Source organism: Pelmatolapia mariae, linkage group LG22 (assembly GCF_036321145.2).
Source record: "Pelmatolapia mariae isolate MD_Pm_ZW linkage group LG22, Pm_UMD_F_2, whole genome shotgun sequence".
NCBI classification, from domain to species: domain Eukaryota; kingdom Metazoa; phylum Chordata; class Actinopteri; order Cichliformes; family Cichlidae; genus Pelmatolapia; species Pelmatolapia mariae.
The window spans coordinates 26,509,892-26,581,980 of record NC_086245.2 but is presented as its reverse complement, the minus strand read 5'-3'; the positions used below and the strand labels follow the sequence as shown (position 1 = coordinate 26,581,980).

The following is a 72,089-nucleotide window of genomic DNA, read 5'->3' as shown; positions in this document are numbered from 1 at the left end:
TAATCGGATTACTAATGCATTATTGCCCATCTCTGTAGTAATGTGAAAAAGAAAGTTTTCACAGGACCTATACTTGTGAAAAACAAAGACAATATGCTTTGAATTGTAGTTAACTGAAAAGTAAAGAACTGCAGTTTTGCCCGCCACTGAAGCACAAACATCTTGGACTGACTATCAAAGAGTAGAGCAAGCTATTGTGTCGTCCATAAAAACTGCATTTTTTAAAAAGGCACCAAAAGGCACCAATTCAATTTCAGTTCAGTCAGTCCAGTGCATTTCTATAGGACCAAATCACAGCAACAGCTGCCTTAAGGTGCTTTACAGAGTAGGGTGAAGACCCGGCAATGATACAGAGAAAAACAGCACAAGAACAGTGTCACGGTCTGCCACTCAGACCGTGGGGACGAGGGAAGTAGGACCCAAAACGCGGGACTCTTCGATGCCACAGTGCACTTTATTTACAGTGAACAGACAGGTAAGTCCAACAATAAACTCAAAGGTGCAATATTCCAATGGTGCTCGTCTCCTGCTCCCAGAGCGTCCCGTGCTGTAGCTCCCTAGGTGCGTGTGCTCCCCAACTCGCTTCTCCGCTCGGCTATCCTGGAGGAAGAAGGAGAGTCCACAATTAGCCACACGCTGGCCGACTCACAAACACACACGGCTCGCACGGACTATACCAGTTCAGAGTAATAATCCCACGTCGACTGTCGCCGCGAGTCCAGGTTAAATACCTCTCTCCAGCCGGGAGGGATGATTACCAACAGCTGGTCAGGTAATCAGCTGCAGGAGGGCCGGTAACAGTGAAGAGGGACTCCCAATGACGACAGTCGCCAGGACACGCCTCTCCCACGGCGTGCACTTCTGTAAACAGCCCAAGGACCGGGGAGAGAGAGAGGGAGAAGCAAACCCACACGCAAACACACACTACACATTCAACTGTGGACCGAACAGTAGACGACACAGCCCCTAAATAATAATAATAATAATAACAACAACAACAGTCCATAACTGCTCACGGACCCCGGAGTCCTCCAGAGCCGGGTCCGTGACAGTACCCCCCCTCTAAGGGTCGGCACCCGACGACCCAAAACAAAAAGCAAAAAAAAAAAAAAAAAAAAAAAAAACAGGAAAACCACCCCAGGGCGGGCGGCGGGGGGCCAGGACGGAGGGCCCCAAAACCCCTCCAAACCACACCACTAAACCACAAAAATGAAAAAACACAGTTCATCAGGCCAACCCCCTGCCCTAATGGCAGCAAACATAGTTCTGGCGGCTGACCCGGTGGACGGCAAAACAGGTGAAACCTGCTATGGATAGGCAGAGGCCGACGACCATTCAGGAGGCCTACCTTCAGTCCATCGGTGGAAACGCTGGATCTCCGGCGGACGGCCATGGGTCCAGCAGCAGCGACGAAACAGTTCTGGGGGCCTGCCACTGATCCAGTGGCGGCGGTGCTGCATCTCTGGTGGCCTGCCAGGCGTCCAATGGTTGCGGCGCTGCAGCTCCGGCGGGCGGCCACGGATCCTGTAGCAGCAGTGTTGCAGCTCTGGCGGGCGACAGAGTAGAACAGCCCATAATGCCCGGCGCGCTGGACGTGGACGGCGTGGAGGGCGCGCTGAACGTGGACGGCGTGGAGGGCGCGCAGGACGTGGACGGCGTGGAGGGCGCGCAGGACGTGGACGGCGTGGAGGGCGCGCAGGACGTGGACGGCGTGGAGGGCGCGCAGGACGTGGACGGCGTGGAGGGCGCGCAGGACGTGGACGGCGTGGAGGGCGCGCAGGACGTGGAGGGCGCGCAGGACGTGGAGGGCGCGCAGGACGTGGAGGGCGCGCAGGACGTGGAGGGCGTGGAGGGCGCGCTGGACGTGAACCCTGCACACTGACCCCCCGCGTAGACTGATCGGATTCCTCCCGCCCGCCGACCTCCGATGGCTGTGCGCGTTCCTCCGGCCTGCCGAGCCCCTCTCTCGATGGCGGGCACTCTTCTTGCTCGCCAAGCTCCTGCTCCGGCTCCTGCTGCAGCTCCGGCCCCTGCAGCTCCAGCTCAGGCGGTGCGCGCTTCTCCGGCCCGCCGGGCCCCTCTCTTGACGGTAGCCGCTCCTCCCGCTCGCCGAATTCCAGCTCCGGCTCACAGAGCTCCTCCTCAGGTGGTGCAGGCTCCCTCCACTCGCCGAGCTCCACAGTCGGCGAGGCGGGCTCCTCCGCCGGCTCGGCGAGCTCCTCCGCCGGCTGCGACGCGGGCTCCTCCCGCTCGCTGAGCTCCTCCTCCGGCTGCGACGCGGGCTCCTCCCGCTCGCTGAGCTCCTCCTCCGGCTGCGACGCGGGCTCCCCCCGCTAGCTGAGCTCCTCCTCCGGCTGCGACGCGGGCTCCCCCCGCTCGCTGAGCTCCTCCTCCGGCTGCGACGCGGGCTCCCCCCGCTCGCTGAGCTCCTCCTCCGGCTGCGACGCGGGCTCCCCCCGCTCGCTGAGCTCCTCCTCCGGCTGCGACGCGGGCTCCCCCCGCTCGCTGAGCTCCTCCTCCGGCTGCGACGCGGGCTCCCCCCGCTCGCTGAGCTCCTCCTCCGGCTGCGGAGCGGCTATAGATGGTTGATCCGGAGGTGAAGATGGTGATGCAGTAGCTGCAGGTGGCGAAGATGATGGTCGAGCGGGTGATGTGGATGCTGAAACAGATGACAACTGAGTGACTAGCTGGGCGGCAGACTGAGTAGAAGGTGATAGGGCTAACATGAAGGGCTGAGAGGAAGACAATGTTACCGCTGCCTCTGCAACGTCCAGGGGGCCAGAGCCGACTGAGGCTTCCAGTTCGGCCTCTGGGGAAGCCCTGGGGAGAATCCCAGCCTCCCGATTGCCTGTAGTGGCAGAACCATGTTCTAGCACCGGGTCCGTTAACAAATCAGCAGCCACAAAAACAGTTTCAGGATGCATATTAGCACAGTGCAGTAACTCAGAATTAACAGCTTCAGTCCATTTAGCCGCCACCCCAGCGCCTTCAGAGTTCACCGTTTTAGAGCTAACTGGCTCAGAAACGAAGGCTCCGTGTCCAGCACCAGAAAAACAATCAGCACTACTCCTTACATTACTAAATGACCCAGGAATAGCTTCCGGCCCACCTCCACTTTCTGGCAATGCAGACCTTCTAAGCTTATTCCCCATTGCGATCCCGGTTTTATTATTAACTGATTGGGCACTGTCCCTAGGTTTAAACGAAGCCCTCTCTGTTTTCATAACAGCAACATCTTTACCAACCACAGAGTCCGTTTCACTCACTGCGGCTCCTTGTGCGGCTAGTCCTGAGTCAGCTGGTTCTTCCGAAACAACCGGAGTGAGGTGAGCTTCGGTTTGATGAAGATGACGCCGACGCCGTCTCTTTCGTGATGGCGGGGCCGCGTCAAAGGAAACTGTCCCCTCCTGCTCGTGAGAGACTGGATTAAGTAAGGTGACAGAGTCTGGTTGACTCACTGTGGTTACCAGCGCTGCCGATCCTTTGTCTGCCGACACAGAGGACATTGAAGGAATGAGAGGAGATGGAGTAGGGCACCGTCTTCCCTGCAGTGGAGGGTCCAATAGGTGAGCAGCAAGCGGCGGTGGAAAAACTCTCCGCCTATGAAGAAAAAACCAAGCAGCAAGGGCTGCCAGGGAGGCAGCCGCATCCTCCTTGCCCGGACAGCCCAAACCAAACAGTTCGAAGCTGGAGCTTGCCCGCAGCTCAGTTACAATGTGAATGAGTTTGTCAATATCCAGAAAGCTCGTAGAGAAGGTAGTGGAGGAAAGATAATTATCAAAAAACACTACCTGTATGTGTCTCATGTGTGGATCCACAGCCTGGGTTACGCTCTGGCAGTAACCCCACAGCTGTGTGAGCGATCCCTCCTCCGTGGCAACTCTTGAGTCTGCTGGGTCCATGGTGGTTGGTGGGATTATTCTGTCACGGTCTGCCACTCAGACCGTGGGGACGAGGGAAGTAGGACCCAAAACGCGGGACTCTTCGATGCCACAGTGCACTTTATTTACAGTGAACAGACAGGTAAGTCCAACAATAAACTCAAAGGTGCAATATTCCAATGGTGCTCGTCTCCTGCTCCCAGAGCGTCCCGTGCTGTAGCTCCCTAGGTGCGTGTGCTCCCCAACTCGCTTCTCCGCTCGGCTATCCTGGAGGAAGAAGGAGAGTCCACAATTAGCCACACGCTGGCCGACTCACAAACACACACGGCTCGCACGGACTATACCAGTTCAGAGTAATAATCCCACGTCGACTGTCGCCGCGAGTCCAGGTTAAATACCTCTCTCCAGCCGGGAGGGTTGATTACCAACAGCTGGTCAGGTAATCAGCTGCAGGAGGGCCGGTAACAGTGAAGAGGGACTCCCAATGACGACAGTCGCCAGGACACGCCTCTCCCACGGCGTGCACTTCTGTAAACAGCCCAAGGACCGGGGAGAGAGAGAGGGAGAAGCAAACCCACACGCAAACACACACTACACATTCAACTGTGGACCGAACAGTAGACGACACAGCCCCTAAATAATAATAATAATAATAATAACAACAACAACAGTCCATAACTGCTCACGGACCCCGGAGTCCTCCAGAGCCGGGTCCGTGACAAACAGGTCCAGTTTGATGATTCCTATAAGCAGAGGTGAGGCATCACAGCCCAGTGTTATTGAGATATTTCACTCCCTGAAGTTATGAAGTGAAAACTGAGAAACTAAGGCAGTGTTAAAAAAAATAAATAAATAAAACAATAACAGGGTATAAGACTGTTTTTTGAAACTGGAAGGTTGAACATTTGGGTCTGTTGGGACTAAATGACCATTAGAGGAACTGCAATGAGATCAACAGAAAGTTCCCCTTCTTTGCTATGACTGTTTATTGTTTTCATTGTTAGTTTTTGGTATTACCCTTAATTTCCTGGATATTCCTGGATATTTTGTGTGTGTGTGTGTGTGTTGGGGGGGGGGGGGGCGGGGGGGCTATTGGCTCTTTTGGTTTACTTGTGTTTTTATTTTAAAGTTTAGTTCCTCGTGTGGTTTTCTATGCTTTTACTTCCCACCTTTGTTCTACGATAATAATTTATTCTGTTTCTGCCCTTTTTAGTGTCTAATTGAGTTTTTACAGAGTTATTGTTATTACTCTCCCTGGTGTGTATTTATAGTCTCTAATCTTCGTCCCATTTCTGAGTTCTCGACTCTGTTTGCTTGTGGCTCACTACTTTCGGTTACTCTGGTTGTCTTTTGAATTTGGTTTAGCTTGCTGCGTTTCCTGCCGCCTCACTGCAGCTCTTTCGATTAAAACGTGTGAAAATAAAAAGAAATAGCCACCAGCTTTCAGTCCTGTGGTGTCGGCTCAAGAGCTTTTCCCTGTATTGTCACAGTTTAAAATTTTACAAGGTGACCAGATGAACATATTCTGTTAACAGCTGGGAGGGAGGAGCGCCTATTTCGAGCACCCTCCTTAAGATGTAGGTGGTAACCCTGTATTGTTCACACCTGTATAATTTGGTCTTTGCTTCCCATTGCTGCAGAGGAATATTTCATAGTAGTGAATGAACAGGTTTACTTGCTTACACTTCTCTCCATCTGTGAGACATCGCACTGATATTTGTGACCAGCACATCAGCAATGTGTTTTTGATGCTCCTGTTGTGCAGCGAAACTTTGTTATTCTTATTGCACCGTGTCTGCAGTCAAATATATAGAGCTATATTTATCCAAGCAGATAGATCCAGCAGGTCCAAAGGAAGCAAAGCAATTGATCTGCAGGTTGCTTGGAGAATGAAAGCATTCAAAGTTTGTGTTTGCATTAAGTTTGTCAAAAATAATTTTTGGAATAATTAACCTCATTCATTCTTTCTGCATTCAAAGCAAATTATTCACAAAAAAGGCAATAAAAACGAGAACAATGTGAACCCTGGGTGAAAGAAAGAAAAACATCCTCCCGCTCACGTTTTAATTTTCCGTTCTTTTCCAGAGAGTTAATTGCCTTTGTTTTTATGAGCAGTTCTGAGCGTACAATAGTCCTGACATCTTGACAGTGCTGAGGTATGCAGAAAGAAAGGTTAAGATGTTGGAGTTTGGGGGGGTGGGTTGCGTTGGGGGATCTGGTAACCCTGCCGAATATGAAATGCTATCAAATTACCATGCTTCACATGCCTTGAATTAGCATACATCAGATCAAACAGCCTGGGACTCCTCAGCGATTATGCATCCAGGCACATGTTCAGTTTCAACCCTATTTTACTCCCAATTATCATATCATTATCATAGCATTGCTCCTTGGCTGCTGTGTAGTCGGTTTAGTCTACACTGCACTCAGAGGAGTGTTAGACATGGTTTTAACCTGTTTTTCACCTTTTTTTTTCTTCTTTGGGTCACTTTGACCCCGGAGCATTCACAACTGCTCTGCTCACACAACTGAGAGGACACAAGCGCACAAGAGGACACTGTGTGCAAAAACCTGCACACCAATCAAAGCCTGGGCTACACATGAAAACAAAAAGCGCTCCAAAATGAAAAGCATTTTGCGGTTAACAGCTTTAACAAACTGAAACCGGGGACTGAGTGGCCATAAAATTGCGTCTCAGAATGAACTTGGTTCTTTTTGGCAAATTAAACAGAAAGGAGGTTGCGAATTATTTCCGATTAAGCTGCTGGGAGGAAAATGCTCGCACCGTCCTTGACTGTCGAAAGCCTCTCAATCTGTCAGAATAAGGCCACAGCATCTGTACCCACTTTGATGCACAGCATTAATAGAAGTGAACAAAGAGAGTCTGAAAGCACACCCTTGGAGGAGAAGAAAAGAATGGTTTAATAAAAAGACCGACAGGGGGAGGAAATGGCGGGCTGGTGAGAGCCGTGTTCCTTAGAGACGCTGATTAACATTTGATTGGTTGTCATACGGTTAACTCCTTCTGTGCTGTCGGGGTCCTGGGAGGAATTAAAATCTCTAATTGTTTAGAAAATAAGACAAGAAAAGGAAATATACCGATGGGAGTTATAACAAAGGGAGTAGAAAGTGGGAAAAGGAGGAGTGAGAAAAAATACCAGTCAAGTATTATAACTCTTAGCAGGCTCTCTAGAGTCCTGCCAAGCTCTCAACCAGCCCTCATTGTCCCTGATTATACTACATGATGCAAGAGCTGCGCAGACCTGAGTAGATAGAGAAAGGGAGGCAGACTGAGCCAACGAAGAGAACATTGAAAGAGACAGGACAGGAACGGCAGGGACAGGGAACAAGGTGACATGGGACAACACAGCAGAGGACAAGACCAGTTATATAACCCATCCAGGAGCCAAGGGGATCCTTTACTGTTGTAGGCACAGACATGCAGATGGGCACCGATACAGATAAAACAGCAAGAGAAGCATTTTTCCTTAATGTAATGGTTTAGTTTGGCTTTCTCAACCTAGAGACATTCATCACTCCACTTTATGGTATCAGTGCAGCAGTATTAACTGAATTTCTGGCCTGTTAACAGAATATGTTCAGGTCCCACACAGTGATGCTGTTCAGAACCTGGAATTTTGACTCATCCAGAGCAAAATATCCGAGAAACACACTTCTTCTGGTGGCAAAAAGTAGTTATAGCTAATTAATATATCTAGTATGAGTGTGAATGGCTGGCCAGATCTAGGAGAGTAACTGAAATGTGCAAAATACAGGTTCCTCTAGTGTGGACAAGGGCAGAAACAAGGGCCTGTGGAGAATCATGGCCAAATACAGGTGTTCATTGGTTCATTGATGTTCCCTATCACACACAGTGTAATCTGGAAACCCACTGGTCAGTCTGCTAGTTAGTCTCTCTATATAAAGAAAAAAAAATTGCTTACATCCTTGCAACCACAGCCGGCTCAGCTGTGATTGAGCTGTAGAAATTAGACTAAAACACTTCAAATAAGCAAAGGAGCTTCAGGTATCCAAAGTTTTCCCACATTTCTAGAGGTTCTTCTTATTCCTGTGGACACACGTGTTTTACAGACTGGAAATAGGGGGAAGCAAGGCTGTGTACTAAAAAGTTTTGCACAGAACTCTGTCTCTCTTCCATATATATCTTTTGTCCTGGTTCCCTCCCCTGACCCCCTATCGGTTACGACGGATCTCGTAAACAACCACAGACCATTATGAAATGTTTCTCCTTATTTTACAGCAACTTCTGCCTATAGGCATTTTTATAAAAATGAGAAAATTAGATAAACCTGGGCCTGTGGTAGACTGGCGACCTGTATCCCACCTCTCACCCTGTGACAGCTGGGATAGACCAGCTTGCTCCTGCTCCCTGCCTGAGCCTACCATCTTTGTAAAAGAACAAAAGGTTACATCTGTGGTCATGCTGGCTTAATTTGCTACATCAGGATTGTCAAGTCCACTGCAGTGTGTGTGTGTGTGTGTGTGTGTGTGTGTGTGTGTGTGTGTGTGGTTTCAATAAGGAAAATGATCTGCAAAAAGCAGGAGACACAACTAATATCTGCCTACTGTAGCTGTGACTACTACAAATGGAACTACTGTGTGTTTACGCACAGTTTTTATCAGCAGGAGACCATCACAACCAACAACAGAGTTATCCATTTATTCTCCAGGACCTGCAAGCAGAACAGATTAACAAGCTATAAACAGATTAGAAGACTAAACAACACTACTTCTATGAATAACATACATATGCCTGTTTTTGAGCCAATTAAGGATTTAACCTTAAAATATCAATAGATGACATGACATTGTGAGAGGGATTTTTTTTGTTGGTTTTTTTTGCTGTGTCATCCTCAGCTGTTGCCAAATAAGGGGAGAATCACCAGCGACTCATCAGGCCGAATAAAATCCATTACATAAGAGGCGCCCAGGGCAGGACTGTTCCAGAGCACAGGCAGGTCACTTTAACCTTTCCCTGACTGGACACGAGCAGCTAGATTATGGAATTATTCATGGGGTTGGATTGTATGTTCTCTGTTTTGTAAAGGAAAACCTAATTAACCCCATCCTAGAGTTTTACTGCCTCCATTTAGGGGAATAAAGTCACAGAACATTGCTTGACTTGGAAAAAATAGGATCTTGCCTCCTAAAAACCCTCCATTAACGAATCCATCATGGGAAAAAGAAGATTAGCCTCATTCAAAGATCTGGAAATGTGTGTGTGTGTGTGTTTAAGCCACTTATTAGGAGCTATTCTTGTCTGTGCCGACTATAGTGCCCAGGTGATTACACAAGCTTAAGGAGGTGAACTGCTGTGAGTGACCATAACATTGAGTGTGTGTAAGTGCGTACGTGTCAGACTGACCTCACACTGTGACACTCAAACAGAGCAGAAGGCGAGATGACGTTCCTGTTATGAACTCCTTCTTTGTCATCTGTACATGCTCCGCACAGTCTGACTCCACTGCCTTCAATCCGTGGCCCCCTCTCTCTCTCATACATGCATCATCGCACATATGTGCTGCATGCATATGTTCATGCGGCGGAAGGGAAGAGTGTGTGTGTGTGTGTGTGTTTAAAGGTCCGTTCGGCTTATAGAGTGTGACTAGTGAATATGGATTAATTAACACATATAGCAGGCATGTGCACACAAGCTCGTCAGTCAGTATGCAAATTAGCCCACCAACACATTGGCAAAGGTGGTATGGCACCCATATTCACACACACACACACACGGTAATCATGGAGAATTCATAGTTAAATAAGAGCATGTGTGTCATGTATTGAGTGCACAGACCATATATATATATATATATATAAATAAATGAAGCCACTGTGTTGGCTACATTTCAGTTGCTGCCATGTTGCCGTTTTGGAGCCATAAGTGTTCGGATTTAGTGATCAGTCAATTGTAGCAAGCTTGGTTTGTGAGCTGCAAATGTACATCCTGTGTCAGCACCAAGCAGTCAACTTTAGGCTTTAACATAATCCAAAATGGGAGCTATAGCAAAATTTATTCTGGACAGATCTGCATGAAGGGGGATATTAAATGTAGACACGATATTTTCTTATCGTGTATTTTCCTAGACTGTGAACATGCAATCATACAAATATCTTGGGACCATAATCAATGAAAAATTGCAAATCAGTTTGTAAAAAGGGTCACCAGCACCTTTACTGCCTCAGGAAACTTGCTCATTTCCACATTGACCAAAAAAATTTAACTTTGTTTTATCGTTCTTTTATTGAGTCTGTTTTATCCTTTTGTTTGGTGGCATGGTTTGGTCAGACCTCTGTCACAGAGAAAAACTCACTGAATCAGATAGTGAGACGGTCCAGTCGTCTGATAGGTGAGCCACGGTCTTGTTTAGCCTCCCTGTACTCTAAACAGGTACAGAGGATGGCTTTATCAATCCTTAAAAATGGTTCCCATCCTCTACGGGGTGAATTTCAGCTTCTTTCCTCAGGACGGAGGTTTCTATTTCCAAGATGCAGGACAAAGCGTTATAAAAACAGCTTTGTCCCTGTTGCTCGCACTGAATTAAATAAGAACTATTTTTGTTTTTGTTTTTACATTAAATTACTATATATGTGCTACAGTGAGGTTTATATTTTTATTAGGTATGTGTGTTTTTGAAGGGATGCCAAATGCTATCATTTTTCTGTAAAGCAAATTTACCTGCCTATGGGTATAAATAAAGTTACCTTGAACCTTCATGGTTTTTTAGGCTCAATACAATTTTTTTTTAAGTTGGCTAAAAATCAGGTAAGCAAAAAAACGAAACAATATATCAAATAGATAATATGGACACTATCATCAAAATGCCCCAGTGGAGGATATACTTCCTGCGTTAGCTTAGGAAGTTCAACCTGCCTCAGGTGGTGTTGCTCCATTTCTACTCTGCAATAATCCATTCTGTTCTCTGCTTAGTCATCAATGTATGGTTTGGATAGGCCGCCAAACAAGACAAGAACAGACTACAACGGACCATGAGAAACGCAGAAAAAATATCATTGGTGTCGACTTGCCCTTTGATTCAGGATTCGTACAAATCCAGTAACTAGTTATCTATGTCTTATTTAGTCCATAATTTATATCTTTGCATATTTGCATCATAAATGTTCTATTCATGTTGTTCTTGTCTGTGTCATATTATCACTTTTGTTTGTCTACTCTGTTGGAGTAGACAGCTCCTGCTGGAGCCCAGTTCCTTTGCATGGTCTCCCCAATGTCTGCACAGGTTCTTTCCAAAGACATGTTAGTGGAGCGCAGTTAGTGCAGTTGTTACGGTAGCTATACTTAGCAAAAGTACAGACATCCTGTACTTAAGTAGAAGTACAGATACTAGTGTTAAAATACACCAGTAAAAGTTGAAGTACTGATTCAACTTCTTTACTCAAGTGAAAAAGTACTGGCACTGAAATGTACTCAAAGTCAGAAAGTAAAAGTAGCTCTATGGACCTGTCTACTAGCTATTTTTATGTGAAGCTAACTGAACCTTGTACTATATTAATGTAATAATAAAATAGTATGACTAGATAGGAATACAAACTTTATTTTAGTCTGAATGTTAATTCTAATAAAATTATTTAGCTTGAATCTGTTAAGCAGAACATCAGCAGAGAAAAAGAAGGAACATTTTAAAAACTACTTTCTGCTGCCTACATTATAGAGGATGACTTTGCCTCTAAACAGGGAAATAAGTAGGGGAAAGGGAACCCTAAAATCAGCCGTAATAGCTCAGTGTGGAGAAAAGAATCACAAATCACAAGATTTTCTTAGTCACATTATTGTCTCCCCAAAAACACTTTGGTTGTACTTTGTGAGATTTTGAGTTTTTCCTACCTCCGCTGTGTTTTATTTAACATCTGACATGTTTTGTGTGCTTCTGCAGCATTTATTTATATGCTAGTGTTTTCCTAAGATGCAGCATGTTTGATAGCTCGGAGCCTCCAAAGGTGAATTATAGGTTAATTGGTAATAAACGTGAATGTTAAGGTGAATGCTTTCTGTCTCTCTGTGTTAGCCCTACAGTAGATTGATAACCTGTCCTGGGTTCCCAGCGTCTCTTCTCAAGACACCTTGAATCCTCCTCTGAGACTCTGAATTGGACAAATGGAAGAAAATGGATGGATGGATGGATGTTGTGAAGCAGCTAGTATGTTAGAGAGCTCTATGGTTTAATAAAGCTTGTCACTAAACAACATAGTTTCACTGAGGGCCACAGGGGGTAAACCTGAGTTTGACAGTTCAATATTGCATAAACCTACTAAGGATCCTGTATCTGACTACGCTGTCACACACTGTAGATTACTTTTCAGTTTCATATTAAAGATACGGGCCTTTAATAAAATGTGCCTTTATCTTATTGCACGCATTACCTGGATTTGAAGCATTGTTGCGCTCATGCTGCTGAAATGTTGATGTTACATGAAAGCAAATTACATCAGCTGTAGCCCGAAGGTAAGAGAAAGCTGTTCGGCCCGTTTAAGAGCTACAGGTTCAGTGCCTCGGTGTAAAACACCAGCCTTCATCTTTCTCCGGAGCAGCATGGAGCCTGCTAATGTGAAAAAGGATGGCAGTGAATTTGAAGCAGGCTGCTGGAAAGCAGTGCACATCCTCATTATCTCTCTCTGGAGAGTTGTCTATCAATGCTCTCAAATCTCATTTTCACAACAACAACACTGACATGCTGCTCCCTACAATTAGCACAACTCCCCCACCAAGGCCAGCACCAGGAATGCTAGTGAGACTAATGCTAAGATGAGGTAAACAGGGTTTCACTTGATCAATAAAGATTAGCCTAGTTTTCAACAAACCAGGATGAAGCCATGGCCCAGACACGCCTTCAACCAGTTAGTGTGGACTTCTGCTATTCCAGGGAGCTCAATGACGTATTTCCAACACGGGATGACTTTTTCTCGCAATTCATGACATCACCGCCTAATCCATTTTCCTCCCGCTCTATTCCTGTCAGGTGAACGACGTGCCGTAAAGGATGACCTCTGTGTAAAGACTTGCCAGCGGTCCTTTTTTTAGACACAGACCTCAACGTCCAGCCACGTCATCGTGTTTGCTGGGATTTTCTGTGAATCACCAACTCAGGTCAAAGCTATTTCCAGTTGCTGCTTTCATCACCTGACAGAGAATCTGATATTTTGTTGGAGGATTTTTTTGGTTTTTTACATTATGATGAGAAACAGAGGCCAACAGATCAAAGATGGAGCTGCAGCAGCCAGCGGTGTCAGATTAAAGGATCACTTTTAATAAAAGGAATCAGGCTCTGAATAAATTTTATTTTGCGAGCGATGAATATTTATAATAAGATATTTGTGCAAAGCTCTTTTGTGCCTGTGTGTGTGTGTTATGGGAGAAAGGATTACAGTAGTCTCGACTCTAAAGAAGGCAGAGAGGCTGATATGAATAAGGTGTAGGAAAAAAAAATAAAACAAAAGGAACATCCGTAGAAAATCACCTGTGTTTAACACGAGGTCTTCATACTCTGTTCGATCAGGAGCAGTAAAACCTACAAACCTAGGGAGATTTATTGCCTTAAATAAGCTCATGGACATGGATAAGAACGGCTGAAGACACACTTACCGTGGCTCTGCTCTGGCTTTTTCATTGTGTGAAGGCATGAGGAGGGAGAAAGTGGGTTACGGGGAAAGAAAGATGAAGGCAGAGGGTCTGAAAAATTAAATGCAAAGCTGTTAGGTCTTTGGGAAGAGATTAGTCCATATTCCCCGCACGCTCGCACATGAACTCGGTTTAAGTCAAAGACATTGCATGAAAATTATTAAAAGGATGAATATATTATTGCACAAACACTTCACATCTTTTTCCCCCTGTTGCCTCAGGGTCCTGTCTTTTGTTTTTAGCATACCAGCTTTGGTTTTTGTAATTTACTTTTATATGCTGGTTGTGTGGAGCATTTTCTAGTTTTCCCCTCATCCCAGCCCCTAAAGGGGCACACCAGAGATCTGGTTTCTCTTTTCATAAAGCTGAAAGACCCACAAGGGGGAAGTTAGAAGAACATACCAGCCACGCGGTAGCTCTTTGAGGCTGCGCTGTGATTTTTGAGCTAAAAGCAAAAGTCGCACTAACATGGTCACAATGACAATGCCAGCATGATTACTTTAAGCAGGTAATGTTTGCGAGGGTCACCTTTCCAGTGTAGCAGCTTTTTGACCGTGCTGCCAACTGACAATTCCCCAGTGTCAGCAGGGATAGCCAGGTTTGAATAATAGTTAAGAAAATGATTATGGTGTTGGATTAAAAGTCAACGCATAACGGCAAAATAACTTCCTGTCAATTTATCACAAAGATAAAGGGTTGGGATTCGGAGCAGACTGAGGTCTTTTCTCTGTTTTCAATCTTTTCTCACTCTTTCTCTCTCTCTCCTGAGAACCTGCAGCTCATCACCCTCATCTTAAAGATCGGTTGTTGCAGCGTTTCTCCAACAGATTGTCATCTTCACTTTGGTGGTAATTCGGCCAAACTCCTGTTACTGAGACTTTTGTTACCCTCTTATCCCCCTCAATGTAAACACCTGGACTTCCTGCCTCACTGCCTGAGAAACCTCCCTGTTGTTATCTTCTGGGTTCACACATCCAGACCACTACTGCCACAGTGTTTATGTTTCATCTCAGAAATAAGGACTAACCTAGAACTCATCTGCCAGTTCTCCACCGAGGCTCCCTCTGTTCGTCGCTGAATCCAAGCCTCCCCACCAGCTACCCCTCTGCCAGCTCAATGTTCTTCCTGGACAAGTCCTCCACTGCAGTTCAGCCTTCACCTGAATAAAATGTGCCCTTCATTCATTTGTTCTTCTTGCTGGGTCCAACCTGTGCAAAATTTATGACACTGAGATTTTTTTATAGCAAAGACAGACAGGGAATCAGGGAGAAGGCACGAACCAAAGACTCAAACCCAGGCCCCTGCTCTCCAACCCACTGCTCGCCCACTGAGCTGAACTGACACCACAGCCATCAAGAGATGTTTAACTTGATTTTGGTGGTAGAGAAATTATGAGGGGGTCATTGAAGTGTCATCTTCACATTCAAATTCAAATGAATCCAGATGTTTTGGAGGATTTATGCAATTAGACCCAAATTACTGGATCATCCAACAGACCAATCTTTATTCCTTGTACCCTAAGACCATAATAAAATCAGCAAAGAACAAGATATACTTGTCAAGGTCTGCAAGATGAGCAGACTGAGTGCAGAGGTGGAATAATCATAACTGAAGGCAAGCCGTTTATTAACGCTGATTGATAATGATATAAAATACCAAACAAAATGCAAAAGGGAACTAAAACTGACATGAACAGGAAACTAGACTGGGAAAACACTGGGAACCAGACCCATAGAACCTGGGAAAAACATGAAGGGATGTGAACTGATGTTCTGGCAAGGTACAATGGGGAACTGATGCAATAAATACACAGACAGGTGACTAGGAGAGTTGAGACAGCAGGGGAACATAGCTGGAATAAATTAGAGACAACAAGAAAATGAAACCAAAACTGAACACAACGCACATGAGACAAGGACTATCAAAATAATATAGGAAACACAATAAACACAGAAACAGAGACCCAAACTCAAAACACAAACTTGACTCTGGAACCAAATAACAACAGGCCTCAGAGACACAGAGAGAGGGAGCGCAAAGGAAACCAAACGCGGGGACAGTCGGGACAGAACACAGAGACAAAACTATGACAGAGCAGGCATGACGGCAAAACTAAGAAAAGACTAAAGGACAAGAAGGGAACACAAAGTTCAAAAAGTTCAACACACAAACACTGGATCATAGACTCAGAACCATGACAATCCTGACTTTGAGCTCCTACCATGGGCCAGACTCCAAAAAGACTAGAACCTATATATCTTCAAGTCCAACTCATAGCTTCTATATTCTTAATGGCTCAGTCACAGTAGTCAACCTAGGATGGCAACCTTCTTGAGACCAGTAAAAGTCACTGGTTTCCTGGTGAGTATATTGAGTTTTATTGTTTTAGGTAACCGACTGCTAGAGTTGGATGTCTCGAGACCGGTCTTGGTCTCGAGATTGAGACCACTTTTACATGGTCTTGGTCTTGTCTTGGTCTCGGGTCACTTGGTCTTGCCTTGGTCTCGCTGTCTGTCTTGTTGTCTCAGATCAACATAGTAGTCGGGAGATTTGGAGTCAACAGTATCCATGACACACAACATAACGTTTGATAATGTGTCATGCGCAAAAGCATCAGCTCTAAGACCCGTGCTTAGAGAGTGCTTTGTAGTGAATCAGAAGAGTCGACTCCCATTGAGCGAGAGCCGGCTCCTCACTTAATTTCCTTTCGTTGCTCAGCTCTCACACAGTGGCTCAGCTATGCTCCAATCCCTCCATATTGTGGCCAATCACATGCAAGGATATAGGATAATATCGTTATATGAAAAACAGAGAGGGTGAGAGACGCGACAGTCAAGTGGAGCATCCGTCTGTCCTCTCAGTAAGTGAGTGAGACAGTAGACAGTGGTCAGGAGGGCTGTGCGAGTGCATTGCAAAAACACATAAATATGCCTGACACCCGTAAACGAAGCAGCATCTGGCTGCAGTTTAAAGACTTTTTTGTCTCGGTCTCAGTCTTGGTCTCGCCTCGACTTTCTCTTGGTCTTGGGCTTGGTCTTGGGCTTGGTCTTGGGCTTGGTCTCAATACCCTCTGGTCTTGGTATTGTCTTGGTCTTGGTTTAGGCGGTCTACAAGTTGACTACAAGTCTACCGACTGCAAGTAGCTCAGGTGACCAGCTGGTTATCCAGAGACTGAGCGTGCAACACCTTCAACCTCTGGGCGACCACTTTCAGTCACAAAGCATTTGAACACGTGGAAGGCAACCTGGCTCTACACAATCAGAATTACCCACACCTTTGCAGTCAGTCTGAGGCAGCCTGAGCTGATGAGTGCATCTCGTCACACAGTAGGGCTTGACTCGGCTGGTTGCCAGTGGTTGCATTCTGGCAATATCCCTATATAAAAGCAAGGTTGCCAAGCGTCTCTGTCATTTTGCAGTAAATTGGCATCCTGCATCAAATATGTTAATATTTGTGGAAGAAATTCTTAATTTCATATTAAAATCTTCCATTCAGAGTCCAGCCAGAACATCATAGAAGTTAAGCTGAATTTCTGTTTCTGAATTTCTGTGAACGTAGAGAGCAACACGGTTGCAGTTTTTGCTCTGTTATGACTGTTAACTGCTGCAATTGTTTTCCTTAGTGTGACTGTAGCTTTAGTTTTAGAAACATCTTGCCACTCTAAATGTAATGCTTTACAAATTTTGTGTTACACAGCTGTTTTCTAGAGCAGGGGTGTCAAACATAAACACCAGCGACCAGAATCGGCCTCCCAAACACTCCAATCTGGCCCAGTGGACGGCTCTGGAAAATTTGAAGGAGTACACCAGGAGCTACACCAAAGTAAATTTAATAACAGAAAGTTCCTGTTTTTTCATTTTTCACTATATAAATTTAGTTTCGTTTGTTTTTTTACAGTGGGTGCGCAGAAAAAAAAGCACATTTTCTTTCAGTTAAAAAACTAAGTTAAAAAACTTTATATGTTGTATTTATAGGGCAGTCTGTAATTAAACCAGAACGTTTTTTGTAATTTTATACATATATAATGTAGTTTCACTGGTCAGGCCCACTTAAGATCAAAACAGTATGTCGCCAACACTGTAAAATGAGTTTGACATACCAGTTCTAGAGGCTAACTATCAATCAACTTACCTTTATGCTTCAAAAGCAGGTGAATTTTCTTTTCTCCCTTGGAGTAAAATTTAATGAGCATGTTTTTGATGGGGTTTTTCTTTAAAATCTGCATCACCCACAGGGACCTACCTTACACCACCTCATTGCTCACCTTTCTCTGCTCGTGCCCCCTCTGGAGACAAAGAGCTGACGTTGGAGGAAAGTCAGCAGTCGGCTGTAAATTTGGCCAACTCACGACCGCGAACTTGAATGTAACTCCCTCCTCTCCGTCCCCACGCCCACCAGTCTCGTTCTACTGTGAGACTCAAGAGACCGAAGCCCGAGCAACTAGGCAATTATAAATTCCTCACCGTGTAATTTTGTCACACAGGTAGACCTGGCAGTCAGAGCTGCAGCGACGTGCACACACACAGACACACACAAGCATAATCTCTAATTTTAATGCACTGAGGTGACTGGTGTGCAGCAGCCATGTGAGGCAGCATCGAGGCCTACTTTCATCCTTGTCTAAAAGGATTGTTTCGGGCATGAATCATGACCGTGAACAGGTGTTGCTCCTTCTCTCTGCTGCTTTGCTAATTCACAGTCATCACTTTCTCCAGGCAGCACGGAAACGCTCTCAAAGCCGCTGCCATACATTCAGGAAGCAGGAATAATTTATACCCATTTAACCATTTCCAATCTGCAGCCCTGCATGTGTGTGTAACTTATTTATGAAACTGAGTGAATGCGTTCTCTGCAGAGTGTTTGGATTTGGGCATAAAATGTGAAAATAGTGCAACTAACATGAAATAATCTTAAATATTCGATGACCCTTTCTTCAACGCCTTTTCTCAGGTCCAACTGAGTTTGGCTGTATTTCACCTCGGAGCTCACAGAGGTTCCTTGGCATCACAAATCTTAATTCCAGATTAACTTGTCCACGCGCTCAACACTACCATAAAATACGAATTATGTCTCTAAATGTGTCGGCACCAAAAACACTGGTCTCCCAGCTGTGAGGCTGAGAGAAAGGCTACATCCAGCTCTGTGATGTGGTGTTATGTAACTCCCCGCCAGTGTCGCCAATGATGGTCTGACAGTCAGGACAAGCCAATAAGCTGCTTGTCCTACGAACACAAGTTAACTGGGTCTAAATTCGACAGGCTTAGCTGATACGCTGACTGAAAGCAGTGTCTCGGGGCTGATTGGAGACTGTGTGTTCTACTCTGGGCGTAGGTTCACTCGGGCTTCAGCCACAGTGTAAGAGTGTACCGTGGGGGGTTGGATAACAGCAGGTGTGGAGGGCGATGTGCATCCGCCGTGAAGGTAACACGCAGCAGGATTTAGGTGTTTGTTGGCACCTGAGACTGTTGGGCATCTCCGGTGATACTATTATGTGACATGGTGACAGCAGCAGTGTTACCTCCCTAAGCTACTGCATTTCTGAATGTCTTGGTTTGATTCCAGACTAAGCTCTTCTTGGTGTTGTCCTCCCAAAAAACATTCTATTTCTGCATCGATCTGCGCTCTACACAGCTACTAAAAACAACTCAGTGCTCAAATAGGAATTAATGCTTTGATTGTATTTGCAAGGAACAAGATATTTAAAGAACAAATGTACTGCAGAGTGTGTCAGAAATCAGCTGGAGGGAGAACTAAGAGGTCCCACTAAAGAATAACTAAGTCCAGAAAATTTGAGAAAAAGACTGGTAATACCAGCCTGGACCCCCTTTTCCTTTAGAAATGCCTTAGTTCTTTGTGGCATGGATTCAACAAGGTGCTGGACTCATGCTTTCATGGTGTTTACGCCAAATTCTAACCCTACAATCAGAATGTTGAAGCAGAAATTGTGACTCGACAGACCAGGCAACATTTTTCCAATCTTCTATTGCTCAATTTTGGTGAGCCCACATGAACTGCAACCTCAATTTCCTGAGAGAAATGGCACCCGGTGTGGTTTTCTGCTGCTGTAGCCCATCTGCTTCAAGGTTCAATATGATGTGCCTCTTCTACATACCATGATTGAAATGAGCTGTTATTTGTCTTTGATATTTGAGATCAAAGACAACACACAAACCCAGTACCATGACAATAATTTCCCAAATTCTAGAAACCAATGTTATCTGTCAGATTTTTTTATTTGAATAATTAAATTTTACATATTGCAGTCGACAAATCAACTTCAAATTAGTAACACTGAAAAAAGTATTAAAGCAATCAGTCTGGATCATTTGAAGACTTTTTGTGTTTTTGGCTAAACACACATGTTACTTAATATGGTTACATTTAAGTGAAAAGCCGACACCGGTTAAGGTGAATTGTGGTTATTAAGCAGTTCAAAATACAGAATCCGGTGAAGAGGAAGCAAACTGAATCCAACTGTCAGGAAACAACATGTCGCAACAAGGACAAAGGGAATACTGGAGCTATATTTACACAAACACAGGCAGGGGAGGGGGCATCAGGGGAAGTGGAAACAGCTGAGGAACAAGACACAGGTGAACAGAATCAGGAAATCAGACATCAGTGGAAACGAGAACCAGACTGAAGACACAGGAGGCAGCCACTGCCAAAATAAAACATAACTAACAGAGACCAGACACACAGATACACCCAGTATCTTTTTAAAAAGTGACTTCTTAGGCAATAAAAATCTTTTTTGAAAGAAATGTGACTCTTAATCATTTAACCCTTACCTACTAAAGCCTAGCAGTGGGATTGAGGAGAGGTTCATAATGAAAACAGAGCTGCATTGGAGTTCTAGATCGATTAGTTTTATGAAGTGTTTTGGTGTGGTTAATCATACCGTGCAAGAGGGTGAAGCATCTGAAAAGTGAATCTGGATGTCGATGTCGAGTGAGACACCAACAATCAAAACAAAATCTCCTGTTTTAAATAAGTCTGTGGGGAAATGATTATTTGGTTCACTTGGTCCAATCATAACTTTCCCAGTGACCTTATGGTTTTGGTCACTAGATTCAAGGCTTTAGTGAAAAAAAAACATGTTTGTTTTGTAAATTACTATTTAAACAAAGCTGATAAAGTAGGTAATATTTTAAGCTTGGGATCATGAAGCTAACGTGTTAGTGTCCCTCACTTTCTCAGTCAGTTCCACCTCTTGCATGTCTCATTTCAAAACAGCTGAAGGCTTCACAGCAGGACTCCGCTAACCAGTCTGTGATATCACGGTGGCTATGTTCATCCTTTATATATATTCTATGCGGTTAGTACAACGCAGATGAAGCTAGAAGTGTGTCATTCAATCACTGTGTGAAGAGAAAAAAAGTAAAACGAAGAGGCAGAGAGTAAGAGTGGGAGATAGAGAGGAAGGATGGGGGACGATTATGATTCCTATCTCCATTCACTGCTATAGATTAAGTGAAGTGGAGGTAGTAGGTGGGTCCAGGCAGTGTGGGTTTGACTCATCTGTGAGGTGGCGTGTAATGTGTGGGCACCAAACACTCTGACTTTATCAAATAGCTCACGTAATTGTAGAAACCAGAGAAAGGGCCTTCAACCAGCTTTGAAAACAATGTGTGAGTGTGTTGTTACGAAACGAGGAGAGTGTATATGTGTGTGTATTGTGTGTGAGCAGAATCAATGGGTAGTGATAGCTGCCACTGCTGTTTAATGATACCAGTGTCACATACTGTAATAGACCCCCAACTAGGCTTTGAATTAGACCACCGTGAGGATCCTACCCTGTCCCAAGAGGCACACAAGAGCTCCGCGGAGTTCACACGCTGCTTCACACTTACATTCTTTAGCACACGACGGGATCAGACTACCGACAAGTGGCTGTGCTTGCAAATATGAACATATATACACACGGACGCACTGAGGAGGTATGCAGAAAAAAATGCATAAATGCAAAACAATCTTGCCGGGTAAGAACACACACCCCTCACAGACAATGATTAATGAGCTTTTGTTGTTGCTGTGTTGCTGTTTAACACAACATCTGCTGCCGCGGGGACTTCGCCACAAGACGAAAACAATATAGACTATTTGGCTCATTACACAGTGACCGGTCATATTAAAGCACACACGCTCATACACTTCTGCCCTTTTTATGCTAGTGGCAACCTCAGTTTGTCCTCAAACCACCTCCCTTTCTACACACACCCTGACACCTGAGCCCTGCCGTAACGCACACACACACACATACCTCACCCACCCACCCCCTCCCCCGAATGATTGTACTGTAGTGTAGAATGACAACATCACTTTTTGGTTTTGACCTAGACTTTGGTTTCAGCTGAACTTATCTCGGCTCATTACAATCTTATAAAGAGCTAAAGGTTAAATACAGTGAATACTAATCCTGGTGTCAGTGCACTTTCTTCTGGATTTTTGTTTATTTATTTGTTTTTTGGAAACAGCTCCGTTCTCTTCGTGTCTTTTTCTTCCTTTCTCTTCACCTCTCTGGATGTATAGGGTTGACTGGCTCATAGTCAGCTGTGCGTGGGTGAAAGTTTGTCTGATGTGCATGTGCCCAGGTCACATGCATTTGGTAAGACTGTGTGTGTGTGTGTGTGTGTTTGTGTTTGTGGAGTACGTTAGCGTACAGAGGAAGGGGTCACCCTGCTTGGCATTCATTTATGTGATGACCTCAGCGGGGGTCACATCAGAAGACCGGAGTCGAAGCCAAATGCTAAAACAAAGGCGAGGCGTGGCTGCGAGTTTTATGGCGCCTGGCATATGTGTGTGTGTGTGTCCATAGGGATGAAAGACACACCCTGAGGACAGCAGAGGTTATGTGTAGCAGCTGACTACAGGAGAAATTATTCAAGAAACAAATTAACATTTCACTCGACCACTTGGGACACTTCCTGTTAATCTCGCACAGCCGTCTTAAAAATATTTTCCTCACAATATATTGTTTCTGTGTTACATACTGTTATAATACAGCTGCGTTTCATCCTGATTTTCTAAAATGCTTCATCTTCACTGCTCACAAAAAACAGTGATTGCTGTTTCGTGCCCTGCTAGCCGCACATTTACTGATATATCTTTGATTTTGGGGAGTGCTAAAAGCAGCCACGCAGTTATAACAAAGACACTAGCAACTCCACCAATGACATATTTGTAGCTTATGTTTGTATTATTTATGATTTTCTAAGCAATATAATGTATTATCGATTGTTTATGGCTGATGGTGTCCATCAGCAGCTGTACTATGAGACAGCTGTCACATAAATGGAAATGAAAATGGTCTCCCTATAGACCAGGAGTGTTGAACTCATTATACAGCATGGGCCACGTTCACTACAGCCCACTCTGGTCTGAAGTGGGCTGGATCAGCAAAACTGTCCCTTTCTGGGAGTGTAAAGGTGTTTAACTACATATTTAATCCCATTTAAAATCATAAAGAAGAAACGTAATTTCTACAGTACATGTCAGTTTAACTACATGATATAGAAATGCTGCTGTAGTAAATAAAACAAATCTTTCAGCCCACATAAATACAAAGTTCTGGTGACTCACTGTGATTCACATAAAATGTCCTTTCCTACAGTAGATAATGGAAAAAATAGGAACTTTTCTCTGTTTTAATTGTTATTGTTTATCTTTTACGTAATTACTTTGCTGCATATGTATGAATGGTCCTTATCAGCAGGAAAAGCTGTAAGACAGCTTCTAGAGAAGGGGTGTTAAAGGTCCCCAGACTGTATAAAGTTATGGCGGTACAACTTGGAGTGGTTGTTTGCTGGGAGGGACAAAAAGCAGACCCATGGCTGAGGACTGTAGGGTCTGAGACTGGGTGTATGGGTGAAAGAAGTCAGACAGATGGGAGGGATTTGAGATTTGTAAGTGAGAAGAAGGATGTTGTAAGTAAATTAGTAATATGTAATACTGGAGGGTCTAAACCTAACCAGAGAGACAGCAAAGTGAATGTAACACAAGCTAGGGTTCCAAGATCCACAGTTTTAGGATCCCCGGATCAAGCCCTATTCGCTGGGTAGCGAAATAGAGGACGGGCGTGGGCGTGTCCTCCATGTATCGTCAGGGCCTGTGAACTCAGGAGCAAGTCAAAACCCAAATGCACGCACAGCACAAGAAAACAACAGCAGTGCTAGTGATCCATAACAGAAGGCAAAACGATGTGTTGAAGATGTAAGCAGGCCGTGGGATGTCATTATTTTCTTATTACTGAGCAAGCATCTCTGCGCCATCAGCTGGAAGCAGATGAAAAATTAACTTATTGGACAGCATGTATTAAACCTGCCCATCAGACTGAATTGCTCATTAACTGAAGGTGCTGGAACATAATTCCAGATTGTTCTGGGGCACTTTAACCCTTGCCTAGTAGTTTTTGTTTAGATTAAAATGGATCAAATAACATTTTTGTGGTTAGCTTAGATTGTTGTAGCACACAGGACCTGGCGCACATAGCGTTGCAGTAATGTTTATTTGTACTGTTCTGCTTTTTGTAGACCGTGCACAGCTTTTCAGCTGCCTTATGTTGCTCACTGCATCATACACAGCACTCTCCGCCGGGCTGCTGAAACAGGCAAGGCGTAGTTAGTGTGATGGGTAACAGCTGTGCCCACCAGCCTCCCCTGGCACTGTCCATTGAACCCACTGCTCCACCCCTCCCCTGCAGATGAGCCACAAACCACACCCCACCACAACTCTATAGCTACAGGTGAATATAACCATTATTACATACATACATAGCATCAATTCAAGTGCTGTAATAGGATACCACTATTACAACAAGGTAGTTCATAATAAGTCAGTCAAGACAGGTGGAAGCATGTAGGAACCACAGCAACTCAGCCACACAGCAACAGACTGGGTGAAATTACAGAGCCCAGTCACCATGTGTTGAGGCACATAGCGCGGCTGGAAGCTTCATGGTATGGTTTTCATGGCCAAACAGCTCCTGTGTAATGTGTCAATGGCCCAGTACTTTTGCCCATATAGTCTAAATGTCGCTATAATGTCAGTCACAAGGAAGCCCAACACTAAATCATACCCCACTTTATTGTCTATTTTTCTTTACGTGGTACCTTAATTTACTAAATGAACTCCATCCTCAGCTAAAGAAGACTCAAAACTTGTACTCAAGATGATAAACCCATGAGAGAAATGGTTACCAAAGTCATAGACCAGAAGACCAAAGGAAACTTCCACTGCTGCAATTAAAAACTTTTCCATGGAAGCTTCAAAATGTTAAAAAAAAAAAGACTTACTAACTCAAAATATTTATTTAATAAGTTGAAATATTAGAGTTAACTCTGCCAATTAGGAAGCTCCGAGAAACGTTATTTCCTTGTTACCCAGAAGCAGATGTTGAAGATACGTGCACTCAAAATCGCATTGCGACAGCATCAATGAGTTCCCAAGATTTAGCAAACGTGATCAAATGGGCACCAGGTTCTCCAGCTTTGACTGTCTTCTATCATAAAGGTATGGTAGAAGGCATCATCTTGAAGCTAATTCTGTCTGATACCCAGGTGTTTATGGCTAGTCTGTGCTTATCATCACTTCCACTTTCCCACACTGTCAAGTTCATTGCTAACGTCACTGCTCTAGTCCAAGCTAATCCAATTATCTTTCTGCCCACCAATCTCCAAGCCAATCAGCCTTCACTCCACAGTACTTTCACTGCTCGTCTGTCATTCTCCCTCAAGCAGCCCATCTCCACCTCTTTCACATTAATCAGAGCGGAATCCATTCAGCCATGATGGGCCATCCAAGTCCAATCACCAAATAACTTGGCTGAATTCTGTTTATCAATTAACCCAACCATCCATCCTAATAATCTCTCCTTATTGAACTTTTATCTTCTAGTTAACGATAACTGCATAAAAGGTTTTGAATCATATAAAACTGTTGGACAGCTGATGCTTTCCACCTTCTGTCTCTGCATAACAAAGAAATGGCGTTCCTTCACAGAGCTTCCTGTATGGAAGAGCTAGCTCAAAATATCGAGTTATTTTCTCAAAATTTCAAAAGAAGGATCGAGACTTTCCAGACCTGCACAACTGGTCATCAATCAACAATCATCTCTGAAGCCTTTTCACAGCAAAAATGATAAAAACTGTAATGTCACAGAAGGAGTACAGGTGCATTTGGGTTAGCCATTACAAAGATCCTGGCGTGCCGTGCTCTGGCTAACTGGAACATTTAATTGGACTGTGCCCTCGCTGATGTCTTTACCTACAGCTGTGCTGCTTCAAGAGCCAAAATGTCTGCTGTGAGAAAAGGTAAGCTCTATCAATTTAATACAGCCACCCCCTTGCAAAACACACAGTTTATGATAAACAGAACCTTCAGAGCTTTTCCTCAACATCCTGAAAATTCACAGCCCGAGGCTAAAACAGCCTCTGGCAATGGTCATCATCGCGACGGTAAAAAATGTGAGAATCTCCACAGAAAGTCTTCCCATGCCGTGTTTGAACAGAGAGAACAGTTTTAGACACTCCACTCATACGATAAACGGTGCACCGGGGTGGGGAGGGGTTCTCACACAAGTGGATTGTAAATCTGAACTATGAATATGATGCTCACTGAGTTGAGTAATCACACACTGACAGCAGGTGATGAAACTGATTGATTTGCTCTTTTCAGAGTGTAATGAGCAACATTTAAACATTACAGTGGGATGACACTTATTCCCTGCTCTGTACTGCTGCCATGCCCGACGCATTGTTGTGCGTGCCACACACACACACAGGGAAATGAAAAGTCACTCGCACACACATGCAGCTTACACACACGCTGCTCGTATTTTCACCTCTAACATTTAACAGCAGGGGAGAAAGAGTGTGTGTGTGTGTCTGTATGTGTTGGGGGGGGTGTTGGCTCAGATAATTAAACCAGAGGGAAATTTTAAATTCTCTCCTCCCCTCTCTTCTCTCTTACTCTTTTTTCTGCTTCTTCCTGCTTGCTAGCAAATCAACCTGGCCATAATTTCTTTTGAAAAAAGAAAAAACCTTAATGTACACACAGAAGCAATTGGGACACAAAATGAATGAAAAATGAAAGGTTCTCCATCTATTCAGTTCCATCTTTAATAGCATAATAATTCAATGAGTGACAGTGTCATGCAGCACACATCACTGGGTAACTTTATGGATTTCATTTGGTGTCTTTATAGCCCCATAATTGAACACATGCACACACACACACACATGCGCACATTCAAGCAGACACTGGCACCCCCTGAGTGGGGCTGCCGGTGCTCATACCACTATGAGCAATAGCGGTATCTCTGTAGATTCTCAGTAGTCGTGTTCCTCTGCAGCCTTTGTTTGCTGCGTCTCATTACAATCTAAAACACAATGAGGCCTCGCTAACCTCCTCGACTTGACTCACACTCTCTATGTGTGTGTGTGTGTGTATTTGTGTGTCTGCGTGGGTGTGCGTGGAGTTAAGAGATGTTCATAAAGCGGTATGAAGGAGCGTGGCTGTCCCACTGTGTTTTGCAGTTCATATCTGAGCTCTGGAGGACTTTGGCATGAATCAGCCACGATGACAAAAGACTTATTACCCCCAGCACAAGTACACATTTTTAACATTTAGCATACAGCGCTGGCGCACGCTTCGCAAAGGCCATTGTCCAGGGAGAAGAGGGGCACAGGGTGGGTGATGGCAAATGGGAGGGGTGTTTCCATGGTGACCAGGGCGACAGAAGGAAGAGGGGATCCGCCTCCTGACCCTCGGTGAGAGGTGAATGTCTCTAAGCTGAGGCAAGACAGGCAGTGATCACAATAGCAGCGAGAAGAGCGAGGGAGAGGGCGATCAACAGCCATGTAAGCTCATCGTGGCCGTGGGGCGTGTAAGCTTCGGCGGTCAGTCCGAGGCACTTAGCATTAGCATCAGAAAGACATTATGCTAATAGCATCAAAGGCAGCAGCCTCCGCCTTTGTGTTTTCTGCACCAACCCAAGGGCACAGGAGGATTTTACATTTCAACTGCCTTCCCAGTCCTGAACACACAAAGCAAAAGAGAAAAATGTGATACATTACAGAAATGATGCAGCACAACCGAGCCTCTGCAGGCCTCAACAGTCAACAGGTACAAGGAGAAAGGGCTGCACAACAGATGCTAAATGTTCTACAGAAGAAGACGGACAAGTGATTCGAATTAAGATGAAGAAATGGAAAATGGATTTTAAAATCTCTAAAATTTCAACTTACACATGGTCACTTGATTCTTTTCTTTTTCAGCCATTCTGATTGGCTGTTTGGGATCATTGTCTTGTTTAATGATCCAGTTCTGGTTAAGGTTTAGTTGTTGGACAGATGGCCCCATATTTGACTCTAAAGTACTTTGCCACATATAGGAGTTCATGGTAACCTCAATGACTGCAAGGTTCCCAAGTCATCACCCTCCACTGCTGTGATGTCTTTCCTCCTTGACTTGATTATGTAAACGGACACCTGAATGCTCCAGGCCTGCAAACAAAGCTTCAGTTTTTAGTGGTTTTTAGAGTTCCTCACACTTGCTGATAATGAGTTAACCAAGTGGATTTGATGAGCAATACATGGCTCCTCTAAATTTCTTTTGGATTGATTTTTGTTAAAAACAAATAATGACAATGGTGTCATGTTCTGTAGTTCGTTTAAAATTCTATTCATGTAATTTGAAGATCTGCTGAAGCTCAGATGAGTGTTTATTGTTTCCTGATAAGACAAAATTCTTTTACCATGACTCTACATCACTTTGTTTTTGTCTATTTATGATTCAGATACTCAAAAATGTCACCCAAACAATTTGCTTAGGTTAAACAATCTGGTATTCCATAATAAAGCTGGATTTAAAAGCCAAAAAGCACATTTCCTGTGTTGATGACACTTTATAAGAGTCGAATAGTGATTGGTTGAAAAGTTGACTTAAGCAAGATGACCATAAGTTCACCATGTTCACCATTTTTATTTATGTGGGGCCATTGCAAAACAACAGTCACCTCAAGGCGTTTTTTTATTTTTAACCCTAACACCCAACAGTCCCACAACCCCCTATGAGCAAAGACTTGGTGTGGTGATAGTGGGAAGGAAAAACTCCCTTTTAACAGGAGAAAACCTCCAGCAGAAACAGGCTCGAGGAGAGGCAGTCATCTGGTTAAGGCTAAAAAAGGCTCAGCCTGGCTGCAGTACTGTGGCGGTTTCTACTTTCTTTCATCCTCCCACATTACTGATTGTTTCATGTATTTTTGACACTGCCCCTTGTAACATTAACATATAGTACATCTGCAAAGACAAGACACTACCATGTGGTACCTTAACTCTGTATTTGTTTTATCTGTGCAGCAGTTGGTTAACTGCAACAGTAAGCTAATAGTGAACTTCTTTGTAACTTGGTCTGCCCCCATCCATGTAATTTGACCAGAGCTCTCATTCTAAGGAACTGTTTCCACAGATTAAATGTGACAACTGTATACTTTTCTCCATCCTAACCACCCAAATCACCTTTGAACTTTCCCCAAATAACATTTATTTAAAACAGACTCGAAGAGCATAACGGCTAGAAGTATAATAGATCAAGAAGTGTGTGTCAATGTTTCATACTAAATACTAATAATACTTTCAGTGAATAAAACTGTAGTGTGAATATTTTGGATGGACTGTTGTTCAAAGAGTACTAACACCACTAACACAGTGAAGAGCTCTGGATCAGTGACCTGAGTTAATCGAGATGACTGTACAACATCCACCTTTAATGGCCTTTAATGGCTTAAAAAAACATGAATTGGGTCAGTTTGAATTTATTTTAGATTTTCTCTCATTTACACAGTATACATACAGGCTAAAATATATACATCTGCAGTTGTTTAGAAATGAGAACGTTCTTCTTCTTATATCTTCACTGAGTTCCTTGGACTTTCCTGAGTATTGGTTAATCCAATTAGTGCTGTCAAACAAATCCAAGTTTTTCATGCTTACAGAGAGAAACTACCAGTCGTAGTCAATCATAATCCCCTTGACCTATGATAGCCTTGACCTTGTCAAGTAAAGATATTGTAGAACTCTCAGCACCACTTACTAGTGATGTGTCGGTCGCGAACGAAATGGCTCTTAGAGCCGGATCTTTGACGTGAACGACGCGAGCCGGCTCCTTATCACGAGCCGTGGGGGTTTTTTTTCTTTCTCTCACCCTCACACTTTTTTCCGCTTCACTCCGCACGTGAGCCTTGTGCTTTGCGCTGGGAAGAGGGGGGAGGGGCGGTCGTTACACTCGCAGTAGCACAGGAACAGAGAGGGAGGGAAAGAGAGAGAAAGAGAGCCAGGGACAACAACGTCACATTAGAAAGGTATAGTAATCATCCACAACTATTTTCAGTTGCGGATGATAAAGGATTCAGAAAGTTTATTCATGCAGGCCCATATGACAGAGAATGTGCATCTTCTTTTTGTTTTCATATTTTAATTTATATTTAATTGTGTTGTGGTTTGCAGTGTTTTGTGTTGTTTCACTTTAAATTTGTTTAAAAGGAAAAAGCTGAAAATTTAAATAGTTAAAAGTTGAAATGTGAATAGTTGGTTTTTGTATTACATGATTTATTTATTACATTTTATGTGGAGTGAATAAATAAAAGTATATTTACAGTGGCCCCTAGAGACAAAGCACGTACAAACTCCAAAACACGTACGAACTCTGAAGCATGTAAAAACTCAGAAGCATGTAAAAACTCCAAAACACAACAGAAGTGCTCCAGGATGCTAGGCGCAGTGTTGAGCTTTTGTTACCTAGTGGCTACACAAGCCAGCAAGTGCCAACGACCGGATTTGGTGTGTGGTAGTAACAGGTAAATGAACATTTTTTTTAATTATTTGAATATATATGAGTGCTTGTGTATAAATACACAAACAATACACATATGCTTTCAATTGTGTAATTTAAGTGATCTAGGTAGCTCTGTTTTGGAAGTTCAGTTAACGCTAGAAGTGCTTTAGAGTTTGTCGGTTCGGAGCCGAACGAGCCGACTCTTTTTAGTGAGCTGAGCCGAATAAGCCGGTTCTCTAAAAAGAGCCGGAAATCCCATCACTACCACTTACTCTCAGTGTATGCATATAGCTGAGCCTGTAGGTATAGTTTGACCCTGTGTGGATTATAGAAAAACTTAAATAAATTAAATCTTGTGCACCAAATTCTTATTTTTTAAAGTCATTAAAGATGTATGTTGTACAATCACTCTTCAAATAGATTATTAAAGGCTCTAAATTACTATGATATTCACGCCCATAATGAGTGCATATAAGCCTCTGACCACTGCTGCAGACTTTAAGAAACTGCTGCTGACTTTTGAGGTTATTTATCTTGTGATGATCACTGACTCTGCGTCATTATTTAACACCTTACTTTGACCAACATTCTGGTTTTCAAGGAACCAAATTAACTATTTACAGACTGCAAAGGCCACAGAGAATGTGATATGCCAAACACCTTAACAATGCGATACCTGCAGGACTAAATCAAAAGCATGGGGCACTGACCCCTCAGCTTTTCGAAGGCAGTTTGTTGAGCGTCCTATTTACACCATGAAATTGGAGGGCTGAGGGCTCTTTCAAGAGACAAAATAAAATATCACAGGCTCTGGCAATTACACTATTTACTCCACCCAGAGTGCTACATGAGCAATGTCCTCAGTGTTAAAGTACCATTGCAGGCTGTGAGATGACACATGGTAACGGGGGAAGAGGATCCACCTCCACATGAATCATTTCAATAAACCCCTCTCATATTCTTAAGACACACAGCTGCTCCTCTGCTAAATCAGAAAGTAAAGCCATCAAAAATACAAAAACTAATGTCCACTGAAAAAGAGGGAAGGTAATTTGCAGGAGAAGACCTTGATGCAAGAAAAGGAGAAAAAGTCAATTCCAGTGAGTCATCCAACACACATCAGTATTTCACAGAGACATATTTACAGTACAATAGTCTCTGCCTCTGCCTTTCCCCTTCTCTGGTTAGTCAAGCATCACGACACGCATACGCTCACACAGTGTCACCCAATGAAAGAGATGTCAAGGTGCACAGACACAAACACAAACTGGATTTTTTTTTTAAAAAAAAACATTTAATTTAGTTTCTCGTCTCTCCAAACTGCCTCGTTATTGGATTGAAAAGGTGCCCTTGACCGCAGCCACTGCAGTGAGGATGTTCGTCATCTGTGCACACAGAGAGCGGGGCGAAAAAAAAAAAAAAGAAGCCTGAAACAAAGAGTGGAGGATTCACAGGCAGCTGAAGGCTGTTCAGTGATGATCAGCGTGCTTTGAGTAAAAAGTGACACAGTTTGAACGTCAAAAACGACAGGTACCTGAGGTTGTTGCAAGCACTTGACAGACAGAGTTATGGCTTTTCTGTCTGCTCTGGTGACTTTGACCATAAATAGAATTAATCAATAAACACTATATAATTAGTGCTCCGATTACCTTTATGAATACTTACCGAGACAAAGCCTGGGGGATAAGCCAGGTTTGGGCCAAATTGCATTTTTGTCTTATCTTAAAGAAATGCAGTTTATGAATAAGGTCTCTGTTATGAGGCAGCAGTGCATGATGTGCAGGGTCACGGTGTTAGTGACAGGAGTGTGTGACTCATATTTCACCACAAGTGGTTACTGGTGCAAAGGGCTTACGAAGCCTTTTCCTAATCAAGTAGTTATTGGTGCTAAAACCTCAGGAGAGAATGAAAGCCGAACCGAAAAGCAAGTGAAAATGAAACAAAGCAGCACGTCGGGGAAAAAGTGAAAGCAAACAGAAGTGACCCCGTCAGGACCATCTGACAAAACTGCATTATGTGACATCCCGGGATGAGAACGTGTTGCCTCGTTAGGACAGGCTGGGTCCTAGGACTTGCTTTCAGCATATCTCATAATATGAGAACAAGCTGTGATCATGTGGTGAGAAATATTCATTATTGGGAAGAAGACAGTGTGAACTGTGGGGAGGGACACGTTTCAGCTGTTTGGGTCGTTGGCTGCTCGCTGATTGGTGGCGTTCAAGTGGACTGTGTTTTGAATCTGGGCCTGTTTGGATAAACTCAATGGATCTGCTTTTAGATGAAACGTCAGTAACACTTTATAATACGGCCCCTGATGTAGGGTGTAATTCCCTTATAATTAAATCAAATTTCACTGATTTTATTTGAAATTAAAATTTAACTATATTTACCTACAAAAGTACAGTAGTAGTACAGTAGAATAAGGAGGTCACACTTCAGGTTATTACAAGAAACAAAAATAAAATTATGCTGTAAGTAAATTTAAGTAAATTTTAAGTTTTTTTCAATCCCTACTAAATGGGTACTATAAAGTAGTAACGAATACCATTAAAGTAACAAATGTTAAATAATGATGTAAATGTGCGAGATTCATCCAAGATGGGGAAATATTGTTTGTTTTTTCGGCAAAAATAGAAGAAATCAAGAATTTGTGTCTCCTTTCCTGTTAAATATCTTAAGTTATGCAAAACTTACTACTTATGCATGTATAGTTACTAAGGCATTACTTAAAATTTTAACTAATATTAGTGATATGGCTGAGAGCGACCGACCCGCAGCATTTTGCTGCATGTCTTCCCCTTTCTCTCTCTGCCCTTGCTTTCCTATCCTCTCTCCACTGTATCTATCAAATAAAGTTGACAAAGGTCAAAAAATATTAAAAAACAAAAAAAGCATGTGTAGGGTTAATGTAATTATACTTAAATTGCAAATAAAATGCCTTGAAATTCCATTTAATTACATGGGAATTAAGCCCTTAGCCACATTTTGTCTTTTATTTAAATGTAAAAAGTAAAAAAAATAAAAGACCTGTAATAACAGTTTCTAACCTTGGACACATTCATTTCTCAATTATAAGTGGATCTGATTAACAACACAGTTTACTGTGTTATCATCAGTCTACTGTTGTGTTAATACTGGCTAAACAAGGCATAGAGTGACTAATGCTTTCCTTTGTATTCTCGTCATATGTTACTGTTTTTACAATATCCTCAGCAAACGTGTGTGATCCTGGTTCTTGCCAGACGTTTCTTCCTGTTAAAAGGGAGTTTTTCCTTCCTACTGTTGCCAAGTGTTTGATCACAGAGTTGTTGTGCTTTGGTGCTATATAAATAAAACTGAACTGAATTGAACTGAACGGAATTAACAATGATTATTTGCGATGAGAAAATTGCATTTTGCATAGTCATTCTTACAGTAAATACAACAATCTTAAGCTGAGAAACCAAACAGAAATGGGTTCTCAGCATAATAATACTGTTTGCCCTGAAAAAGTGGAGGCTGAGTCCTCAGTAAATGAGACACGTGTTGAGAAATCTGCAGGGATGGCTGGCGAAGAAAGAGGGCTGGCAGTATTACCCCGCAGCATATATCACAAACCAATAACAGAGCTCATTTCCCTCCTTCGGCCTCAGAGTATTGGCCTCCAGGGGCACAAGGGCGTGACGCTGTGGTTAAGCCCCAGCAGGACGAGGCGTGTCGGGCTGCGACCTGCCAAATGACGCACCCCGTCTGCTTCTACAGCATGTCTACGTGTGTCACACTCCTATCCAGGCCGTGTAGTTGCACATGATGCTCTGGAAGTGATACTTGATATGGCTCCAAAGACGTCACTGATACTTTATCGTGTGCACACACGTGTCCCACTGACACAATTGCTCACGTTTTAGTACTTTATTGCAGTCCCAGGATTTTAAGCCAAATTCCACACAGCTGATTGATTACAGATTAATGAGAAAATTTCACTAAAAAAAAAAAATGTATTCATGACACTTACATTTATCAATAAAGATGCCTTTATTTCAAAGATAAAAACATAATTTGCTCCAACATTTTCTGCAAAATTATAACCCAAAATGTCTCAAACTAACAAAACAGACAAAAGACGAAAAATCCAAAAGGATCATTTATTTACAAATTTTATTATACAAAGTTACAAATACAGAGCAGACTCATTTCTGACCATCCTAAGTGATCAGGCATAGAATTACCTTGCATTTGCATTCAGTTATCACGGCCAGTATAAACCTGAGCTTAATACAAATCATCATAAACTGTGTGTGGTACAAAGAGATGTTGAACAATGTTTAGGATGCATTGTAAAACATAGAGAGTTGGAGTATAAATAGACTGTATGTACATCTGATGGGATAAATTCCCTAAAGCAGAGTCAGGCAGGAGGTTTGGAAGTGTGTTTATTTTTCCTGGAAAAATATTAGGCTTCAGAATAAATGTGTACCTTTGCAGCAACTGATTCTTTTCCCCTTGCCTTCGATTTGTAACTCGAGCTGTAACGTGAAGTTTAAATGTAAGGAAAGGACGGGGAATGGCTGAATCAAGGTGCCGAGCAAAAATTACACCCTCTCCTTCGGGATCGGTGACAGCATCACATCATACATAAAGTAACAATTAGCATTCATGCGGGCAGCCACATCCTGCATGGTAAATCTTCACTCCGGCTTTTCATCTCAACAGTCACAGGTCGGAGGTCGGAGGAGGGGGTTGGCATGGTACAGTAGTCACTAGGAGGGGGCATCTTCTCCATGTATAGCCTTATACTTGGCCATCTCCTCTGGAAAAACTTTGCTGAGCTCGGAAACCAAAAGGCTCTTGAACTTCTGTAATAAAACAGAAATATGACAGTGGAAGTTGCTTTAGTGCTGATGTATAAATACTTTATGTATAAAAAATAACTAGTGAGTTACGATCCAACAAGTACTGTCCAAAATAAATCTGTCTCGTGTCTTTTTATGTGAACAAGTAACTGGGACAGAGTTTTTACTGAAGCAGAAAAACCCCCCAAAAAAACTTTTAAGCACTTTGTCCAAGGATATTATTTTATCACGATCAACAAGGCTGCCTTAACAAACAGCAGTATAACAAGTACAGGGTTGTTTGTACAATGAAATGGGACCTTTATCTTTAAAACACTCTAAACACACTTATGGGTGTTTAATCAGTGAAACGTGCTGATGGCTCTGCTTATTCTTGAAAAGTCATTGGCCGAGGAATCTCACTGCCCCTGGAACTATCTCTTACCGTCAAAGTGTCTATCTTCCCTTTGACCTGCTCGTTCCTCGCCAAGGCTCTCTCCAGACACTCCTTGGTGTACAGCTGAGGGTTCCGACCTTGGTCAATATATCTGCAAATACAAATACAATATATCAGCCTTCTTCGATAAAACTCCAGGAACTTGCCAAATAAATGTGATACATTTTTAATGACGCAATGAGATATTTTTGTTTTTGTTTATGTATTTACTTTAGTAATCAAAAATTCCTCGTTATTAGAGCGGCATCAAAACAAATGCATAGAACTGAAACGCTATAAGGACAAAGGTACTGGCCCACCTACACATTACACCTACAGGAGCTTTTAGGACATCTCATTCTAAATCCACAGGTATTAATATGGAGGTGGTGCCCCTTTGCAGCTATGGATGCTTCCATTCCTCTGGGAAGGCTTCCATCAGGATTTTGGAGTGTGTCAGATTTTGATATTAGATGAGAGGGCCTGGCTTTGTGCACTGGGGCACAGACATGCTGGAACAGAAAAGGGACTTCTCCAAAAATTTCACAAAGCTGGAAATGGAGAATTGTCCACAATATGCTGGTAAACTGAAGCACTTTGATTTCCTGTCACTTGAGCTAAGGGGCCCAGGCCGATCCAAGAAAAACAACCACACAGTCTTATCCCTCCTCCACTACACTTTACAATTGGCACGAAACAATCAGGCTGGTTATTGCTTTTCCGGCATTCACCAAAATCAGGCTTGTCTATACGACTGCAAGAAAGAAGCATGATTTGTCATTCCACAGAACATGTTTCCACTGCTACAGTGGAGTCCAGTGGCTAAGTGCTGTACACCACTTCACCTGATGTTTGTTATTGTATTTGCTGATGTAAGGCCTGCATGCACCTTCTTGACCATGGAGACCTTTAATCTATCTATTGAGAATGACAAATTTGTTCACAAATGTTTGTAAAGGCAGATTGCACAGCTGGGTGCTTGACTTTATACACCTGTGGCAATGGGTCTGAAAAAATAATTAATTTAACGATTATGCCGAATGTAAAAGGGCTCGAATCAATAACGAATTACTCATATGAAGCATGTAAGGCAAACCAAAATACAACCAATTGATTACATTTTAAAAATCAAGGACTTTTTAAATAGGGTTTGGCCCAGTTACAAAAACGGCGATATTAAAGCTCAGTGGTCGGCACCTAGTATGCACTGCACCGGAAGTAGCATAAATATAACGAAAATACAGATATTTACGTAACAGAAGGTGACATACACAATAGTATAAGCGCACACTGTACTCACTCAAAGACCTCCAGGGGTACGTTGATCTCATGAAGCTGCTGACGGCACTTCTCGATGTCCTGGAGCCCAGATATCATGAAATTTCTGCAGAGAAAAAACGACCGGACACGTAAACACGGGGCTTATTTGCGAAATCTTAGCGGTGGAAGCAGCAAAGTGAAACATATCTCACAGTTTTTGGTTGAGTCCTGTCTGGCTGCTAGGCTGAAAGTCGCTCACGATGATTCCCAGCTGTCGAATATTCTCGATAAACTTCTCCAGGTGTTCTTCGAGGTTATCGAACTTTTCCGCCATTGTCATTAATCGTTACCAAACCACCAAAATGTCACATAAAATGCCTCCGCTTAAATTACTGTCTTTATTAGATAATCTCTGTTTACTGTTAGCTACAACTCTACAACATCCTCAACGCTGAAGTGCTTTACGGCTGTATTTCAGCCAATCGCTGCGGCTATTGCTCCGTTACCTAGGTAACAACCAATGGCAGACTGTCGTTTAATGACGCTCAAAGCGTCAAAGTGTCGCGAGACTAGCTTCTTTGTCGAGGAAAACCAGATGAATTATCTTAGTGGAGTTTAAACAGTTTATACACTACTAGGTAAACACAACATTTACTCGGTGCATGTAGTGCTGTGTATTTTGTGATGTTTAATGTCCTCTGTTCATACTGTACCTGCCCAGCTCAGTTTATACTGAAATTGCTGTAGATTTTCTCAAATAATCAGGTGTACTTTTGCTGTGTCATATCATTCTGGTACTGAAAGTAACAAAAAAGATGTACCTTTTTTAAAACAACAATAGCTGAGTACTTTATATTCAGGCAAACATATCAAAATCCCAGGTATCCAAAAATACAAAGTAAATAAATAATAATAATCAAATCAATCTACATATATATGACTTAGTATTCACAGCACAGGCTGGAAAAAGCAATTTAGCTCACTACTTTAATAACAGAGAACCGTCTTTAGAAACAACAAACTCTTAAAACATTTCCTGTTACTGCATAGGAGAGTTCCTCAAGGACTCACACTCAATTTTGTGCACTCTATTCCACTGTAAAATAGCCTGACACAGCAGTTAGCAGTGCTGCCTCACAGCAAGCCTTTCCTGGAGTCAGCTGGGGCCTTTCTGTGTGGAGTTTTCTGTCCCTGTGAATGCATGTGTTCCCCTGGGTACTCCAGCTTGCTTCCAAAAACATGCTTGTTAGTGATTCGAACTTTGCTGTAGGTGTGAATAGTTATCTGTCTTTGTGTTAGCCCCATAATAAGCATTTAAAAAAATGGCAATTACTTCTTGCAGATCTTCCTGAGGTAGCAAAGCAGTTCAAATCACAATGCTACCTCCCCTATGCGTCACAGTGGTGATGAGGTTTTGGGGTAGGTGTTTTTTTTTTCATGCAAACAAAGGGCTGTGCATTTTTTTTCCAAACAAATAAAAACAAACTTTTGTCTCATCTGTAAACAGAATATTGTCACAGAAATTCTGTGGTTTGAGCCGATTTTCCAGTAGCAGTCTTTTAATGTCTTCATTTATGATGCACCTATAAAATTCATACTTCTGACTCCTCACAGTTATCCCAATAGTGGAACTAACAAAATAGACAGGAGGCCGAGCTGGGGATAATAGGGGATAATTTTCTTTGGAAAACTGACATGGTTTTGTCATGTGCAGAGGAAGGATTGTGGATATACTGGAGAAAGGATGTTGAATATGGAGCTGCCAGGCAACAGGAAAAGAGGAAAACCACAGAGGAGGTTCATGGATTCAGTGAAGGAGGACATGCAGAGGGGTGGTGTGACAAAAAAAAGATGCTTGGGATGAGGTGAGATGGAGCCACATGATCCTCTGTGGTGACGCCTAAAGGGAGCAGCCGAAAGAAGAAGAAGACAGTGATCCCAACACCATTAACACCATTGAAAACAGCTCTGTTCTGTTTCACTGTAATAGTCTTTAATTTCTTTTTACACTTGAGCTTCTCAAAAAAGCTCATCTCATCTTTCTAACTGGAACACCTGAGTTCAAGTTGCCTTTGGAGAAATCATTAGCACAGAGGTTCACTAATTTTTTCCAGAATCAGCTGTCACTGATCACTCAGGCTGTTTGTCTAAAACTGAGCCTTACATAAAGATCTGACCACATTCAACAAATCAATGCAGAATCTGTGGTCCTAAAACCTTTGCGAAAGAACAAGAATCTTCTTGACCTCACTATGACCTCATGATCCAGATATTACACACACACACAAAAAAAAGAAGACAGCGAAAGAAAGCTGTTTAAAAACTCTTGTCTTCTCTGATTACACTCAGAAATAATGCTGAGCTCCGCTTAAGACAACTTTACCCAGAGTAAAAATACACTGGCGCTGACTGAGCTGGGGACAAAAAGGCATCCATAAAGTGAAAGTAAAGGCCAGTGACGCAGGCGTTACACCATCCCGGCATCTTCCTTCTCCTTAACCTCTCCTCTCTCAGAACACCAAGTTAGCCAGAATAAACCAGGAAGTAATCGATTTTCCATCAAAATAGAAGCAATGTTGTGATAACAAATACGGCGCATTGCATAACAGTGGCTAAATTTGGAATATAATAATAAAAATATGAATATTTAGTAACCTGAAAACTGTCCTCAAACCCGACCCTATATTTTTTTAATGGATTCACACACACACACACACCTACACACACACACACACACACACACACACACACACACACACACACACACACACACACACATTCCTTATTCCCTTGCTTTTGAATTCACCATGAAAAGCAGATAAGCTGGACTATAAGAAATCGAGGTTGTTCATCTGATTTCTTGTGTTGCACCTAGCACTCGTCAGCTGGAACACGGTGCCTTTACCCCTTCATACATGATCACACACGGTTTGCTTCAAGCGGGGCTTTTATTTTGAAATGTAACGTCGCCGGTGCAGAGCAGACCGGCTGAAGAAGGATTACCGGGGGCTGGCTCGTCCTCGGCTGCATTAAAGCCGAAGCTACCGCAGCTGCACACACACATACACACACACATCAAAGGCTCTCCTTCTCCTCCTCGCTGCAGCTCTCGCAGACAGCGGATCAGCTGGATGGTATAACCCTCTCTCCTTTTTTTTTGGTATTTTTGTTTCTTCCCTTTTTTTTACGCACACAGAGCGGGACATTAAACGGACATTTCAGCAGACCACGGTAAGAACAGGCTGAATTTTTGTGTGTGGGTTTGTCTGTGGGCAGGAGAACACACATAAAGGGAAATTCGTTTTATTATGCACAGTGCGGGACTTTAAGTGTGCCCAGGTTCGGCTTTATGGAGACCTGTATCTGGTTGACATGGTAATTAGCCTGAGGGGTAACATATTCCACAGTGTTTATACCAGCTTGTGTGTCCTTATAGCGAAAATGTTACGTCAACATATTTACTTATATATATATATATATATATATATATATATATATATATATATATATGTGTGTGTGTGTGTGTGTGTGTGTGTGTGTGTGTGTGTGTGTGTGTGTTGATCTTTCACAGTCGCTATTCTACATCATGTCCTGTGGGGATCTAGTGTGTCCATTACATCAGGCTATAGCAACCTTGAAATGCATTATGGCGTGTTTTTTCTTTCTACCTCTGCTCTCTGCGCCTCTTTGATTTTCCTCATATAGCCTCTTGTTTTTGCCATGGTAATATGGATACTATGCAGCTTTCTCTTAAAATATCCCACATCTGTGCTTCTGCGTAACGCATCGTCCTATCACCGAACAACTGCAGTCACAGACGTGATGTCCGTCCACTTGTGGGAAACATGACTGGATTCCTCTGGTCTGTGTGAGGAAAGCTGTTTTATTCGATTGTCCATCTGGACTCATTTGTTGTCTCTCTGTTTTTCTTTGCTTTTAGTCGAAGATGAAGCACTGAGGAGAGAACTACACAGGCTCCCCCCGGTTGTGTTCATCCTGAGGCTGCAGTGAACGGAGGAGGGGGGGATTGCGGTATAAGAAGGTTAATAATCGGCATCAATAAAGGTCGTCTCTTTTAGCCGGGAACACAATCGAAAGGGTGAATCTCGCCCCTGTGCGGGGGGATCGGCGGAGCAACGTGAGTGTGTAAAAAAAATTATGGCCACCCTACTGCGAAAGATCGGTCTGATCCGTCTGCACGACCGAGACACCGAGGACCCAAAGCACCACCAGGGCTCGTTAAAGGGGAGCAAAGGAAACCAGAAAAACAACACCAGCAAACACTGTCAGACCGCCAACGAGACCAACATCCTGAGCACTCCGGAGATTAAAGCGAGGAAGCTGGACCAGCACGGCAAGGACAAGCCGTCCGGCAAGGATAAGCAGGTCAAGGATGCGAAGGAGAAGCAGCAGACGGGAGGAGGTGGTGGCGGCGGTGGAGGAGGAGGAGGAGGCGTAGGAGGAGGCGGCAGTAAAGCTACCAGTGCCTCCTCGATACCACCGCTGCCGCCTCATCGGCAACACTGCACCCAGGTCCGGACGCGACGGCTGATGAAGGAGCTGCAGGAGATCAGGAGGTTAGGAGACAACTTCATCACGGTGGAGCTGGTGGAGGACAACCTGTACGACTGGAACGTCAAGCTGCACCAGGTGGACAAGGACTCGGCGCTGTGGCAGGACATGAAGGAGACCAGCACAGAGTTCATACTGCTCAACGTCACCTTTCCCGATAATTTCCCCTTCTCGCCCCCGTTCATGCGGGTCCTGACGCCCCGGTTGGAGAACGGCTACGTGCTGGACGGCGGGGCCATATGCATGGAGCTGTTGACCCCCCGCGGATGGTCCAGTGCCTACACGGTGGAGGCCGTCATGAGACAGTTTGCTGCCAGCCTCGTAAAAGGACAGGTGAGGAGAAGCAGGGGCTGCTGGGTGAGGGTCCTTGCTTGGAATATCATCAACCATCTGTAGCAGATCTATTACTATTACTGATGCTGATGTTTCGTGCGTAATTGTGGCACTTTTACGCTCAGGTGCAGCAGCCTTTAGACTTAGAGAGAGTTTAAAATCTGTGTTCTTGGCCATTTTTTGTTTTCTAACGTAAAACAGCCTCCGCTTAAGCTTCTCGAGGCATGTTTGTCACAAAGATTGCTGAATTAGCACATTTCTCTTTTAATTGCGTCGTGGAACTACACCCCACCGAACTACAATATCATTCTATTTAAAAAATAGTGTTCATTTTCTACATCCGGCCTATTTATAGCATGTTCTGTCATTTTCTGTCAATGCATGGCTGTGATGTCTTAGATCCTCACACCCCTCCTCTCTGCTGTGAGCAAACCCCTGATTGTCAGTTTTATTCATCTTTATGTGACTTTACTGCGGCCATTTCACGCAGTGTCTCCTTTATGCATCAGCTCTCCGTCTGCAGTTGCGCCGTGCTCTCCCTTTTTCCTTTTCCTTTTTTTTTTTAGTCACCTCCGTGATAGCACCCTTTGACAACAAAGACCCGCTCCCATGCGATGGAAAAGTCTCTTTGTATGCTCTAACGCGGTCTAACTCAACTCTGTAGTCCTGTTAGGCTTTTCTAATCTATCGTTCGCGATGGTGGGCAAGAAGATAAGTGGATGGACAAAACAGAGGCGGCAGGTTGCCTGCCTAGTAGACCTGAGTGACTTAGAGTGTCTGGATTATGTAATCCTGTCAAATCTGTTTTTTTACATCCTCAGTGCACCGCAGCAGCTCTGCAATTCCAGCGGAAATGGCTGCTTCTCTAAACGCATCTGCCTGCTCTAACCGTTTAGTTTGAGTAGATATTCTGTTCTCCGCCCAGATAAGATTCGTTTTTTTCTTTAATGCGTTTCAGCTCTTTCATCGGTACACTCTGCCCCCCCCCTTCTCGCTGACTCGGGCTCTTTTGGAATCAGCAGTGGGACATTGCTGATGTATTAAACCTTATGTAAACTGTCACTGCATTGGCCTGCCCTAACCCTTTTTTTTGCCTTTGATGACATAACAAAACGTCATTCCTGAGTCATTTGTGGTCATTTAGGTCATGAAGAGAGGTCATGCAAAAAAAAAAAAAAGCCTGCAGTGTGTGTGTGTGTGTGTGTGTGTACATCTTGATTTACTGCTTGATGAGAGGAGGTTGCAGCTCTGCAGTGTCTCCTAATTATGGTGCAGTGTCTTCCTTATCCGGCTTGCTAATGGAAACAATATTGATTAATTATTCCTGTGTGTGTGTGTGTGTGGCTCTTCTCCTCTTTTGTACATCTCCACAGGCACTCGCATGTACCCCGTTCTAGTTTTCAGAGAGGTGTAATAGTCTCTTACTCATGACAGACAGAACACACGCACACACACGCGTATCTATAAATAACTAAATACACAGGATATATTTATTTGTCCTTGGCCACCGGTTCCCTGTGACAACAGTGATGAGGCCAGTTTAGAAGCTTCCTCCCTATTTTTAGTGTGAGAGGATACACGAGTGACACGGTGCTGAGGTGAGAGTCAACAGAGATACATGCGTCTCCACCTGCAGACGTGAGGAAGCACAGACACACACACGCACACACCATCACACCAGCTGGGATGGGGGGAAATCGAGCTTAATATAGGTGTTTTTGTAATGATATCCAATTTTGTAAATGATGTGTTGCTGTTTGTGTAGTAGAGTTCAGGCAGTATACCGATGGTACTGTAATCCATTCTCTTGCAAGTTCTCAAAGCAGACATGCCTTTACTCTTAATTTGCAAGCAAATCTGCAGTTCCACCAAATTTTCTCTCTTTCTCTGGGTCACTGTGCAAAATGTAAAGAAAAACCAAATTCAGCACACACAAAAATAAAAAGAGAAATTTGACTTTGTTTTGTAAAACAAAATATGTCTCTTTTTAAAGCAAGCAGTGAGTTTTGAAAAAGTTGTGACAAGCGTGTGTGTTTACCATTGGGTTGCATCATGTCGTCTTTTTAGCCTGAGGAAGTTTTTTGGGAACTGGGGAGAACAACTGCTGTGGTTTTGACAGTGAACCGTTGTTTTCCCATTCTTGGTTAAAGTGAAGATTTCAGCTCCTCTGCAGTTCATGGCCTCCTTATTTTTTTGTTGTATAATAAGCCTTGTCCTTTCAGCTGCTCCTTTATTTCCCAAGTGGTCCCTACAGCGGATGGATTTGCATGTTTGATTTAGCACAGTTTTTATGGCAAATGCATTTCCCAATGAAACCCTGCCATTTATCAAGACTTGGGACTGGGACGAGTAGTACACTAACCTGTGACCTCTTGGGTGTTTCCGCCCATTATTTAAAAAGGGGGCCTTTTACATGGAAGGCAAATGTGTTAACCAACTACACCTACAGGTGTGGATTGGAGGCACGTTTAACCTTTCCTGAAAAATGATGTAATCTGGATAACAACACATATGCTCCAACACCTGATTTTGTTCCATTGTCTATCCAGGTATACTTTTACTGCACTGGCAGTGTGTTTGGGTCATTGTCATGCTGAAAACTGAAGTCACTGCCAATCAGATGAAAGCCTGGCCATTGCAAGGCAAATCAAAATCTCATTTGACTTTTCCACATTCATAATTTCACCAATTTTGACAAGATTCCCAACACACACTGACTGAAATGCAGCCCCCAAACCACAACAGAGCCTCCACAATGGCTGTAGACTCATTGTTGTACGTCTCTCCTGACCTCTGTACATGTTGATGATGATTTGAACCAACATAGGACCTGCTCTCACTGATTTTCAGAACTGTTTTTGTGTATCATTTTAAAAACCTCAAGACAGCCTAAACCTTCCACTTGGACCATTTCTGATCAGGCTTCAGTGAAGAGCAGATGGATGGATTGAATCCTCATGTCCTGTGTCAGGTCTTTGCTGGATTTTTTTTTTCCAGTTTCTAAGGACATGACTTTCAGATACAGTTCATCTGCTGTAGATAGTTTTTTAGGCCCGTCACTTCTTCTTTTGTCCTCTACTTATGCAGTTTTCACAGGTTTTTTTAAGGACAATACAAACTTTGCCAAGTTTTCAGCTAATAGCTCTTTGGGAATCACCTAGAATCAAATAGCATTTTATGCCTCTCAATCTGTGCTACCATTGGTATTTTTTAATAGCATTAACTAAAAAAATTGGTACAAATTGCTGTGTTTTTGCTAGCAGCAAAGTGCCTAAGGACACTATTTAAAACTGGTTCTAGACACAACGACGGTGCATTTATATTGGCCAGTGTTAGATGTCTTAACAAACAAAAAACAAACATTCCTCTGAAAATGGTCGGATATAAAAAGTGGACTGAAAATAAGTGAAAAAGCAGCCAATGTTCAAAGAAAAGCTTTAAACGAACTTCAGAAATCCTAGAGAACTATTGCTCAACAGCTCTTTAAAAACTTATAAGAAATTCTGGCTCGTTGGAAACAAAATAAAAAGGAACAAGGGGTGTCACAGTACTGGTCATACATACTGGATACATTTTTAAAAATTTAGAGAATTTCTTTGTTATTTTTCACCCTGTTTTTTCAATTGAATGAAGGATTTACCTTTACACAGTTTCTATGCTCTTGAAAAGAGGATTGTGTATTTTGCTGTCAAATGTAGTTTTAACCTGCATTATTTTAACTAAATCAGTCAAGGTTGGACAATTAATTAATTGGATTGAAGCATAATTGATAAATGATAAGAGTCATCACTTGCAGACCTTGATTAAAGGCCTATTCCAACAGTTTCACTGTTAATGTCATTTTACTAGAGATGTGGGAACCACAGGATTTTACAAAAAATATATAATTTATGAAAAAGAACTCTCCAAGCAAGAGATATTTTACTCCGCTGTCCGTGTTAGGCTTAGACAACCCTCAGATAGCACAGATGACATCATCAGGTTGTTTGTTTAGCCCTCTGGAATCTGAAAATGCTGTTTTCACAGAATCCGTCATCATCCCCGTGATGAGAAAGCGGAACTTTGTGTGTAAAATCAGTGAAATTCCCCTTTAAAACATCCCGTCTTCTGTGATTTGCGCTCTTACACTGCTGCCAGCATTACGTAGTGTGTGATTGTGTGCAGATTGAGGAACCCAGACTGGTGAAACTAGCAATCATTTACCCTTTACTGACCTCGCCATCAGTCCCACTGGGCTCCCCTTTGAGGATGATGTTGATGGCACTGATCCCCGTTTGTTTATCCCAACACTTTTTAGCACATGTCTGTGTTATGTAATCCCCCCCCCCAGGCCTCAAAGCTGCTTCCCAACATCACTGGGGCCTTCCCTGGTCTGCCCATTGACTGATCTCTATTACGCGGCAGCCACTCTACACAAGTGTGTCTCTCTCAATGAGCGAGTGCTTAGCTGAAATAGATAAACACTGACATGGCGCTGCATAGGCCCGGGGCACTCACCCAGACAGGCACACACCCATTTGATTGCCCACTGGTTCTCTCACGAGCAGACTTTTCTTTACTTCCTCTCCGTCCATCGTTGCCTGTGTCACACTGTGACTTTCTCCCAGATGACTGCAAGCACAATAGAGGTAATTGACACTCAATTTCCCTGTTTCATACTGGAGTCAAAAACCTTTAATACAGGCTTGTGCACCAGTGTACATTTCACAGTCTCCCATTCACACACTTCCTCTTTGCGCTTTGAGTATTTCGGGCTGGTGGCTGCAGACTTTCTTTATTTCGTCTCGCACAGACACACAAAAGCAGCTCATTTGCTCACAAATTCTTCCACATAACATCCAAACCAATCAGTTCACTTTGGGATAGCTTCTCCTTTGCCATCGATCTCCATGGTAATCTCACCTCTTTAACAATAGCCGGTTTCCTTTAACATATCCATCCAAGGAAGTAACCCGGTATTTTGATGTGGGGACAGCAACTAAATGGCGGGACGCATGGATAATGAGTCTGCATGTGATTTCAAAAGAGAATAACACCTCCCACCTCCCTGACAGAAGCCAACCGGAACATTATTTGTGCTTGTCAGCCTGGGTAATCTGTATTCAGGCCTCTGGCAGCAGAGGGAAGCTGAGCAGGTTTCAGGAAGAGCTGATCAGGTGAAACCCTGTCGGTTTGTTTTACATTTTAAAGGATGTGTTGATCCATTGTCTGAGAAAAGAAGAGAATGTCCTTTAAAGTGGGTTTTTTTAGTAAAAGAGAAACAGAAAACAAATCCCAAGGCAACATTGCGTATAATATCTCATCTGAGTGAGTCACCCGGTGAGTCATGCATTCAGTTCTTCAAAACAAGTGGAACGAAAAAAAAATTCACCGTGATGGTAAAGTTTCTTCTACCAAAGCGCTAATCAGCTTTAAAAATCACGATTGTCTTCAATCTTCAGATGAGATCAGCCGCATTCTCCTTGGTTTCAGCTGTCTGATTTCATTTCAAGTGTTTCAATATGAGATTAAATGACTTGTCATAATGGACATTTCTAATTGGGATCGATGTCAAGACTGATGAAAGTAATCGGACGAGGTTTTTTTAAACGTGTCTGCTGGAGAGACAGAGTGACAAACGTAGAGGCAGAGTGAGTGTCGCTAAGCCTCGCAGTGAAATGAGGCCACTGTTGCTACAGGAATGGAAACTCTAACCCTAATCTCCAGATCATTCAGTGTTACCACCTCACCTCCCTTTATCCCCGGCATCACTTTTGACCCAGAATAGCCGAGCAAGTATGCATAGCGCACGGTTACGGTTCACCAGATGTCAGGGGAGCTGAGAATTAATGTTGGATTTGCAATTTAGAAGTGTAGTCCTAAATTCAGCATCTTGTTTAAGGACATGACCATTTTCACAGGTTCCAAAGGTCCATTAGGTCCCCTTTAAATTTAAATGCTGGTGATGAGGCAGAAAAAGTAGCACGACCTGATATCTTTTGACTCCTTGAGTAAGACAGTGCTACATGGGAACACGACGTCGAATGCAAGCTCCAAAAATGAATGCTTTTCTTTCTCGATGTTTTTTGCTAACACACAAGTTAAAATAGGACCACAAGTACTAATCATGTAACTCATATTAACTGAAGCAACTCATAGAGGGTTTGTGTGTGTTTGTGTAGGTAAATTACTAAAAAGTGTTGGCATAGTATGGCCCAACTGCTAACATATTCCTTAACAAAAATGACTGTTAATTGCAAGTACTTCTAACTTCTGGTAATTTATTGCTCAGACTGTCCTGTAGTTATTATATTCACATTTATAATATATTTTTATTGTTTATCTGTAGTGTAGTATGACTGGCAACGGGGTTGGGTGGGCAAGAAAATACAATTTCAAAAATCTATGCACTTCACATTTTCTTAAGCTGTCCACTGGGCTGGATTGGAGTGCTCACCAGGCTGATTCTGCCTCTGGGCTTTATGTTTGACACCCCTGCTATTAATGTTTTGTACCAATTAAAAGGAAGATAATTGGTGAGTTTCTGAGGTCTTAAAGAAGCATGTTAGCATGTTTCAGTGTTTGTGCTAAGCTAAACTAGCTAGCCACTAGCTGTTGCTTCACAAACTGTATGCAGAGAAGTATTAATCTTCTTTTTTTACTCTTGGAAAGAACTCAAACAAGCCCAATTCCCAAAACTATTCAATTAAGCAGCAGACTGAAAAAGGAATACTGAAAAAAAAGACCACGGCCACTTTGTTCAGGCTCTCGGATGTCATTTTTCTACAACAATGACAACCGTCCTTAACTGCAGAAAACTGACTCCACAGAAGCGTAGTATACCTGACGGATTAATGTTCCGGCTATGGGTGTATAATTTTTCTGCACTGCACTGCAGCATGCAGAGGCGCTCACCAAGTGAGGGAATTGTGTTAGTATTGGTTTCAGTGGAAAGCCTCGGTGCCTCCCTGCCAAGAACAATGCTACGGGTAAAGGGAAGTGGTGCAGTGTGTCATAGTGTGTAGAGTACCCGGTATTTTCCTGTGAATCACCACAAAATTTAACCTACAATTTGACCAGTGTACATAGAGCCACTGTGCAGTCAAATTTGTGGTTCTCCCGTGTTTCTCAGGTGATTTCAATACATTAAAAAAAAAAGCTAGTGACACTGGTATGAGTCACACCTTTGTCCAGGCTGTGGTGTCATGGCATTGAATGTCTCCCTATAAATTTTTTTTTCAGCATTAAGTGAGTTGTTTCTTTTTCCATTCATCCTCCTACACAGCTTTCTTCAGGGAAGACTTACTACCAATAACAGAAAAGGCAGCTTTATCATTTCAGTTGACGCCTACTCTTCTTTCCTCCATATCCCCCCTTCCACACACACACACACACATTTATTATTAGTCGTGTGAAGGAGGAAGGGCCTCAGCAGCATGGTGCCTGGTGAAAATCCTTAAGTCAGATATCACAGTGCTTTTCATTATGCACAAGGCAGTTAAATGGCTCTTTGTGTATATTTTCTGTCGTATATACACACAATTTCATCATTTAGTGCCATAGGTGCTTCTGCTCTTCACTTATCTCCCCATTTCTCCGAGTACTAGAGGGTGTATTTTTACTTCTGATTGAACCTGACGTCTTAAAAGCTTTTTTTTGCCCGCCTTTAAACATTGATCTGTTGTTGGTCAACCTGCTTTCAGACTATCTGTCTTGTCAGCATCCCTCCTGCGGCTATGCATTCACCATCAACTTCATCCATGTGCATGTGTGGGCTGCGTTTCTGTCTTTCTGTGTATGGTTTGGAAAGATTTCAAAAAACTGTTTTCATAAAACGTTTGACAAGACTGCTGACAATTATGAACCTTTTGATCTGACGTTGTATATCCAAATCACAAAGTATTGATATGTGCTTCCTTTTGAAGTTTTGCAAAATTATATTCTGCTTTTTAAAAATCAAAATGAATATGCACAGGCAAAAATTATACCATAAATCAAGGATTTCTTTCATCTGCAATGAATTGGACTTGCGATAATATCACAAACAGCTGGAGGGAAATAAACTGAAAGGTTTACGTCAGTTTTCGCATAGATTTTTGTTGATATTCCTAAAAGTCCTTTTTTCCTATGTGTATTATTTATTAGATGTTGAGTTTAGTTTGCTGACATATTAAACTGTTGCATTCTGCTAATAGCTGCTTTTTAAAATTTTCTGTCATCATAAACTTAAAATCTTCTAGCTTTAAATCATTTTTTTTTCTTTTAACTTGGTCAAAAAAAATATGTAAATGTCTATTATGTTACAACAATCTTCTGAATTTTATCGTCAGTGTCATCAAGGCTAGCTTTGTGGTGCTACACTTGGCTTGCGCATGCTTATTAAAAATGTAATGTAGAACTTCTGTCATAAAAAAAAGAACATGAAAATATTTTATTTAAAAAAATAACAGCTATCAAAATACATTAAAGAAGAAAGCCTCTGCTTCCGTAAGTTTTATACTGTTGAACAAAAATAGATTTGCCACCTAATGGCAAAGATCCTAGATTTAGGTCATGGCTGACGTCTAATCAATAGCTTTATAGCTCTGGATCTATCCAATTTAGTGAAAAGCCATTCATAATTTGGATGTTTCCTCTAGACAGAGAGCCAGTCAAACAAATGTACTGCATGAAAGTAGTGTCTTTGGCAGAGCCTGCACTTTAGCCATCAGAAAGTGAATACGTGAGTGCAACCTATGCCAGCAGCTTGTAAATCGATATCGCTATTTAAAAAATCAACACACTGACGGATATATAATTTCTTTACATTTGAAGACACACCTTTTTAATAGTCTACATTTACGACAAAATAATATCAGAAGCACATCTTGGCAGGAACCAATAAATATTTACTTTTTGGCAGTGAGTGTGAAACGGGACACAAAATAACACGAACACGTTAAATACAGTGTGAGGCTGCAGCTGGCCAGCTTAGTTTAATATAAAATATCAAACAAAACAGCAGCAAGCCTGTTTCTGTTCAAAATTATGGCTAAAATATGGCTCATATATCTTGTATATTAATGTTCTCATTCTGTAGCAGGAAATACTGCTGCTAGCATCACAGAGATACACAGTAGTTTTCTTTTAAAGAGCGGCAAAGGCAGAGTTACATGGAAGCGGATTAGGGCCACGGGGAAAAAAACAAAGTGGGCATGGCTTTTTTTCGTCTTTTCCAGAATTCTGAGAAAAAAGTCAGAATTCAGAATTTGACCCTTTTTTCTGAGATTAAAGTCAGAATTCTGAGAAAAGAGTCTGACTTTTTTCTCAGAATTCTGACTTTAGTCTCAGAAAAAAGTCTCAATTCTGACTTTTTTCTCAGAATTCTTTTTTCTCAGAATTCTGGAAAAGAAAAAAAAAAGATGTGCCACTTTTCTTTTTTTTCCCAGTGGCTCAAATCCTCTTCCGTTGAGTTACTTTAATTAGAGGCATGGTGAAGTCACAACTTTGCCTTCATTGATTAAATTAGGTTTCACATGTTGGTAACATGTACGCATAAAAAACAGCTTGATTAGATTTAGGAAAATGTTGTGATTTGGGTTCAAAATATGTAGTTTTTTTAATATCTGTTTTGTCCAATAAGTTATTTGACTTTTTTGATATAAAATGCGATACACATGCATACCAACACTGTCAGTAAAACATATCAAATGTTTCCATAAATCGTTGAAAATAACATCTGTTGCTGTCTACATGGACTTATTACATTTGCACTGAGCAACCATCTGTTCAATAGGAATATAGACAGAATACAATGAGGTAACAGCTACTCAAGTCCCCTTGGTTGTGCTTATTGACAAAGACTCACTCAGACTGATGGCAACATGTTGGCTATCTGTCTGCATTTGAAAATCAGACAGCAATTATTTGCAAACCTTTGACAGTCTCTCAGAGGGTAATTGCAGTCACTCCAAGTCAACTGATTGCAGAATGGTTGTTTCCAATCAGATGACCTCTGAAATCGCCTGAGATCAAAATTGGTCATAAGTGTGCAACACCCTCAAGCTCTATGCAACCATTTACTTGAAGCTGCAACTGATATCAAAATGTGAAAATGTTCAATAAAATCACCAGTAGCCACCGGTTTGCTATTTTTGGTTTTTGTTTGGTTTGTTTTTTTCAATAATGTTGCTTTCCTGTTTTACTTGTGTGACTGAGCAATTAGCTCTAAACTAGGAAGTAATGTTTCAAGCTAAGTGTGTCCAGTTTGGATGCTTTTTCGGTTGATATTATCAAATTTGGTGCATGACATGAACCTTTGTTAGTAGTGTTCCCAGCTTATTTTCATTTATTTATTAAAATGTCGATATTTGGTGTCTCAGTATACAGAATAGCCACACAAAATACTGTGTTATTATGCTATATCAAGTTTTTTCCCCCCAGCTCTAATACCGAGACAATTTAAAGTTTTGCTACACCACTATCATGGTGTCGCTCATTGAAATTAAATTACACAACACTAATGTCTGTGTCCATCATGCCTAAAATGACAAACGTCATGTGTTCAGACTCCTCATTAGTCGGCTGTTTAATCGCTTCTGTATTTTACTAATCTTTTACACATGGAGCTAACCTTGCCCCCCCACCCTTTCCTTTCCCTTTGTTTCTTTATCTGTCGCAGGGCCGTATATGTAGGAAAGCTGGAAAATCTAAGAAAGCTTTCAGCCGCAAGGAAGCCGAGGCTACCTTCAAATCCCTGGTGAAGACCCACGAGAAGTACGGCTGGGTGTCTCCGCCCGTCTCTGACGGCTGAATGTCCCGGCACCGTCCCTCCGACCCCCGCGCTAGCCGGACAAACCCAGCTAGCCCCGACACGCAAAACGACACACCACGCTAACTCAACAATCTCTCATTTTCACCTTTCGCTGTTTCACTCAAGATTTTATTTTATTTTTCTGGTTTTATGTGTTATTTAATTATTTTTGTTATTTTGGATTTTGATCACCATCTCCAGAAGAGCTGACATCCAGTCATCACCGTCACTCCACCTACACCTAGAAAACAACTTTTGCTTCACCTTCCTCTCACCCAGGGATTCTTTCCCCTGTTTAGGAAAGACCTGAGAGGGCAGTGTTTGCTTGCGAGTGTGTGGGTGGGTAGGTGGGTGTGTGTGTGTATGTGTATGTCGCTGCATTGGACATCCGCTGGGAGTCCACGTGCATCGGAGTGTGCTCTACTGTGGGTGGATTTTTTTTCTCTTTTGAAATGCACACGCATGCATGTGCAGTGGGACAAATCGGACAGTGTGGACTTTTCCACCCATGTGAAAGACTACTGAATGAAGGAGACTCATCTCCCTCTCCTGTCCTTGCAATCCCGCCCCCATTCTCCCCTCCCTTTTCCATCCCTCATTCCTTTCTTCTCTTGAACTGGCATTACGTCCCGCCATCTCTCTCTCTGTAGCTGTCGGGTCATTTACATATAAATGAAGCTGTTAATGTTTAATAGAAGGGCAGCGCACTGACGTTTAAACTCACTCATTCGCACCTTCATTTCCCCTTTCTTTTGACTGTGCCGTTGCTCACAGTTCAACGCAACATGAAGATTGTAATTTACATGGAGCTGTGCTCTCTCTTTCTCTCTCGCTCTCTCTATCTGTTTCTTTCTTTAGCTCGCTTTGTTTCCTTCTCTCCATCTCTTGTGGCTAAATTTAGAGCTCACTGTTGCGTAGATGGATATTGATTTTTAATGGAGAAAAAGAGTCACATGCTGCTTTATGCAGTAACTACTGTATGTATGATAAATAGAATGACACTCAGTCACCTCTCTCTCTCTCTCTCATGTTCTTGTTAGTGTGTGTGTGTGTGTATAGGAGAGGAATGAAGACTATAATTCTCGCGATTTAGATACCAGATGGTACAGCTGAAGGCTAGGCCTCAGTACGTGTGTGTATGTGTGTGCGTGTGAGTAAGGGAGACAACACTTTTAACAGAGAAAAATATGATTTACTGTGAATGACACTAAGACTTGAAGGGAGTGCTGGCTTTTTGCTAGATTACCTGCCTTCTTGTCCCGCCGTCGATGTCAGCTCCCGATTGTTATTAGCGTAAAACACACGTGTAGCTGTGACCAAATATCTGCGCGCACACAGCCTCGTCCCTCTATTGGATGCACGCGATGGAGAAAAGGTCGGCAGAAAATACGCTTTGCCTCGCCCAGACGTTTTGCACAGCTCACACACTTGGAGCGTACACCTGCGGCCTTCGGCGGTAACACCTAGAAATGAAGACAGACAGGATGGCGTGCTGGGGTGGTGCTTTAAATTGAGTGCGCTTCAGAGCCCGCCGGATTGATGTCTGCTGAAAGTAAGAGACCGAAGGCAGGAGAACAGAGAGATGGGAGGCAATCGCGAGAGCTTTGATCACCGCCGCCCGCTTCTTGGAAATGTCAGGTGGATTGAAAATGGCCGAAGACGGCCGTGATTACTTAAGAGGCATAGAGCTCCAACCTTTTTAAAAGGACGTAGTATATATCTACTGTTAACTGTACGGCTGCAACAGCGTCGGTCTCAATCAGCCGAGGGGGCCGCTAGCCGCAGACTAGCTATCTCTCCATTCTGTCCAGTGGGCTCTGTTTGTTTTGCTTGCCACCAGTTAAATGTCAGAGGGAAGGCTGCTAATTGGTCTGACATTTCAGCAGAGCCTCATTAGAGGAGAGCCGCGAGGGCACACGGATGGACGGTGTCAGAGCTCCCGCTCGGCTCTGACATTTTGTCACTTTCTTCTCCTGCCTTAATTTTTGGAGGGATGGGGGTTTGGCAAGGTGAAGGCAGGCAGGTGAGGGGTACTGGAGCCAGCTCCCAGCTCAGTGGTCCTCGACCATGGGATTTTCAAAAATCGCAGAGCCAGCGTGCCGCATTCGGATCAGGTCATATCTCGTCCCGACGCTCCCTTCGAGTCGCGGTCGACAGCAAGTCTGGGTTGGAGTGCACGTGTGAGCACATATGTGTGTCACACTCCCATCATGAAAAAAATAATAATAAAGAAACAGAAACATCACCATCACCATCTGGTATGTGATCATGTACGAAAGCGCGTTAGTCCTCTTTTGAATTTGGCTAGTCATTTCAGGGTCGGTCGTATAGTGATCTCTCGGCTTTGTCAGCAGAGAAAACTGTAAACTGAATTATTATGACAAAATATCTCAAACAGCTGAGTGTTTGCTGGTTTCAAGAGAATACTTTTGTGATATAGTTTAGATCGGTAGTTTGCAGACACTAACTGGGTGAACTGTTGTAATATATCTGCATGTGATGTGATTGGTAGCTAGCTACTGTATCTCTTTTTTTTTCAAGAAAAGTGAGAAAAATATGGGAAAAAAAACAAAAAAAATGCAAATGCTTCTCTTTTCTTGGTATATATTTTTTCTCTCTCTTTTTGGTTCTGTACTGTATGTATTTTTCTTTTCTTTCTAAGCGTCCTAAAAATGTCACATTGTGTTATATGAATGTTTGTGTTTTAATTTATTTGTGGTTTGCCAAAATGAAGATTTGAAGCATGTTGCAGGTACTGTCACAAGAAAACGAGAAGAAAAAAAAAACCTACTAAGAATGATAGCCTATGTATTTGTGTGATCAGAGATTTGGGGAGGGGGCTGGGGTGGAGGGCGGGTACAGGCAGCAAAGAAGGACAGAAGGCAGTGAAGCCTCGAGATTATAAAGGGAGTATTTTTGGGAGTGCATCAAAGTGGAGTCAAGAAAGTGACATGGTGCTCCCTTGAATACTTTCTGGTGCCCTCCATGATGTCACTACTGTCCCTTTCCCCATTGATCCTGCTCTCTAAACAGCGATTTGGTTTGTGGGTAATGCAGTCAACACAAACATCTGAAGTCCCACGAGTCACAGATCGGAGCTCAGTGTGACCTCCCTATGCTTCAAATCAAACTTCTTAAGGGAATCTGACCTGTGATGAGTTACCCTGGGTCACTTCGTCCCACTTCTGACTTGAGTGTTTAGTCCAGACCGAGGTCTTACAAGTTCAAAAAGGTGAAAGGTCATTGCAAGACCAAACAGGAATGTGCAATAAAAGTTACAGCTTATTCAACCTCTGCTGATTTGTTGGTTTGTTTTTTGAGCTAATGTCACATCTGGGAGCTTTCTTAATGTCCCTGCTACGCTCTCAAACATCCTAAAGACCCACTTCCATCTGCTGTGTCCTCAGCCTGGCCCCTGCATTGGCCTACTTTCATTTACTGCAGCTGATAAGACGTTTCTAACATTCATGGTAAGGACAGACTGTAATCACCCGTCCTTGTCTCCTCGGCTAGTTCCTAGACACAGTGTTCCCTCTGTATGGCCAAGTGTGGTTACCCGAATATGGCAGGTAGTGGACATCTGTAGATGGATGTGTTAAAGACAGTGCAAAGTTTGTTTAAGGTGAGATGGTTAAATGATACACACTGTAGAAAAGAATAACATAAAAAATCTTTTTATTTATTTACTTTTTACACTGGATCTCATTCCTGATCATTAGCTGTGATAATGATCAGAAATTGCACTTCTGGGCTTATGACAGGAAGACTATAAAGCAGAAGTGTTAGCCAACTTCAAATTAACCGTAAAATCAGACCTAATTCGCTTATCATTACAATTTTGCTGCCTGTGTTTGACCTCTTGTACTCTACCTATCGTAGCTGTGCAGCCACATTTTCTTAGCAGTGATAAAATAACAGCATTCCTATTTTTGGTGTGTTTACATTTACTTTCACTTACAACGAACGTAGAAAGCACAGCTAAGCACAGCAAAGACGTTAATTAAAAAGAATGACTTAAAACTCCATGAAAAACAGCTGATCTATCACAATAATCTATAACTAATACAGCACAACTAGTTCAAACAAACAGGAAATATTACTCATTTTAGCTGATTTCAACTCTTTTTCAAAATATTTATTCCACAAATTTTATATAAATATTCATGGTGTATTTCAATTCAGATACTTCTTTCAGCAGATTTTTTATGTACTACACCATGTATGGTGTATTTTGACTATGTAGAGCTTCAAATCAAACATAGCAAATTTGCAATTACCAGAACTTTGACTGTCATGCTAGTTAGTTGATTTTCGTGAAAATTTGCAACTTGCCATGCCTTTAACTGTACATAATGCTCACTTTGTCCATAATGAATTTGATAATTTAATACATAAACACCTAACCCAGTGTAATGTGTGGTTTTACCTTCAATAACAGAAAAAAGGCTTGCCACTGTTAGCTTACTAGCTAGCTTCGGTACCAGATGCAGCAGGAAGATGTTTCTTTGTGCTGCATCTGAAAATTGGTTGGCGGTCTCTCTATTTCCACTATGTAGGCAAGATAGTAACAGCTGAGGTTACCATTAAAAGTGTAAGGCCTGTCACACTTCCTTTTTTTACTGCGTATTGTAGTAATCATACAGAGAGTAGCTATAGTCGTTAGCGTGAATACGTTTAGAAATATTAGCTTAACTATGGAAGTATGTGAGTTCACACATCTAACTAAACAAGGTGACTTTCTTTTGACATACCTACACTGAATTATTTCTCATGACAGACAGACCAGAGAAAGCACAGGTGTAAAATGTATGATTGTTGAATTCAAATTAGCTTTTTGAGTTTGAGGATTCTGGATGCTTATGATAGATATAAGTGGAATTAGTCATACCAGCCAATTATTTATTCAATACTTAGCAGTGAGTCAAACAAAACTTCAAACTGTCATGTCATTAAGTTACGTGTGAGCTATATATGTCAAATGACATGTGAAACAAATGCTGTGAACTAAACATAGCATTTGCAGAGGGATGATGAAATTAAAGAAAGATATGAAAATCAAAACAATTGTGATTTATGAAGTGAAAAGACTGATATTTAATTTTCCTGAAACTATCTTTTTTCATGCATATGTATATGTTTTTGTATACTAGAACAGACCTTCCCAAAGTGTGGGGCCCGCCCCCTAGGGGGGCGCAGTATGAAAAGCGAAACAAAAACAAAAAAAAAACAACGCTTGGACACTGCTAGCACGGGGCTCCCACACAAACGCAAAGCAGGAGATGAAGCATCGCTGAATATGTTTCCAAACCAACTTCCTTCCAAGCCAAAGACTAGAAAATATGGTGAAGCATATCTTCCCTTTGGCTTCACCTGCACAAGTGCCAAGGTAGGTCTCCCCTGCAGAATTGGTTTTCCCTGTGTCGGGAGCACACGCTGGGCTCTCCAAATCACGGACAAACAGTATCCCACAGCTGTTTGTTTTTGAACCCATTTTGCACAGAGAGGCATGTTTTGAAAAATGTATTGATAGCAATGTTGAATATTATTACACAGGAAAAAAACAACTACATGTAAAATAATCACACCGTGACGCCTCTGCCTTTCTAAATGGAGGGACAGTAACTGCGTGTATATGTAAGCGTGTAAAAACTGAAGATAGTCAGATTAACAGTAACAGTATTTTGTCTCTATCTGCCATTCAATTCATCTCATGTAAACAAAACGTGGCGCACAGCGTGAAGTGAAAAGGCACATACCGTGACGAACTCTGTATTCCTCGTCCACACCTAAACGCAAAAAAGGAGTTTTAAAAAATCTCCGTTTTCGGTGATTCGAAACGCCGTTTACGTGTGGACGAAACAGCTGCGTTTTCAAAAATACCCGTGTAGGTCTGGACGTAGGGTAAAAGAGTTAGTAGTGTATTTTATTACTACCTGTAATTTATTGCAGATTACTCGTATTTGCTTAATTGTTTACTAAATGTTTGAGGTGTGAAATAAACCGCAATGGAGCAAAATATGGGTGTGTGTGGTTGGAGGATGTGTTTGTGTGTGCGCGCGTGCATGCGCGAGAAAGGGGGGGGGGCGAACATTTTTCTTGTAAAACAAAGGGGGGCCTAGCAAAAAAAGTTTGGGAACCACTGTACTAGAAAAAGAACAGAGTCTGAGGAAATAAGGAGTAAGGTCAAGCTGAAGTATAAAAGGCCATTTCACGGATCTTAGTGAACCTGGACATATATGGCATTATTTTTGTGCCACTATTCTGAGCGCACGTAAAAAAAAATTGAGCGCACGTAAAAATAATTTGCAGGTGCAAGTGTTGCATTTTGAGGAGAAATTTATTTTGAGAGAAGAAAAGATAAATTTGAGTGAACAAAATTCATTGCTGCGTGCAAAAAATGTATTTCAGTGTTTGCTATTATCCATACACACACACAATAGCAGCCCCTCTCAGTTTTTGCACTTGCGCTTGCTCGCAATGTGTTGCTTGCGCTCTCAACATTTCTGCCTGTGCGCGCTCAACTCTTTCTGTATTTGTGCCACAAAACCAGCCAATCACAGACTTGGATGCAAAAAAAATCTAATTGGCTGTTTTGGTCTCCAATCAGCTCGAAATGACGAAATGCAATATCCCAGAATCCATTTCGTCCAAAACTCAAACGAGGCAGTGGCGAAGGAACCACAGAGTGGCGGAGTTTGAAATATTACTCTTTCTGGGTCACAAAATAAACTTTCAAGATATTTTCATGCAAGAATGGTGCTGTGTAAACTTCAAATATCTGCTCGATTTATCAAGACATCACATATTTGCATAAGTGCTCTAATGTTTTCGGAGATGCCTGTTACCCAGCAGCTGACCGGGTGGTCACTCGGGTTAAACATAATATATAAGGCTGAACTGACAAGAAATCAGCCGACTACACCACCAGGTATTATAGGAAAAACCATAAAGCCTTTGAACTAAAACAAACGCTTTTGTGACAGTGATGTACACTGTCTTGTTGGTATATATGTATGATTTGTATCACCTTCATGTTTCCCTCTCATCACATATCCAAACCGGTATCATGACCGGCAGCTTTTACAGCTGTGGCTCCAGCAAACATCAGCTGATACTAGAAAGTAATATTAAATAAATTCTAACAACAGCTGATCAAGCTTGAACGTGCTGCTGTTGTTTAGCGCAACATCCACTGGTTTCCTCTTTCTGGCGCAAAGTGGGCGATCAGCTGATCATTGATCAGTTTCATGATTGAAGTAGCAACAGGAGAGGGAGGGGGAGAGAATGAGAGAAGAAGAGGCAGCTGACAGCGTAAAGACGCAGAATAACTCCAGCTTTGTGTCTTTTTTTTTTAATTCTCGCTGAAGTCCGGGACGAATCGCGTTCCTTTTCCCCTCAATACGGATGTATTGTAATTGGTCCAGCCCAGAGTTGATCATGACCAATTGGCTAATCCACCACCTTTCATTGTTTATACCGTTACAAAAACAAACAAACATAAAAATGAAAAATCACCATCGGCCCACCGGGCAAATGTCTGGTATGCCCAATGGCCAGTCCAGCTATGCGGTCAGCTGGTGGGTAACAGGCGTCTCTGAAAACGTTAGAGCACTTATGCAAATATGTGATGTCTTGATAAATCGAGCAGGTATTTGAAGTTTACACAGCACCATTCTCGCATGAAAATATCTTAAAAGTTTATTTTGTGACCCAGAAAGAGTAATATTTCAAACTCCGCCACTCTGTGTTCCTCCGCCACTGCCTCGTTTCAGTTTTGGTCGAAATGCATTCTGGGATATTGCATTTCGTCATTTCGAGCTGATTGGAGACCAAAACAGCCAATCAGAATTTTTTGCATCCAAGTCTGTGATTGGTTGGTTTCGTGGCACAAATATAACGGTGTACAGAAAGAGTTGAACGCGCACAGGCAGAAATGTTGAGAGCGCAAGCAACACATTGTGAGCAAGCGCAAATGCAAAAACTGAGCGAGAGGGGCTGCTATTGTGTGTGTGTATGGATAATAGCAAACACTGAAATACATTTTTTGCACGCAGCAATGAATTTTGTTCACTCAAATTTATCTTTTCTTCTCTCAAAATAAATTTCTCCTCAAAATGCAACACTTGCACCTGCAAACTTTTTTTACGTGCGCTCAATTTTTTTTTACGTGCGCTCAATTTTTTTTTACGTGCGCTCAGAATAGTGGCACAAAAATAACGCCATAGATATATCCATCAAATTAAAACTGACCCCAGACTGAGCAGGGTGAGAATTTAATTGGTGGAAAAAGAAAAAAACAAAAGATACAAAATAATTTCCAAGATCATGTTACAACTGCTTTCCCAATAAAAGTGGACAGCATTGAGGAAAAATGCACATTGACAAACAATGATGCTTCCAGAAGCCACAATGCATTGCTGTGCATTGAACACGGTGCCCTGAATAACTGCAGAGCACACTAAAATTTGTAGATTATCAAGGTGATCTGGAGTGAAATACCCTAGATCTGTCTCAGCTGCAGGCCAAGTGTCCGTCAACAGAATAATGACCTAGAGTATGAATTTATAAAAACGCAACATTAGATCTCGAGTCCTGATTTTAATCGGACCAAACGTGTATGGAAAAAACTGAAACGTTACAGAGAAAAAAACCTATCAATCTTGAAACTGTTTGTTCAGAATAGTGGATCCCACTTATTTTTGTCACCTTATGTTTTTTCCTGTTTTTAGTTGAAGCTTAGAGGTTAGCTCCAAAACCAAATTAGACCCTATAGGTCCCTTTTTAAAATGCCCAACTTTACAATATTACAAAACATGTTTAGAGGCCTGACACAAACAAGATTTCAGTTTTTATAATGTCTAATTTCACCCTTTGTAACAACTGCATATGGGTGTATTTCATTAAAACTCAGTATCGTGTGTCTGGATCTTGATAAGGCTTATATTTAGGGCCGTGGTCACTTTGATTGGCACCCTTGCCAAACAGCTGTCTGCCGGGTCTCACCTCAGCTCATTGAAGTCAGTGAGCTGGACTGTGTTGGTACCTTCTGGAGCATTTTAATGCAAGGTAATACTGCCTTTAGTGTGGCACAGACCGTTCCAGACATTTTCACAGAATTCTGGTAGTACTTTGATGCTTAACACTAATTAGCATGGATGTTTGTCTGTGTGATCTTCTCATCCAAACATGGCCACTTCTGGCTACAAAACACCAACATAAATCCAGACATACAGGAAACCGACAATCCACTGCTTGACCTACCGACATGGGGTTTGCATTACACAAAACCCAAAGTGTCAAATTGTCACATGATGTGCAAGAGCACAAAAAATTAAATCACACCTGCTGATTTATGCAAATTGACAAGAACTAAATGAGCACATATACGCCTTATATTCACACACTGCTATCATCATTACTGACATATACTGGTTAATTGATCCCTCAGCACTCTTGTTTTTGTCTGGTTGATATTTCCCCACTGCTCATTAGTCTGAGGGAAACACCGTGGAGCGCACAGATCAGAGAGAGCTCGCACAATATTGATGACACCATGCTGAATACTCTGAGGACACAGAGGCGAGCAAAGGAGCTTAATTTTCTGATTAGTTAACACTGCGAGCGTCCAAAATGTACGTGTATGTGTTTGAGCGCACTCCTGCTTGAGTGACAAAAACAAAAAGACAAAAACATTCATTATTCAGCCGCGAGACAAGAAGACTGAATCCCCTGAAGGTTACCTTGACACAGAAAATATTCAAAACAACCTCAGCCAAGCTCGGAGACAAAACAAAAAGGAGAAAGAGAGTGAGAGAGAGAGAGAGGGGTGTTTGTGTTATTTGTAAAGGCAGCGTGCAACAAGCTAAAGTAGCACCATGAAAATCTGGACGCTGCAGCTGTTTTCATGGTTTAACTCGTCTGAATGAGATTTTAATAGGAGGAAGGACACAGTGATAAGCTGTTTTATATGGGTGGTGTCACAGCTTTGTTTAGGCTTATGGGTGGAGTGTGTAGTACACACTGTGCAGTGACGGTAACACCGCTGAAACAGTCCAGCCACATACTAGTTTACCTTGCTTCTCTGTGTGAACATAAATCTTTATGATAAAGTGGGAGAAGAGGATATATCGCTGCAATAAGGATGGTGGAATATACTTATGTTAGAAAAAAAATAGTTTGTTTCTCGGTATAAAGAAGGCTTTTATCTGTTTCATTTAAAGCTCTTTTACAGATTATAAAATATAAGAGTTTGACATCCTTCATGTATAAGTGTAACCTAAATATATACACAAAATCAGTTTCCAGGCCAGTATGGGAATAGAAGTAGCAGCTATGCAAACTAAGCACAAAAAGTAAGGAAATTTGTGTTTGGTTGATATTTTCTGTGTTGCAAAAATGCTTCTTGGAAATAAATCTTAAATAGAACTACAATTATGATCTGCTGTATCAGTCATCTTGATTTTTTTTAACATAATAAGAGAGGGTTATGAATTATGTGACTAATTTGAGAGAAAGAAAAAAGAAAGAAGATTAAGATTAATCTGATAACTTCGCTCCCATTAGTACCAGTAGACACTCCTGATGGTGTAACTGAAGTGGTTGTGTATACTCAGTAAACTGCACCTTCCTCGATCTCACACAGTCCTGACTTAGCCATCCCATCTGGAACTCTATCTTATCTTTGGGAGCATAATCCTCTGTCATTGCTGAAAGCTGCAAAAACTTAATGAAAAATGCAAAATTAGTGCACACAAAAAAAGACCAACTAAAATGAAACTGCTCAGACTCACTACCACTTACAGCTGCAGAGAGATGAGTCATTTATGTGATATAACACAATGTCTTTCAAAAGACATTTTTAGATAGTAAATAAATCATAACTTCAGCTGATCTCAGTCTCTCTGTGTGGACAAGCTAGGGGATACAACCTGATACCACATTACAAATTACAGCACTGTCCAAAAGTCTCAACCGCCCTCATTTCCTATCTAATAACCAAATACATTCACACTCGAAGTATGGATCGAAGAGCAGCTTGGGGTTAGTATCTTATCCAAGAATATTTGGCATGCAGACTACATCAAACCACCAACCTTCCCATTAGTAGATGACCTGCTCTATCTTTTTAAGATACTGTTCACTGCTGTAGATAGTTTTTTAGGCCTGCTACTCGTTCTTCTTCTTTAGTCCGTCTGGCTGTAGTTCAGGAGATATAACAGGTCATCTACTAAATGCATGGTTGGTTGTGTGATCCCTGCCACTCCAGTCTGCCTGCCAAAGTATCCTTAAGCAAGACATTGAACCCTATGTTGCTCTCCGATGTGTTCATGGGAGTGTGAATGCTAGATAGAAAGCACATAGGTGTAGAAAAATTGTCTTGTATGACTATGGGTGAATGAGGCATGTTAAAGCGAGTGTATAAAGTGCTTTGAGTGCTTGAGTAGAAGAGCGTTACATAAGAACCAGTCCATTTACCATTTACTGTCCAATTTCCTCAAATTTTTAGTGGACACACTGCACACCATATTTCAAGTTTTCAGCTAATAGATTTTTGGGAATCATCCTGCTGGCACAAAAATACCTGTTATGTTTTGCATTTTTCAAAGATTCAACTAAAGAAATGGAAATGATTCAACAAACAGACAAAAACATTCACCTGGAAATGATCAGGTACAAGGACTGGACTGAAAATGGGCGAAGAAGCAGCCCGTGTCCAAAGAAATTCTTCAGACCTTCAAGACTTCAAAAAGCCCAGAAAACCATTGTTAAAGACTATTTGGAAGTTGAATATAAAAAATGAGGGTAGACTCAGGACATTTGCAGAGTATTTTAAGTCACTCTGTGTGGTCTGCAACTAACCTGATACCACATATTAAATTAAATTTTTCGACAAATACTCCTGTTAACAAACCATTAAAACTCTAAAAGGTTGATTCTGTTCATCTGGACGTAGCGTTTTCAGTGGGAGAAACATTTCATCACTCATCCAAGTGACTTCTTCAGTCTCAGCTGACTGCAGGTTTCCCCAATCTTATAAACAGTACATTTGCATAATGACTGAAACTAGCACCACTGAAGGAACAATGGGCTGGGAGGTCACCTTCATCATAATTATGCAACTTCTCATGACCATTGATCAACAACCACTGATCAAAGACCACTAATCAATGGCCATGAGTACCATTCACAGAGAGTTGGGGAATGGCTGCAATCACAGCATTGTACGATGGTGACAGATGTACCCTTAGGCCCTCTCCTCGATTCAGGGATGGTCTTTCCCTTTTCACGTAAACCATTAAAACATCTCCCTTTGTATAATCTGTGAATCTTTCTGATCTATAATTAAAACAGGGATAAAAGCCGACTGATAGCACAGTTGTCTCTTTATCCCAAGTGTGGCAGCAGCCTCACAAGGTGACGGGTTAAAAAAATCAAGAGGTGCATGACCTGCAGAGTTTGCAAAGTACCACACAGGGTTTATATAATGGCACTAAGCTCACACTTCAGCCTCTACCTGCACCAACTCTCTGCCTCGGGCAAACTTTTATAGTATTTTTCCAAATTATTCAGTGGTGGAGTCAATCTAAGAACTGGGTTAAAGGTCAACTTTAATTCATGGTCCAGTAAAATAAACAGACATGGAAACATTTTTTCTTTAACTAGACACACTGATTTTAGACTGATCCATACTATAGATGGTATAAAAGATAGGCCTGGCTTCTGGGTCTGAATAATGAAGCCCACACATTTGTTTTCATGCCCACTAGGGGGGCGATAGCTGTGGTTGCAAAAAGACTTCCAGTTATTTAGAAGTCTATGGGGACAGCCCTCATTCTTGACCTCTGTGAACACTTTCTGATGAGTTTATGGACTCAGTCACTCATTTTGGGTTACACTAAATAAAACACTAACTTTATTTTGTATATTTCGATTATTCAAAGTAACAGAAAAGAGGATTATCCGGGGCAAATGACATAATGACATGATTTAAAAGGGGGGGCTGGCAAACAAGGAAGGAAGTAAAACATCCTGATATAAGAGAAGATGGGATGGCTATGCTGTCCAAGCAAGCCTACCCTAATTCTTACAATCAATCGCCGCAGTCCCTAAGGCTGATCCAATCTAGCTAAGCAGTGATCCAAGGGCACCCAGCCAGGAGTGTAGGGGTTTGGCTTCTCGTCTCTATCTCAATTATATTAGCATCATTAGATGAAATATGATTTGTGCCTCTTCCACTTCCTCTGCTCCATCCTCAGACGCACAGTACTGAGTAAATTTCCCAGAATGTGATAGAGAACACAAATACAAATACACCCTATTAGGCAAATGGGCAGTACATCAAACTCTATCAGCGTGCACAAAAACACTTGCTGTTGAAGTAGTGATGGCATTATTGTCAAGAGGATCCAGAGAGGCAGGGAAGGGCCTGAAATTAGAAGAATGAAAAGAGAAGAAGAGGAGCAGAAATCTGCGGGGAGATGCCATCAAAAAGCCTGTTTGAATTATAGATCACCTCTGCCTCAACATGCGTGAGTCAATCCATGATTTCAAAAAGTATGAACTATTGGAAGTGCATCAATGATTTACAGATCAAACATTATATATTATCTGTTGATCATGTCTCCCACAGGGTGTAATGATCTCTTGGGAAAAAAAATCTGATTTTGGAAGATGAAGAAGGCGTCTCCTCCACAGCAGGAGGAAAACTAGCAGAAGGTACAGCGAGATTCAGTGATGCTCAGCTCCATCGATGAAGCTTTACAGTGCCGAGACTCTGGAGATCGGATTTTATTTGATGCAGGCTTCACGCATTATCCTTCCATGTCCAACACACTGGTGTTTCACTTGGTAATGTGGTGTTAAATAATGGATTTGTTTCCCCTGTCAGTGTGTCAGATGTATGGATAGGATGGTATGTATGCACGGGGAAGGATTTGCTCATAGATCATGCATGCATTTTTGGATGTGTGCGAATAACTGAGGCCATCAAAAATTGATTTTGTTCCATCTGGCAGATAAGTTAAAGAAGGACACTTGAAGCAGTCTGAAGAGTGGAAACTCTGTCTACATTCTTTATTACCACAGCATGTTCGAGCTCATTTATATCACTGTATGTCACTTATCAAGCTAGGTAACTGCTTTCTTTAAATTAGCAGTTAACATTAACACTTTTCTTTCATCATTAAAGTAGTGGATGCTCATAATAAACAAGCTCAGGTTTAAGTGCTGAGTGTGTGTAGACAGTTTTTGTACGCACTTTTGGACACACAAGCCCCACTCATTTGCTGTTCATGCTAATTTGTGTGTGAGGGGCAGCCAATCAGAAGAGAGCTGGCTTAAAGGGAGTTTAAAAAAAAAGACTTAGGTTGAACTGGGGTTGGGGGTGCTGCATCAAGAGCCATTACAAAATAAACAAGGATTTATTTGGAACTGTAAACCATACAAAACAACTAAAGTCCAAGATTAATAATATGGAGCTGTCCGCCTTAAACCATTTAAACCATTTTTCTTAAATCACTGTTATTCTGTACGCAAACCAATGTGTATTGAAATTTGTAGTTTTTACATTTCAAAATATGAGAATACTTTCTTTGTGCATCGGTATGTTTTTTTTAAATAACTTTTTATTCCATTTTATCACAGTTAGCACTGTAATGTCACAAAAACAAGGCTCTGGGTTCCAGTCTGCTGAACCTTTCTGTGTGGAGTTTGGATGTTCTACAGTCCAAAGCCTGTTATGAAAGTACAGGGCCACCTACACATTACACCAACAGGAGCTGCTTAGCCATGGAAACCCATGAAGCTCCCACTGCGCAGCTTTTATACTGATGTTGATGGCAGATGAAGTTTGTTGCTCTGCAGTTACTGAGACAGCAGAATGTTGGAGACTTTTACTCAATGTATGCCTCCGAACTCTGCAAACCTGCTCTAACATGGTGTGACACTTTATGTCTGAGGAGCTATGGTTCCTAAGCACCTGAATTCGGCGATTAAGAGGTGCAGCTCAATGCTTTTGTCCATATAGTGTAGGTTGATTGGTGATACTAAACTGGTTGTGAGGTGTGAATGTACAACATGCTCTCACTTCCAAAGCGTAATATTTTACACTAGGTGACAAATCATCAACATGTTACGCGTCCGGGCACCCAATACGCCCCTAAATGACAAGTTTGTTAAAACGAGGAAACATGAGAACCGTTTGGAATCAATCTACACATGTGCGTTCATTTTACTTAAATCGCTTTGGAAAACACTATTTAACGTCATTAAAGTGCTGGTTAAGGTTAGGGATAAGGTTAGGGTTAGGGCTGGAATACATGGCTAGAACGTGTATTACCGCGAGACCGTTATTCTACTGGATTTCACCCATAACCCGGCGCGTAGCATAAGAACGCGGAAGGTCACCTCTGTGTTAGCATTGTGATAGCTTCAGTTTTCCCCATAACAGTGAAATGCAAAAGTTATGAAATGTAGCAGATGAATATTTTTATATTTGCATGCAAAATCCTCACTCTGTAAATTCGCAACATAACTTTTATTTATTTTTTTTTTAAAAAGTACACACACACACTCTTAGTCATGGCATAAATGTTGTCCACACTGAGACCATCTGCACAGACTGACATTGACAAGTGCAGGAGACAGCCGATATCAGTGTCAATTGTTTTACATAATTATGGCAGAGTATGAGAAGGACATTAGCAGAGATTGGATTGTTCTGAACTGACATCTGAAAGACACTTTTAGTCATTGATTCAGCTATTTTTGGCTCTTTGAGGCAGAAAGTCTCGATTTCTTCATGTTGTGCTTGTTTGTTTGTTGTTCTGAAATAATTCAATACTTTTTAATGGAGAAAAGGGTTTTCTACTGTAAAGCTTTCTAGCTACATACTGGTCTGTTATTGTGTGGATGCCCTAAAGGGCTTCCACACTATTGAGTTCCTGTTTCTCTTTATTCTTTATTCCACTATTTGTGTGGATGCCCTCAAGGGCTTCCACACTATTGAGTTCCTGTTTCTCTTTATTCTTTATCTTTATTATTCTTCATCTGCAAGTTGCTTCCGTACGTTTTTCGGCACTTAACTACTCCCTCAGTTTTCAGCCGATTTTCACCGTTCAAACTCTAAACTGTTTTACTCTTTCTGCTAATTCCAGCTATGACTTTTGGTATTTATTACTATTATACTTTTTAAAATATTACACTTTTTTCCTTTAATTTGTCCTATTGAAATGAATGGAAAACTTCCACAATTCTGCTAAAACTTGCTTGTTTTTGAAACTTAACTACTTCCTCATACTTTCACCTAGAAACTCCATTCAAACTTTAAAATGTTCTCAGATTATTGGGCTATTTCTGTATGATTCAGCTTTTTCAGATCTTCTACCGTTTTAATCTTATACCTCTTTAAGTTTTCAGTTGCAAAATTGTGATTTTTCAGAAAATACATGCGTTGTTATGGTTGCTATGCAATTAACTCAGAGTGTGCACTTGTCCTTTCTGAATTTTCTCTTCATGTCTGAACAACTTCTTGCTACTCGCTCAATTTCCACTCAACCCCCACAAATTATACATCAAAATGTAGGTATTTTTGCTGGCTTTCAGAAAATGTCACTATCATTGTTGTGGGACTTATACATTTTTTGCAAATCTCCTCAGAGTAACATGAAGTTTGAAAACTCTCCATAGAAACTCAATGGAGAGTTTCTTCAAAATCACCGCTGGATTTCTCTAATGAGAGGCATTTTCAAATCGTCATATCTCCTTAACAAAACAAAGTTGAGACATGACGCTTGTGCCAATATATCTTCAGGCATCCCTGATGCTCACAATTCAAGAATTTGTTCCTCACCTATTACCGTTCTGAGATGAATTACACTTGTTTGAGGGTAGGAAATTTGTCCCTCGCTCAGATTTCTTCAGATTTCAAACTCTGGAAATGAGGCACTTTTTTCTCTCGTCATATCTTTTTGATGGATTTCCACAGAGACCTGAAATTTTCCATGACTGTTCACCAAAGCCTGCTTTTTCTTACGGTGAAAGAAGGGTTTTGATGCTCCATATAGATTTAGAGTTACAAAACGTTGTTTGAGGGCAAGTCAAGGCAGTTTTGCTTCGCCTCTACTCAGTTACAGTGTATTACAAGTCAAATAACTTCAATAATTTATAATTTATCTCTGAATTATGAAGACCTGCTGATTCCCCCATCTCTTCTGAACAGAACAGTGTTAGAATGAGCATTCTATCCCCTACGGTTAGGAAATTATGGCCATTTGTTCGAGGGGAATCCTGAATGTGAGAAATACACTGCAGAAAACCCATAGCTCTCTCTGTGTCTGTGTGTGTAAGTGCTGATTACAGCAGGTGCAGCCAATTTAACTGACCTAGATATACCAAGCCCAGACTCTTAACAGCCACTGCTCCCTTTAGACTCTGTGTATGTGTGTGTGAGTATCAATATTTCTCCCATGTTAAAGTATTACTCCTCCATAATATTATTTGTGCTAAATCAAAGTACTTCTACTACATCTTAGTACTTCTGCTCAATCACATTATTTCTGCTAAATCATAGTATTTTTGAAAAATCATGGTATTTGTGCCAAATCATGGTTTTGGGGCCAAACCAATAATATTTATTTCATGTGATGAGATTACTACTAAGTGGAGGAATGTCTGTTATGTTATAGTATATGTGCTGAATATAGTATATCTGCCAAATCATAGTATTTATCCCAAATCATAGTATTTATGCAAAATTACTGTATTTCTGCTAAAAATCAGAAATAGTACCTTTTAGCAGAAATTTCTGTCAAAAGATATTATTTATATTAAAACATAGTATTTCTGCTAAATCATACTATTTGTGCCAAATCATAGTATTTGTACTAAGTCATAGTACTTGTGCCAAATCATAGTATTTGTACCCAATCATAGTATTTCTGCCATATCATCGTATTTGTGCCAAATTATGGTATTTTTTTGCCAAATCATGGTATTTGTGCCAAATCATGTTATTTGTGCCCAATTAAAATTTCTGTTCTGTTATAGTATTACTACTAAGGCATAGTATTTCTACCTAATCATAGTATTCCTTCAAAATCATAGTATTACTGCAATTTTGTAGTATTTGAGCAAAATCGTAGTATATGTGCAAAAACATACTATGTCTGCTAAATCACAGCATATCTGTTATGTTATTGTATTACTACTAAGGCATAGTATTTCTACCAAATCATAGAAATCCTTCAAAATCATAGTATTACTGCAATTTCAAAGTATTTGAGCAAAATCCTAATATATGTGCAAAAATATACTATGTCTGCAAAATCCCAGTATATCTGTTATGTTATAGTATTACTACTAAGGCATAGTATTTCTACCAAATCATAGTATTCCTTCAAAATCATAGTATTACTGCAATTTCATAGTATTTGAGCAAAATCGTAGTATTTGTGAAAAAAACATACTATGTCTGCAAAATCACAGTATATCTGTTATGTTATAGTATTACTACAAAGGCATAGTATTTCTGCCAATAAGAGTATTTGTACTAAATCATAGTACTTGTGCCAAATCATAGTATTCCTTCAAAATCATAGTATTACTGCAATTTCATAGTATTTGAGCGAAATTGTATTATTCGTGCAAAAACATACTGTCTGTTAAATCACAGTATATGTGTGTTATGTATGTTATAGTATTACTAGTAAGGCATAGTATTTCTACCAAATCATAGTATTCCTTTAAAACCATAGTATTACTGCAATTTCATAGTATTTGAGCGAAATCGTAGCATATGTGCAAAAACATACTATGTCTGCAACATCACACTATATCTGTTATGTTATAGTATTACTACTAAGTCACAGTATTTTTGCCAATTCGTAGTATTTGTACTAAATCATACTACTCGTGCCAAATCATAGTATTTGTTGCAAGTCATAGTATTCAAATCAAAATATAGTATTTGTACCAAAGCATTGTATTTGTACCAAAGCATTGTATTTGTACAAAGTACAGTATTTCTGCCAAATCATAGAATTACTGCAATTTCATAGTATTTTGAGGAATCCCTTTTGTTGTAGTATTACTTCTAAGTCATAGTATTTGTACTGAAATGTAGTATTTGTGCCAAATCATGGTTTTGGGCAAAACCATAATATTTATTTCATGTTATAGTATTACTACTAAGTGGAGGAATGTCTGTTATGTTATAGTATATTTGCTGAATAGAGTATATCTGCCAAATCATAGTATTTATCCCAAATCATAGTATTTATGCAAAATTACAGTATTTCTGCTAAAAAGTAGAAATAGTACATTTTAGCAGAAATTTCTGTCAAAAGATATTATTTATGTTAAAACACAGTATTTCTGCTAAATCATAATACTTGTGCCAAATCATAGTATTTGTACCCAATCATAGTATTTCTGCCATATCATAGTATTTTTTTTGCTAAATCATGTTATTTGTGCCCAATTAAAATTTCTGTTATGCTATAGTATTACTACTAAGGCATAGTATTTCTACCAAATC

General features: G+C 41.8%; 2 protein-coding genes across 2 annotated transcripts; one reads left to right on the top strand and one right to left on the bottom strand.

The window, feature by feature from the left end:
* Positions 1-34,418: 34,418 nt before the first annotated feature.
* On the bottom strand, positions 34,419-37,353 carry med10 (mediator complex subunit 10). Its single transcript, XM_065469901.1, has 4 exons — positions 37,092-37,353; positions 36,920-37,003; positions 35,629-35,731; positions 34,419-35,207 (listed from the first exon to the last, which is right to left on the bottom strand). The coding sequence occupies exons 1-4, from the start codon at positions 37,217-37,219 to the stop codon at positions 35,112-35,114; spliced, it is 411 nt and encodes a 136-aa protein (XP_065325973.1). The 5' UTR covers positions 37,220-37,353; the 3' UTR covers positions 34,419-35,111.
* Positions 37,354-39,902: 2,549 nt separating this feature from the next.
* Positions 39,903-55,845, top strand: ube2ql1 (ubiquitin conjugating enzyme E2 QL1). The gene is made up of 3 exons (XM_065471234.1): positions 39,903-40,110; positions 40,820-41,784; positions 52,424-55,845. Exons 2-3 carry the CDS (start codon positions 41,038-41,040, stop codon positions 52,553-52,555), a joined length of 879 nt encoding a protein of 292 aa, XP_065327306.1. The 5' UTR covers positions 39,903-40,110; positions 40,820-41,037; the 3' UTR covers positions 52,556-55,845.
* Positions 55,846-72,089: the final 16,244 nt, after the last annotated feature.

Bases quoted from the DNA above. Each gene is read 5' to 3' on its own strand.
- med10 (XM_065469901.1), bottom strand. From the start codon at position 37,219: ATGACAATGGCGGAAAAGTTCGATAACCTCGAAGAACACCTGGAGAAG. The intron at 37,004-37,091 runs GTGAGATATGTT...TTTTCTCTGCAG, and splicing joins ACAGGACTCAACCAAAAACT to AAATTTCATGATATCTGGGC. The intron at 35,208-35,628 runs GTAAGAGATAGT...GTTTTATTACAG, and splicing joins GGAAGATAGACACTTTGACG to AAGTTCAAGAGCCTTTTGGT.
- ube2ql1 (XM_065471234.1), top strand. From the start codon at position 41,038: ATGGCCACCCTACTGCGAAAGATCGGTCTGATCCGTCTGCACGACCGA. The intron at 41,785-52,423 runs GTGAGGAGAAGC...TATCTGTCGCAG, and splicing joins CCAGCCTCGTAAAAGGACAG to GGCCGTATATGTAGGAAAGC.